A 60948-nucleotide genomic window follows, 5' to 3' on the forward strand; every position below is an offset into this window, starting at 1 on the left:
TATAACCTAAAAACGACAACGATCGTGACCGTTGGATAGTGTTTTTTTACAGATAGTCTTTGCAATTGTGAATTTAATTGTTTTTAATAAATTTTAATAGTGTAAGGCATAGATTTTATAATTAACGATGGATAACCTAAGAAAAAAACATTGTAGGAAAAGGTTGAAGATGGACATCGGAGGGTTTTCCAGTGATTCGGAATCGCAAACAGAGAGTGATAATATTGTTAAATTCACTAGTGGAATTCGAATTCTTAGTAACGTGCAAGTGTGTCCACCATCGCATAGCATCGAGTGTACAAACCCAGCAGATTATGTGTGAATTCCCTCCTTATAGTGTCATCCACTGGGCCGCTAACCTTACTGGGATTCGAACTCGAAATAATAAATACAGGGTGTAACAAAAATGGTGGGGATCCGTTTAAGGGCATATTCGGTATCGTGTTCTGATCAGGAAAAAGTAGAAAAAAAAATTTTTTTGACGCGAAAAATTTTTGGACTTTGCATGGAGGGTTGGCCGACTCGGACGACCTGCCCCATAGAAAAAAAATTTTATGCCCTTAAACGGATCCCCACTATTTTTGTTACACCCTGTATAGCATAAATGCATTAGATTAACTTAAAATGGCGTCTGAAATATTGTATCGAAGATGGTCGATGAGATGATGATCATCGATAGTTTAGCGATAACTGCCATTCCCTTCACTAGACTTAGATAAAATTTAGTGCGTTTTGAGGCCTAAAAGACCTTAAAGATTCTTTAGGTATTTTTTCTTTAACCAAAGGTCAGAACCAAAGGCGAAGCTAAGGGTATTTTAAGCATTTAGTGACGAATGTATAGCACATAACAAAAAACACCTATTCCGAGTACAGGCAAAGTTATGAAGAATTTAATTACCTACTGAAATTCGAGGTCGATTAGGCCTCACCCGCACTGAAAAAGAGCTTAGGTTTGGGCTGATTCGATCTCAACCGCACCAGTTGAAAGTTCTTTAAGATTTGTCCCGCAGTGAACGTGTTAAGAACCGTGAGATTGAAGACCTAGTGGCTGAACCTAACATCATGGGAGAAAGTAAAGCCCACAGACTCCGTTTAGGCCACCTTGAGAGAATGGACGAAGATCGGAACGTAAAAAGAGCGTACCTGGGTCGCCTAGCAGGAGGACGTCCTATCGGACGCCCTAGGTATCGCTGGAGCGACATGGTGGAGGCGGATCTGCGCGAGCTTCGAGTCGACAATTGGCGAGAGGTCGCACAGGACCGAGAAAAGTGGCGCTGTCTTGTGTCGGAGGCCAAGTCTCATTTTGGGTCGCTGAGCCAACGGAGTAAGTAAGTAATTATTTCTGAGTTAAAGTGGTTATATTACGACGTCAACAGCAGCTGTATCTGTCGATTCCCTTGATAAACTAATAACGTTCGCTGCTGCATTACTGCCGCGATAGTGACGTTAATCTATAAATAAAATAATAATAACGGCGGCAACAGTAAACCATAATAGCAGCTGTAGTTGAGATCCGATCGCCAAATTTAGTGTCCGATTTTGCTTCAAATATGTTGCTGTAAAATATCTACCGCTTCACGCTTTAAAAGTTGAATGTCCAATTTGTCCTTTATGTTTTCTATGTATTTAATGAATGCTACTGTAATTGGTTTCAATATTATTAACCAATCAAAACTGTGGTTTTTTGCTCCAGTCATGGAATGTATGGCACCACTAATTTACAAAATAACAAATATCTATGAAAAATTAAACTTAAGCAGCTCTTTGGCTCTTGTTTATTGTAAAATGTTACCAGCGATTAAAAGCTAATGGTAAATACTTGTTTAACAGGATTTGTTCCATCCCATTACTGGTGCCTGTTCCATTATAGGGGAGTTTACTATTACAGACTTTTCGGTGGCATCGTTCAAGGGCTGATTATCGTACTTTTAGGTATTCCAACGTCCATTGCATTCCTATATCGTACTGGAGTCCAAATTATCGTACATTTCTGATAATCATCATACGCCTGGCAACCCTGTTAATGTTTTACTAGCCACACTGTTAAAAGACAATCCTAAGCCTTATAACAAAGCCAATAAGGTCGATCGAAGATGTGCATCGATGTGCATGTATGTAGGTATGTGCATATTTTGCTATATACTAATAATTGAGTTAATTTTAAGTATTATATATTTGTACGCCATATTATACTAAAATGAGGAATGATAATTAAATTTTGTATAGGTACCACCTGTTTGTACGCTTATTTATGCAAATAAATATTTTGATAGATCGATTGAAGCCATGGGCAAACAAATCAGATCAACGGGAAGGCTGCGACAGTGCCGCGTCGCATGGCACTTTCATGTAAAAACCCGCGAGTGATAGGCCCAATTTATTACGAACGTCTACCCGCCCTTACGAACTAAAAATTCTGACGAAACATTTGAACGTCAATTGAGGAACTTTTTACTGAGAAACCGAAATTGTAGGGCTTTTGTTTAACTTAGTTTTTATATGACTTTATTGTACATTTTGTATGATTTTCTATATTGCCCTTAGTTTTTAAGACGACGATCATTATGAGATATATTCCTAATTTTTATGTTGAAATAGTTTTACATTGTTTATTAAATTTATTTATTATTTTGTATTATTTCCATTTTTGATATTTATTTGTAGTATACTGACGATCATAATATAAATTCGTGTAGATTGACATAATATAATTTATACTGAAATCTATTATTAAGAAATAAATGAAATTTAATGAAATCAAATAATCCACGAAAGACCACGATACCCGAACAGTAACTTGAAATCAAGCTGACCTTTTAGTGACGTTGATGTTTTATATGAATAAGAGTGTTAATAGATTTAAGTAATATTGTAAAAGTCCTGAATATATTTATTTTTCTTATTCTCCTAAATGTGACAAATGTGTAGCAGCCCTAGGAACGAGGCGCCGGCGCGCGTGACGTCACAGACGCCGGTGCGCAGAAACCGCTGCGTCAACGCACTTAATAAGTACTACGGCGAGTATACGAGTAATATTATACATCACTGCCACACACTCGTCGAGTGGCTAGGAAAAGTAGCGAGGAAGGTAGGCCTGCACCTTGTCATGGATGCTTTTTTGGCACGATACAAAGGACCTACTTTTTGGAGGGTACTTTGCGAACATAAAGTGGTACGGCGCATATTTTTTACATGTTTATGTGAACAGCTGACGGTCTTTCCACCGCGATAAAACCCCGGCTTGTACCAATGAGTCTTTCGGAACTTATGTACGAAATATCATTTCATATTTACCAGTCGCTTTTCGGTGAAGGAAAACATCGTGAGGAAACCGGACTAATCCCCACAAGGCGTAGTTTACCCCCTGGGTTACCCACAAGGCGTAGTTTACCCTCAGATGGCAGTCGCTTTCGTAAAAACTAGTGCCTACGCCAAATCTTGGGATTAGTTGTCAAACGGACCCCAGGCTCCCATGAGCCGTGGCAATAAGCCGGGATAACGCTAGGAAGAAGAGAGAAACCCATACGTGTAGGGTATCTATGGATAGGTCTTCAAAAATTATATTGAGGTTTCTAAAATGATAAAGAGCCGACCATCTTAGCCCTACAGGGTGTAGCCAGAGAGGGCAACATCGCGGCAGCGTGAGAGGAGCATAGTGTGGCGGGGGTTTTATACCACGTATGTTTGAAGTGGTTACATGCCACGGAGGTAGGGCATGATTACCGGAAAACCGGAATCCCGAAACATCGGAACTTACGATGATTATTACAAGCTTTTATTTAACTTGCAATGTATGTATCTATATAACTACCTATGTTTGTACTGATCAAATCTTGCAAGTAAAATTTGACCAATTTCCCGGTTTCCGATGAAGCTGAAAATTTTCGTACATATTACCGAAATTTTCGTACGTTTGACGACCGGTTTGGCCTAGTGGGTAGTGACCCTGCCTACGAAGCTAATGGTTCCGGGTTCAAATCCTGGTAAGGGCATTTATTCGTGTGATGAGCATGGATATTTGTTCCTGAGTCATGGGTGTTTTCTATGTATTTAAGTATTTATAAATATTTATATATTATATATATTGTTGTCTAAGTACCCTCAACACAAGACTTATTGAGCTTACTGTGGGAGTTAGTCAATTTGTGTAATAATGTCCTGTAATATAATATAATATAATAATGATATAATATATCAGCCTTCGGCTCCGCGCACGTCGCCCAAATGTCCGGAACACCATTGTTCCGTTATGGGAAAGACATAGCTTTTATTTAGTTTCACCTGTCCCATTCGCTGTCTGTAATCGAATCTTGCAAGTTTTTGACCCACTATCGCTGCGCTGGAGCGACATGGTGGAGACGGATCAGCGCGAACTTCGAGTCAACAATTACCGAGAAGTCGCACAGGATCGAGAAAAGTGGCGCTGTCTTGTGTCGGAGGGCAAGTCTCATTTTCGATCGCTGAGCCAACGGAGTAAGTAACTGAGAAAGTAGGTAACTTTTTGTGAAAGAGAGGTATCTCTTAATACAAGTGTCATAATAGGTACTTAAAAAGAGGCACCAGCCTATTGTATTGTTATTTTGCTGAATATTTTTTTGTATATCTTGGTGTTAGCGCCTGATGATTTATTTGTAGCATTGTTTGATTTTTACACATTTGCTGCCAAAACTCCGGAGGAATTATTTAGTAGTAAAATTACAAAATGGGACTGGGCCGGTCACGTCTACCGCATGCACCCAGAGAAGTGGGCTAGCATAGCCACCAAGTGGATGCCGGTAGAGGGACGTGGACGGGGCAGGCTCAGGCGGAGATGGCGGGATGACCTGGACAGCTTCCTGAACAACTGGCCGGAGGAAACATCAAATCGGGAATCGTGGAAATCAAGGGGAGAGGCCTTTGCCCAGCAGTGGGACATTCAAACAGGCTATTAAAAAAAATCAAGTGTCATAGAAACAAAACTAACTGTAACAAGGTTTGTCCATGAGCGTGCAAAAAAGTACCAAGAAGATTTCTTGGCAATTTTTGGGCATGGTACATTGCTAAATTCAAGTAATCGTATACTCTGGCAAGCCAGCATTGTCAGCAGAAAAGGCTTGAAATTCATGTATACTCGTAGGAAATCGATCCTTCCCACCTACTATTTTCTACCTGCGTTTTTTTCTACCAACAAAGCTGGCCTGCCAAAGTATACTTAGCACTTTGAGTTTTTATCGGCAGCAAAATGGAAACAAAGAAAATGCTTTAGTCTCGGACTGTCTAGAACACAAAATTGCTAGTGTAATATTTTGCCTATATCTCGTATAGTCTACATCGCAAACGGTCTAGAACTAGGTTAGGTTCGTTAGTTATCTTTTAATGGCCGAAGGCCAAACCGCACAGAAATAGGCTCCGTCGACATCGCTAACGTATATAAAGATAAACCGACGAAATGTAGATAAATAAAGGTCTTAATAATTGTAGTTATTTTGTGTTCTAGATCGTTTGCGAAGTAGGCTAAAAGGGATATATGCAAAATATTACACTAGTCATTTTGTGTTCTAGACAGTCCGAGACCAATCCTTTCCATTAAGGCCATTGTGTTCTCGCTCAGCAAGGTTTTTGAAGGTTTGTTTTTAGGGAACAATAACAACGAACTGTGATATTTCATTGACGTGGTAATCGAGTCTTCTGGAGGGCTGGAGGGCTACTCGGACATGGAGCTGCTGGTGTTCATGATCGCCGGGAGCGACACGTCGGCCACCGCGGTCAGCTTCACCGCCGTGCTGCTATCCCGGTGCCCGGACATGCAGGATTAAGTATACCAGGAGTAAGTACCCGGAGCGAAACCCTCGCTTTTTGTGTGGACCAAATCGGCATGTCTTCGCGCTTTGTACAACTAATTTTTGTTGGTTATTTTATTGTTGTTTAGATCTAACAGGTCACCGGACACTTTCTGCTATATTGTTGATAAAGTAACAGGGAAATAGCTTATACCTTACTCTGCTTTGTCCCTCCCAGCAGAAAATGTGCCCCTTTGCCTGTTTTCTGTTGCGACAAAGAGGAAATCCTACTATAAGCGTATTTTCATTGGTTACGTGGTTCGTCTCGATCTAGCATCAAAGCTTGGAGCGTTTTAGTTCCTTCGAAGGTGATCTGTTTGGTGCCTACTAAAATGTTCATACTGTAGGTGCTGCCCTTTTTTCATCTCTTAGTAACTGATTGAATTGAGTCGTCTATAATTTGTCTATCAGACTGCAAGAAGTGTTCGGAGACTCGGTTAATAACTCTTTATTTATTTAAGTACGTATATATAAATATAATAAATAATAACATCATTGAGGATTAATATTTGTATCTAGCTATAGTTGTAGCGTATAGCCTGTTTACGCAGTGTCCATTTGTTTCTATATCTATATGTACCTACCTACATACGTATGCATGTATAGCGCATCGCGCGGACCAATTTAACGTTAGCAACCGACCGTATGCGTGTATCATTATCTGAGTCCTAACCTCAAACCTAACACATAAAAATAAAAAGTTTTAGATAGACAGACTAATACATCTAAGGTTCTGTGATTCTTCTCTTCGACTTTAAAGACGAAATTGTGGCTTTTATCACGACGTTGAAGTTAATGCGAATTTTTATTCTTCTCTTCCACAAAACCTGATGACGATACTCATAGGGTTTCATGATTCTTTTTTTCAATTCTAACAATAAAACTTTGATCGGTATTCGGAAATATATGTTATACGGTTAGGGTTTTGTTTTGGCTTCTGTCCTCTATTCTAAGCGTGAAGTTGTCGACGGCCTTCATCATGATTTCGTACTTGACGGGTAGAGGGCGCTGCAGGTCGGCGGCGCGCGCGCCGGCCGGCGGCAGCAGTCGGAAGCGCCGGATCAGGTTGGTCAGCGCAGTCTTCGCCGACGTCATTGCATACGTAGCACCTGAGAACATGTGTTAAAGGGTTACTTACGTCCTTGGAGGAAACTGATATCTTGCTAAGGGATTACATATAGCTTTCTTAGTCGAGGGATTAGAAAATAGACGAAATAACGAAATGTTAGGGGCATTTCATGAGCGGTCCCGTACAAACGCATTTTATTTTGTAATTTATTTACATTTTTTCAAAGTTGTCGTCGACGACTATTTTAATAAGAATTTTTCACATCCACTGTGACAGAAAAAAAGCTAATCTAAGGTAGTAAAAAGTAAGGTAAAAAGTCAAAGGTAGACAACTTCACGGAATGCTCCAATTTACTGAGACAATCTACTTAAACCAATCCAACATTAGCCAAAGAAAATTATTTACTTACCCCATTTAGAGACTTTGAATAGGTACCGCATGATTTTGTGTGCAAATTTGAAAAATGTAGGCGCGTAACGATATACCATGCATAATTTGAATTTTGCGCCTTATTATACTAATTAAAAATAATTACATATTTAGGGACAGACTTATACTGATCTACTTAACCCCAAACTAAGCAACGCTTGTACTATGGGTACTGGGCGAAGATATACATACGTATATAAATAAATACATATTTTTAGGAACATAGATAACATTTATGACTTCGCAACAAATATTCGTGACCAACAGACAAATAAATGTCCTTACCAGGATTTGAACCCTGGACTCCCTGCTTCATAGGTGGGGTCAATACCGACTAGGCTATGAGGCCGCCAACTACTTAGGTGAGGAAGTCGCCAAAATTGAGGGGGGATTTAAATCTTTTCAGGTCAGATGTGCAGGGTTAGAGCCGGTGTAGCTTTATTTGACGTTCATAAGCGCATCGTAATATGCCTACTTCAAATATAGACTATCTTTATCTTTTATCTTTGTTTCTATACTAACCAATGCAGTTTCTGACGGAGTGGCTGAAGGGTACGAACATGGCGGGGTGAGGCAGGGGGCCCTGCAGGAACCGCTCGGGACGGAACTCCTCCGCGTCGGATCCCCAATACGCGGGGTTGCGGTGTGTGCCCCAGATGTTGATCATCACCGTTGTGTCATCCACCAGCGTCGTGCCTGACGCTAGATATATACATAGATTATATAGATATATCGTTAAGTCATACTTTTGAAATTTTGATAGTCAGATCCCTTGGCTATAATAAAATAGCTAGTTTTATTCCAAAATTAAAAAACGAACTCGCACTTGACCAGTTTTTTCTAAGTAGCCTATTTCAACATTTTAAGGTTTTCGTTTGGGTTTGCCTTTGGAAATAATTTATTTACGTTTGAAAACGTGTAAAAAACAATATAAAAACAGCTATTTTGCGTAAGCTCCTCTTAATTAATACAGTTTTTCACAGTTAATTAGTTTTCCCACTAATTAATATCTACTGTTTACCAGTAACCAATGCTCTTCATGCTAAACAATAGAAATGGTGTGCGCCTAAGTGTGAGGATTAGGGAAACTTACGTAGAAGTACATCGCCGTGGATCTCGCGCACCACTATCGGCACCGGCGGGTAGAGGCGCAGGCTCTCTTTGATGACGGCCTCCAGATACGTCAGCTTCAGCAGATCCTCCGGGGTCACGGCGCGGTCAGACTCTTCAAACACTTCTTGCAGTCTAATGAAGCAATATAAAACGAGTTTAATCAGTTACTAAGAGATGAGCAAAGGGCGATCTTAGTAGGAAACTTTAGTGAGCATCAAGAACATATATGTATTTGAAGAAACTAACACGCTCCAAGCATGGATTTTAGACGGACACGAACCGCAAACCAATGAGAAAGCAATTATAGTTGAGTTTCCTCTTTGCTCGACACAAAAGATTATATTTATCCAGGCGCTGGACCGTTTCTGCTGAGAGCATAGATATAAGAACCTATTTGAGGCTAAGAGGGTTAGAGAAAGGAAGCAAAAAGTATCTGGCGACCGGATAGATCTAGTAACCCTTATTACTGACAAAAATTGGGGAACATAGCGCGAAAAATCACTAATTTGTCTAACATTGTCCCGTGCCAGAAAATCCGCGTTTATATTCTGAAGATTGCAGGTGTCGGAGTTCCTTTTTCTGTGAAAACGGATTAAAAAATTGCTTAGGCCCACTTGCACCATTCCACTAACCCGGGGTTAACCAGTTAAACCTGGAGTTACCATGGTTACCAGTACAATTTGATACTGGGTTAACGGTTTAACCGCGTAACTCCAGTTTAGCGGGATGATGCAAGTGGGCCTTAGTCATATAATTATCGCCTTAAAACATTGAAAAATATATTCTATGTATTACACGAAAGAAAATGTGTACGGGACAGATCACGGAATACTTGGCTTATGGAGGCTTCGCGTCGTGATTTACGCACCAAATTTGGAGGGATTTTTAATTATACAGTGTACAGCTCCAGGTGTACTTACTCCTGGTAAACCTTCTCCTGAATGTCCGGGTACCGGGACAGCACCACGGCGGTGAAGCTGACCAAGGTGGCCGATGTGTCGCTCCCGGCGATCATGAACACTATCAGCTCCTCCCTCAGCTTCAGGTGTACTTACTCCTGGTAAATCTTCTCCTGCACGTCCGGGTACCGGGACAGCACCACGGCAGTGAAGCTGACCAAAGTGGCCGACGTGTCGCTCCCGGCGATCATGAACACCATCAGCTCCTCCTGCAGCTTTTTTTTTTTTATTACGAAAAGGTAAGCATTTGACCACAATCTCACCTGATGGAAAGTGCCGATGCAGTCTAGGATGGAACATGCTTACCTAAAAGATGTCTATTCACTCTCGATTTAAAAAGGTCCAAGTTATAGTCGACTGGGAATAGATTTGCAGGAAGTGAATTCCACTCCTTAGCCGTTCGCATGATAAAGCTGGATGCGTAGCGTTTAGTGCGAATCAGTGGTAAAGTAACGACGTAAGGGTGAAACGCAAGTCCGCGTCTAGTCCCACGGTGGCAGAACGGAGATGGGGGGATAAGATTATGTAATCCCATCGCACACTCCCCGAAATGTATCCTGTAGAATACCGATAAACAGGCTACCTTTCTACGGTGTTCTAGGCTCTGCAGTCTAGCCTCTACCAATCTCGCATCCCCAATAAGCTTCCTAGCGCGTTTGTCTATAGAATCTAGGGTGGCTAGCTGATACTTGGCGCCCTTGGCGGATCCATCCCAAAGGTGACTGCAATACTCCATACACGACCGGACTTGAGTTATGTAAAGCTGAAGAAGCTGCCCCGGTATGAAGTACTGCTTGACCTCAGAGAGGACGCCTAATCGTCTAGCTGCAGATTTAGCCAGAGATTCAATATACGCCCCAAAGCTCAGGTTAGATGAGATACTTGTGCCAAGTAGCTGAAGATGGTTGGATATCGGTACGGATACATCCCGGAAAGTCGGAGTCAGGTCGAAAGGACTCCGTTTCGCAGAGACCAGACACGCCTGTGTTTTGGTAGCGTTGAATTTGACCAGGTTTGCGTCGCCCCAATCGTTTAGATTAGATTCTAACCGACCAAGGTGGCCGACGTGTCGCTTCCGGCGATCATGAACACCATCAGCTCCTCCCGCAGCTCCAGGTGTACTTACTCCTGGTAAACCTTCTCCTGCACGTCCGGGTACCGGGACAGCAGCACGGCGGTGAAGCTGACCAAGGTGGCCGAAGTGTCGCTCCCGGCGATCATGAAAACCATCAGCTCCTCCCGCAGCTCCATGTCCGAGTAACCATTTTCTAGTCCTCCGGAAGATTGAATTATCACGTCGATAAAATGTGATAGTTTATTGTTGTTTTCTAGAAAATGTTTAACATTTAAGTCGACCAATATATGTTGTTTCTGTCTTCATTGGTTAATTTTTTAGGGTTCCACGGTTTAAAAAAAATAGTAATTAAGTATTACTTGTGACACCAAACGAATCTAAATATAATGATGTCCTTGCATAATTGTTACATTTGGAGTGATTTATTTTTTACTAGGTAGTGTTTTTCAATAAAAAGACACGTTAAGAAGTTATACCTTTTTTCTGATGTTTAAACAGACGTAGTCTAGTAGTCGTATGTGTGTATTGCATTATAATATAACTAAGTATGCACCGGATTTGGCGTCGCCACTTTTTTTTTTTTTTTTTCATAGTATGGTACATTTTAAACTTGTGTTATGTTCGCCAAACTTACGTTTAACGGCGAGATGAGGCACTCATTTTCAACGTTAGTACCTTAATCTAAATTATATGATTAACTTATAATACTAAGGTTAATACATAATTATATCATATTAACACAGTATAAGTGGTTTCACGAAGGCGTTGTCCTAGCTTTGTAATTGCTTGAGTTTTAATAGTATTCTGAAAGTATTATGAGTAGGTATTTATTTGGTTATTTATTTTGTTTATTTATTTAATTATTTAATTTATTTAGTTTAGGTATATACTTACTAAAATTCTTAAGTCCAGATTCAGTTATTTTTTCCTTTTTCTTTTGTATATTCTGTAAGTAGTAAGTGATATAAAAAGTATGAATTAATTATAGTAATGAGTTGGTGTGTGAAATGACCAATGCCGGATTTAGAGGTCTGGAGGCCTCGGGCAATAAAGGAGTGGAGGCCCCCTGGCCCCAAATTATTTTCCAATTAAAATGATATTTTTCCGAAGTCTCTATTGTGGGGGCCCCTCTTTTGTGGAGGCCCCGGGGCTGTAGCCCCGGTTGCCCTCCCCTAAATCCGGCCTTGGAAATGACTATATATGTTTCTAAATAATTGGAACTGTAAAAGTGTAATTTAAAAAATATGTACCACTCGGATTGCTTTGCTCATTTATTCTCACCAAAGAGCTAGTTACCTTGAATTTGATAGCATATATTTAAGAAGAAAGTTGACGTTTCTACAAAACGTATGACACCTGTACCCGTACCATGAGTCACTGACAGTGTCAAAACTGACATATACGCTATCGAGAACGTAATTTACTTTCTATATATCTCACTCGCACTTAAATGCGAGTACGAGCGAGATGCATAGAAAATAAGTTACGTCCTCGATAGCGTTTATGTCAGAGCCAAACTTGTAGTGTCATCTAGTTCAGCCTAATAGTTCGATCGAACTAAGTGAAAATTTTGAGATCCGCGTTGTTAGTTGATCGAACTAAGTGAAATTTTAGAATTCCTTATGGTTCGATGGTCGAACTAAGCCCAGTTTCAGAATTCCTCATGGTTCGATAATCGAACTAAGTTGAATATAAAATTTCTTAGTGGTCAGACAGCGAGGAATTAAAATTCCTTGTCTTTTTTTTTATATACTACGTCGGTGGCAAACAAGCATACGGCCCGCCTGATAGTAAGCAGTCTCCGTAGCCTATGTAAGCCTGCAACTCCAGAGGAGTTACATGCGCGTTGCCGACCCTAAACACGCCCCCCCTCGTTGAGCTCTGGCAACCTTACTCCCCTCTTCTCCCTTTGTCTACCTACATGTTGACATCAAACTCAGGAGCACGATGTTTTCTTAGACTTTATATACACATCTACATTTAATATATATTTTTAAATATACATAGACAAATAATACCTCCTCTAAAAAGGTATAAATGCGTTGCAGGTGGTTGTTGTACCGTTTGTACATGGGTAGCCTCTTGTAGATGACGTCCGGGTGCAGCCACGGCTGAAATCCACGCTTGGCCAACAACTGCGTGCATTCATCGATTGCGTGCAGAAAGAAATAATGATCGGAAAATTTTTGCGTATTAATTTCTGTGTTCAGGGCAGTCTCTATGAAATGAAATAAAATTATTTATTTTTGCCAGAGATAATTACATGATATACATATTTTAAAGTTTTACACGAGGTAAAAAAAACACATATCATACCAACAATAAGGGCATGCAGAGACATTTCTTGACATAATTATTTCACGTGATGGCTTCCCTTTCACCTGAATTAGACCAAGATAACTCAGTAGTGATTTTGTTAGCACAGACTGTACAAGTGTTATTTAAAAGTCATAATTTCATAGAAGTTTACGCTATCAAAATCACTGCAGAGTTATCTTGGTCTAACTGTATAAGCGTCATTCTAGATCTGTAGAATGGTGGGTCATGCACAGAGAGAATATATGTCTTGGATTTTATGGTATGAATAATATGAGATGATTTTTTTCGCCTAAAACCGTAGGCTGTTAATCAAAAGCCATTGTTTCTTTTGTGCGCGGTGGCTACCGAATTTCTCGTTAGTGAGAAGAATCAAGCCGGTTTAAAAGCTTTCTATACATATGTTTCAAATCTGTTGTGTCCAAATATTCATACCTGTCGTCCCACATTACCTAAAATCTCAGAATGCTGTTACATGAATTTGAACCATACAAGTAGAACGCTAAAATTTCCTTTTAAACGGGCTTGATCTTTTTCTCTTCGGTAGTTCTCACGGTCCATGAAAAAAACAATGCTTTTTGTTTAAAAAATCATATTGTGCAAAAAATCATCTCAGATAATTCATACTATACCGCAAACTGAATCGAACGTGAACGTGGTGACGTATCTCCAGATGGGGAAGTCGCCGCGACCTGCCTCGACGCGCAACAGGTCGACCATGATGGAACTTTTTGTGTTGAACACCGGCAGCAGCTGGTCCACATTCTTTCGACTGAAGAAGGGAGCGTTGATTTTGCGGCGAGGGCGCCAAATGTTTACTGCAATGGTTGCAATAAGGAAAAACTTATACAATTTCCCAACGAATGTCGGTAAGCCACAGGCTACGAGAAATACAGGAAAGCTTAAAGTAACATCTTACACATTGACTAAAACAAGAAAGTCGCTCTAGGGAAATTGTATAAAATTCTCTAACAAGATACCAAAATGTCACCGAGCTTACAGACTCTAAATTAAAAACTGTTGTTAAGCAAACACTGATTTCGTGAGCATATTTTATAATAAGCGATTAAACTTACTAAACTTACTAACTTGGCACCGATTTTAACAGAACAAAAGGGTGAGTATTTGACTAACGAAAACGTATGGAATTTGAACATAACTCGACGGAAAATTACGAACATTAATTTTAAGTCCAAATTGAATGAGGAGCTCTTCAAACCAAACTTCCCAAATGTTATCAATGTCTGATAAAAAATAGTCAACAAAATAAAAATCTGTCCAAATTACCTGGAGCAAATATCGAACCATTGCCTATTGCGGTTCGTATAAACTTTACTAGGAATTCGTCTTTGTCCAGGCACGCCTTGGAAACCAGCTCGATGGCCGCAGGGTCCGTCATACCTGTGATGTGAAACAATAATATAATTAATGAAAGAAATTCTCGTAATGATAAGAGGGTTTTTGCATTAATTTATTTTATTATTCTTAGTATTCTCACCAACAAACAGCCTATTGATCACCCAAAAACTTGTAAGACCATCGTGTTGATTTGATTCCCGACCTATTTTTTGTAACATTTGCATAATATCTGAAAGAAAAATAAATGCATGAAACCGGCATCAAATATTTTGGTACCCACCTAAATAAGAACCTATTTTACTCTCCTCAATCAATCAATCAATCAAATCATTTATTTGTTAGAATACAGTCGAGTGGATGTTATCAAATACATTTCAAAGAACAGTGTATTTAGCCAGCTAACGGGCATACAAGTCTTATATTCATAAATAAAATTAATCTAATGTATACTACATTATACTAAATTTAATAACTATGCGGAATATGGTCAAAATTTTCATTTAAAGAGTAAAAAGCATATTGTACTAAAAAGTCCAATAAATGTTTCCTAAATACAGGCATTTCAGATTCTCTTATTGAATTGGGTAATTTATTATACAATTTGGGTGCCATACCATAAACACATTTTGCACGCAGGGCTGTTTTTAATTGCTGATATGAGATATTCAAAATAAAAAGTAGAACTCACTGCTTTTACCTAGCACCCATTTTATCCTCGAACTCATATGGCGCTCTCTCACTTCGAGCGCCAGATTATTTCCTTTCGGATTCATCAGGTCGCTTAACCTTTGGTTATTATCTACTATTCTTCTGGACCTGGTTATGTCCTTAAACTACGTCCAAATAAAAGAGACGGACGAGTAGGGTATAGCGATATGTCAGCTCGATTGAATCTGAAGCAACCCCTCTGCCTAAGCACCTCCATCTTATAGCAGACCTTCATATTAAATCCTACATCTGATCAGACGACGCAACGGAGCTACGCTGTGACATATCGTCACCCAAATCTCATTAGTGTTTAATTTGTGTTTTGTTTATATTTGTATTGTCTAATAATATATTTCTCTGTATTTTCATTTGGTATTTTGTATACATTATTTTCAGTTTCGCGTTTGCCTTGGTAGTAAATTGTTTGGTAGTAGGTGGTGGCGGTGTGTAAAGTCGGGATACAGGAGATAGAAATAAGGCACGAATGTAGATCAGCAGAACAGAATATCTTGACAACTTCAGACTGATAAACAGTTTCTTTTTCTGGACGGCCCACTCTTCCACAAGAATTAATAATAACACATCAAAATAAAAAGGACTTCCTTAATGAGTACATCAACAATAACTAAAGATCTAAATAAATAAATAAATATTTCGGGACAATCTTACACAGACCAACCTAGTCCCAAATAAGCAAAGCTTGTGTAATGTAGGTACATACTAAGACTTTGATAAACGCTTGACAGCGCGGGGTAGTTATAAGTTCATTCTTGCAATACATGAAGATTCCTAATGGTTGTGTTTCTCTGTGCTCCCGTTAATATAATTATCCCAAGGGATTTACTGGGGACTTTACAGCTTGTACTATGGGTATTAGGCGAGGATATACATACGTATATAGATAAATATATATATATATATATACATAGAAAACTCCCATGACTCAGGAACAAATATCTGTGTTCATAACAAATCTTACCTAGTAATTCTTTTAAATCGACGTTGCCTAAACGGACGGTGACGGTGTATTCGGTAAAGAGACAGACAATGACGGTATGCTGGGTAAAGAAGCATTTGGCATTGTTGGTGCGTTAGGTAAAGCATCTTGAATGGCGACCCTGGTGGTGACTTAGAGGGAGAACAACTCGGTTGAGGCGCATGCTCCGGAAACACCACCACGTCTGACATCGATCCCGCTGACCACGTCCTTATGTCACAAATCACAATATCCCATTCAGAATAGCAGAAGATGAGAGATCAATTCTTTTTGGTGAACCGCGAGTCCTCAGTTCAGGGCGAACTTCTAGTTATGAATTTACCTTCATTACTACCGGCAAAGATGTGGGCGTGTCCGATGACGGGGTAGCTGTCCGGTAAGCACGGTATCTCTGCTGCGAGCCGGTAGAGCCGTCTGCGCGACCAGCGGTAGTACGCCGCGCCCAGCGCCATAGCCACCAATAACAGCTGCCAGATCATCCTTCTGTTCTCTAAGGCATTTGGTTAAATCGCATAAAGCTAGTGACTCTGTGAGCTGTAGACCTGGAGAACTCCCACGGCTCGCCCATTTAAAAAAATATAAAGTGAATAATTTCGCAAATAATCGTTGCGAAAGTTTAAGAAAATATTTTTTGAATGGAATTCATGAGGTCGAGATTAAAGATTTTTCATCTCTCATTCTTTGAAAGTGGGTTGTTGTTTTTCTCAGAAATGTGCAGGTGGCAGAAAATGATACGTTTCGCTTGGTTTCGCGTACTCAGTACGATTTTAGGGTTCCGTACCAAAAAGGTACAAAAGGTGTCTTTTATACCACGTCCATGATGGTAAGCAGTCTCCGTAGCCTATGAACGCCTGCAACTCTAGAGGTGTTACATGCGCGTTGCGGACCCTTTAAAGACCTGTACACACTCCTTTTTTGAAGAACCCCATACTGTAGCCCGTCGGGAAAACCTCGGCAGAGAGCTCATTCCACAGCCGGAGCGTCCGCGGGAGGAAATTCCTCTTAAACCGCACATTGCGCGACCATTTAGGCTCTAGGATGAACACCCTGCCGACGGCGAGCGGTGCGTTGATAGAAAGTCTGTTTGTCACATCGCTAAATATGTCGAGAACCACTTAAGCTATCGATTTGAAACATAAGAAATAATTGTACTCACCAAAGTGTCTATGCAGTAAGGGTTAATACTTATGTATTGACTGATAAATACTTATATAGTAGACTTCTGCTTTCTAAGGTGGGCACAGTGACAATGAGCAATATAAAAACTATGTTTTGTCTTGAATCTTGAATAAAATGCTTGAGGTCAAAGTGTTTAATTATTACCTAGAGTCTGAACTGAAGTGGTTCACACACCATATCAGTAACTGAGCGATTCTTAAAAAAATTGCCACTTTTTTTTATAAATTTTGTGTTTTTCTACTCAGAATAACGAGCTCTTTCGATCCTAATAGGATAAAAAAAATGTCCCGGGCTTTTTTTCTTTTGTGTTACTATTTCCCCATATACTTTGTATGGCGGTAACAAAAAGGAAAGTATGGAAATTTTGGGACACTTTTTTTCTACTATAAGGATGAAAAGGGCTCGCGAACCTGACTAGTAATAACACATATAATAACACAAAAAGGGCACATAAAAAGTGGCAAAAAAGGTTACATAAAAAAGTGGCAAAAAAAGAAACGCTCAACTGACAAAAGAGATGTAGCCATACCTACGTAAAAGTAAGATGCAGATATTTCTACCGTGTTTAGCGTATAGCTGCGTCTCTGTGTAATCACGAGAGTTGCTAGGGTTTCAAGGCACGAGGGTTGAATAAACTTTGTTCTGGTGAGAAAAACATCTTTCCCCACACCAACGCAAGGAAAATTCTTACTGTAAATCAATATAAATCTATTTTGAATAAATATATATTATTCAAAATCATCAATTAGGACGTAATCTGACGCTCATCGAGAGTCAAGGTTTGGTTTATTTTTGGTTTATCAGAAATTCAGAATGGATATTATCCAACAAATCCATTGAAAACCAAATCGTAATTGCTTATCGTAAAAAAACGCAATTGGGATGTAAAATGCCCTAGTGCAGAAACATATCACTTTCTGCACACTTCATAGAACAATAACGACCGAATTTCAGAGCATTAGAAATGATATGTGACAATCCATATCAAAAGGGACCTTATTCAATTCAATTTATTTGCATCAGACATCAGTGGCGGTGCGTCACAAATATTCGTAGGAAACCCGGAGCTAATTTTGCTTTTCTTTTCTCCATAAACCGATCGTGAAGGTACTTAACGGGCTGAAATTAGACAAGCCGGTGGGAATCGAGTTCTTTGAACGATCCGCCACTGTCAGACATATTAGTCCATAGAAATGTTAGTAACAAACAAGACTTATTATTATTAGGTCATTACCTATGAAATTGGCGTTTTGTATGGAGAACTTTAACGAAATTAGATTTTTAATACAATGAATTTTGCGGATTATTTTGTGATGGCATTTTCAAACCAAACAAATTTTTGCTAGTAATCTGAGATATTTTTAAGGCACATTTTCTATCTCATTTTTTTTAAATCTGTCCCGTCAGAAAAATATAAGTCATTTAAATCATAAATACTCGAGCCGGCAGCATATGAAAAGAGCTGTTTTCAGGGCGGTATTCTCAATAAAAGTAGAAAATAATTGTATGTAAAATCGTTGTTATGTAGCGCACTAATAAAATTAAAAAATACTTCGAAGTTACTATTAAAATAAATAAACTATGACATGACTAATACTTATGAACAAAAACGCCAATTTCATAGGTAATGACCCAATATTATATACGTTAGCTACTTACAGACTACTTAAAATACGTTATATACAATGCCTCTTGACTCCATGTGAATGGAATTCCAGTGCCTCCAGGCTGCTCTAGCCGGGCATTGTGACACCAGGAGGCCTACCGCGAAAACCTAAATTCGCCAATTGCGGGGATTTTTCTCTTTTACTCTCTCTAAGACGTCATTAGAGTGACAGAGAAAAATGCCCGCAATTGACGAACTTCGATTTTCGCGGTAGGCCCCTTGCCTCTCTGTCGCACTTGTAAATTCGTGTGTAAGTGTGATAGGGCTGGAGACTGTGGCTGACTGTGACTTTTGACGGTGGGCGCATACGTCACGTAGTACTGCATTAGTATTGGCGCGCCGACCGCCATAAGGACCCTTTTGATATGGAATGTCACAAATATTAATTATTTACGCCCTGTCATAGGTCATATTTTACATATTACTTTGTGCTCACTATGTTGTACCTACATGAATGCAATTAATAATGATTATAATCGACCCCGGGCTAAGGTTAAGTTAAATGGGAGCAATCATTCGCATGCCTAACACAAAAAATCGGCCATGTGCGAGTCGGACTTGTATGCAGAAAATTTCGTAATTTTCGGACTATTTAATTTTCGAACGACCGAAGCGAAGTGAAGTTCTTACATTCAACTTGGAACACACGACTGGCTAGGGGCACGTCCCGGGATTTCGATGTTTTTAAGCTGAACTATCAGAGGATTGTTTGATGGGAAATTTGTTCTGATTTAAATGAAATTTTAATGAATGGGATCCCTCAAAGGGATAAGACATAAAAACTTAACACAACAAACACACTTAAAGACTTTAAACAGACTTAAAGGGACATTTCATTTCTCATGCTCTGAAAGTCGGTCGTTATTGTTCTATGAAGTGTGCAGATAAGTTCACCTTTATACTAATGATGAGTGTTTTAGTTCCTGTTTTGTTTTATTTATGTACAATAACGAGTTTTACTACTACTACTACTAATTTAATTTAAAAGAAATTAGGTAAACGTGTAGTTGAGGATTACATATTAGTCATTAAATTATGAGCAGGCTCGATCAAGGGGTGATGGAGCTACAAGAGCCTAGAAGCTCAAAAAGCTAGGGGTCTTGCTATTCTTATTTGCAAGAAAGTATAGTCGAGTTTGGTATCAAATGGGTGTGTGTGCTCGGCTTACAGATTCATAGGTATATTTTTTATATTTAATTTATATAGTTATCAAGTTAAAAACTGAATAATATTTGACATTTGACCAGAAAGATTACGGCTTAACACAGATACAGTTTATTTTATTCTCTATGGTAGGTACTTACATTTTACAGTCAAGGCTCCACAGACTTTGCAACAAATCGCACGCCGTTTTAAATCCATTGCCGACTAGTAGGTGCATTCAATTGATCTATCTTTTTGGCGAACCGCGAGTTCTCAGTTCGGGGCGAACTACTAGTAGATATATTGCCATTTGCCCCGTCCGGAATTGATGGGAATGTCACCTGTCCTCGAGTCATGGATGACACTTCAAAACTGGGTTTGAACGCCGCCAAGTGGGATTGGGTGGGACACGTCTGCCGGATGCATTCGGAAATATGGGCCAAAATAACTGACTGGATACAACAGATCACACGAGGCCGAGACAGGACAAAATGGAGACGGCAAGATGACCTGGACTCATTTTGTGGTGACTGGCGGGAGCATGCACAAAGCCGTGACGAGTGGGGGAAGACAGGGAAGTCCTTTGCCAGGGTTGGGACACAATATAGACTATATAAAAATGTTATTGTAGAAGCAGTAGAAACCATATAGAAATACTCATTACAAAAAATACATAAAACATAAAAAAAATCTTAATACTCTATACGAAACGACTTTCGACATTTTTGAACCTAGCGTCATCTAGTGGTAACCTCTTTAGGTGCGCTGCTATCACAGTTGTATACTGCACAATGGAATTTCCAAATGTTCTGACAGATGGCGTTACTGATCTCCTCATGGCTGTACATAAAAACCAAATCTATGATAGAAACTATGAAATGTAGAGGCAAGGAACAGAATCTCTATATACCAAAAAGTGTCCGACAAAAAACCATAAATAGGTGGCGCTACAATACCTAGAATATTTGAGAAAAAATCTTTGCAGCGCACTTCACTCCGTCAATAACGCCTAGGTCCTTAGCTACTCTAGCGCTACTCTGGAGAGATTTAGAACTATTATTTATAGCTGACAGCTGGACACTTTTGCAACAGTTCTGCCTAAGGAGATTTTGTTCCTTGCCTCTACCTTCCATAATAGAAACTACGGATACAACGTCACTTTTTTGATAATCAGAATTAACCCTTATCACTGAGCACAGTTGCTCATGGGGCCGTTCATTGGGGTACCATGAAACTAGCCAACTTTGCCTTCAGATGTGTCTAATATGCCCAAAAACACATATTTAAGCGAATTTGTTAATGTAGATAAATGTATAACAGTTATAGTAACACCACTATTTTTAGTACTATGTAAATAGGTTAATACTTATTTGTGAAAAAACTATATAACACACATGTACTTAAATTTTGGAAATTTTGGGCGAATTGTCAAATTTGGGGTATTTCTATGGACATGAATGCAAGTACCTATAAAAAAATTGAAAACACATTGACAAATGTTTTCATGTTTCTATTAAGGTTTAAGCCAAAAAGGCCCAAAGACACAAACGTTTTGACGGTGGGCAAGGCAATGTAATCTGTTAATTTACAGACCTATGAATTCCAACATTGCCCACCATAAAAAAGGGCTTACGGATGTCACTTTCGACTAAATTACCCAACTTTGCATTATATATTTAATCTCTTCTCTTTAATCCGCTGTTTAGATGTTTCATTCCTTTAACGTACAAAAATACAGAAAAAAATCATATTTTCGGCCAATAAACTATCGTAACATATTTTTTCAAAAGTGACAACGAAAAGTAAAATGCTTAGCTGAATCTTGTATAGAAATGGGAAAAACGGGTAGGCAACATTGCTAACACGGTTCAAAAATATGTATTATTTAATAAAGTAATAATTAAAGTTATTTTTATTTACATACCTTTTTTTATTTATCATAACATAACCTAAATTAGCCTGAGGCATTGTTCCCAGGGCACTGGCCGTGTTCCCCCTCTGCACAGTGAGGCTGAGTTTTTGTGCAAAAAATGCGCCAGTTCGTACCCAGACTAGTTGGTAGAAATTTCTTTTACTAGTTTTTTGGTGTCTGATGACTAGGGACCGAAAGTTTCAATCGCAAGTGCCGCAAATACATAATTAGGGTAACGGCGGCTATTAACGCGGGTATCAAAATCGACGTCTAACACCGCGGTGTTTACAAATACTCATTTTGCAAGCAAACAGATCTATTCCCTAAGAAATAAAGCATACACAAAACAAGCTCATTCATTGGTCTATCGTGCCCATTAGTGTGCATTTGTGTGAGTGTAACAAAAAACTCGCGATTCGTCAGTTTGTGCGACGGCGGCGCAAGAACCGGTTGTTCCATACAGACGCGTGACACCACAGGTAAGTGCACTCCAATCTTACTTAGTGTTTTACGTAATAGTTATGGCAAATAAACTAGTGCAATGCCTTTTAAGAGGATGTGTATTGTTTTCTACACGATTTTGAATTACTTTTAACTTAGTTTTTGACCGGGAAATACGTTTAAAATTGAAAATAAAATACAGCGGTGATAGGCGCCAATTATTTCTGTGGTAAGTAATTCCGTGGTATGCCACGGTAATAAAAAAAGTGGTAGTTTTGTTATTTACTCTTTAGTTTTGGTACAAATTATCAATTTTAAATTTCTTTTATTTATTCCAATCTTGATCTATTCACGCTATTAAAGAGCTATTTCCGTGGTATGGAAAGTATTCAACTAATTTTTGACAAAAACTTCAGCACCGATTTCCTTGTTTCTATGGGAACCCTTAATCTGTCAACTTTTTTTTATTTTGAGTTAAATCCTAAAATTTACTTGCCAGTTATGTGATTTTGTCTTTACAAGAAGCTTGTAATATACGTGATTGATTTGATTTGAAAAACCATCTGTGTTTTATTCTTTTTATGGGTCGGAATTAGGTTTAATTAAACTCCAAATTAAGCCTATTACCGATGGTATGATCAGATTACCCTCGGTAATAGAATGTATAGAAATCTATTACCGACCCAGAGAAATATCGAATGGGTCGGTAATAGGCTCTTAAAGAGTTATCTATTACCGAGTGACTATTTGGTATTGTATTGAAATATCGCATTTAGGGTACCGCAAGTACAGATTTCGTTGATAAAATTTAGACTTCAGTTATCATTATCAGATTTAAATTCTTCTGTTTTCTGATTCAGTTATTACTCTGACAAGGAAGGGTACCCAACTGCCGGACAGTTCCGATTAATTTTTTTTTTATATAATTTTATTTATACAGTAGTCCAAAATCTCAGACATGATTTTTTTAGCTATAAGAATCAGCAATTAGAAAAGTACTGTGATTTGTTAATTATAAACGGGTAAATTATAACACATAATATGTGAGAGACTTTATTTAACTTAATTACCTTATCAAAAATATTAGAATAAAAAAAATTCATGTTTTTATATATAGTCGAAATTTTATGAGGTGGACGTTTAAAATTTCACTGTGGTAAACTTTCACTCAGGTAGTAAACGTCCAGCTTATAAAATTTTGACTATAATTTACGCTGTGCCTTATGAGAAAATGTTACTTACTTGTTTTTTTTTGTGCAGCTAATTGTCAGTAAGACACATTCTTATCAATATTTATAGCATTTAAAAATTACTTTATTTAATAACAGGCAGGCCTATTTGTCATATACGTCCTTAGTAAAACTTTACTAACAATAATTTTTGTTGTTTTACATGTAAAACATTCAACTTATAACTTGTTATACAGGTACTCGTGGGTACTTGGTAAGTTAACTATTTAATAGTATTTGATTGTGCCAAAGTGTAATTATAATCTCTTCGAATATATCTCTTATTTTTAAACATACTCCTATAGTTTTATTTTTTATTTTTGTGTCATTATTAAACTTAATGACACAAAAATAATATACAGAACCCACGTCGTTATTATTGTTTTAACCCTCGGTATTAGGTTTCGAATTTTGAGTTTGGTTTCTATTAACGAGTGCAGAAAAATCATGCCAATTGTACCCTCGGTAATGAAAGCTCAATTCGCGATAATAGAATCACAGCCTGGCCCTTGCCACGGTAATAGAAGATTTGGTAATTTTGGCTTCAAAAAATATTTTAATACATATAATAACCCAAAATGAATCCAAAAACGTGTGAAACGGAAAGTTCATTAAATGCTCTGATGAAAAAAAAAATTCCTGGCTGTTAGACAGCATTGATACCCTTAATTTTTGGATCTCTTTTGAAAAGTTCCTTAACTACCACGGTAATAGAGGTGCCTTTAACCTACTTTTCAAAAATGCATATTTGCGACACTTGGCAATTTGGGCGTCGTCTGCTGCTGTCCCCGGCTTCCTGGCAGAGCGCCAGATATTAGATGGGGCCAGCTTATCAACGCATGTTAAATCCCATGCCAGGGGCCGCCCCAGGAACCAAAGTACGAGCGAGCAGCCGTCGGGCCTTTGGCCATCATCCGCTGATAGACCAACGGGCTCCAGGGTTGCTGGTATGCAGACGGTACCGACTGCTCTGCGGATTAGGTGGTTTAGCCATGTTTCTATAAAATGACTGGCAGTGGAGTCCATGGTGCCCATAAGCGTCAATATGGCTTCCACAGCGGGAGCAAGCGTGTGGGTTGCAGGCTTTTAACCAACCGGCAACCCAATTTATAAATAAATAAATATTATAGGACGTTATTACACAAATTGACTAAGTCCCACAGTAAGCTCAATAAGGCTTGTGTTGAGGGTACTTCGACAACGATATATATAATATATAAATATTTATAAATACTTAAATACATAGAAAACACCCATGACTCAGGAACAAATATCCATGCTCATCACACGAATAAATGCCCTTACCAGGATTTGAACCCGGGACCATCAGCTTCGTAGGCAGGGTCACTACCCACTAGGCCAAACCCTGTTGTTGTTGTCTAAGTACCCTCAACACAAGCCTTATTGAGCTTACTGTGGGACTTAGTGAATTTGTGTAATAATGTCCTATAATATTTATTTATTTATTATTTATAACAAAAGTACGAACATGCCATAACCCACAGATAAGTATTGTATTTACCGTTTTTGGTAATATTACTGAGAAAAATGGGAACTTACCGGTTAATTTCCCAAATGAGATATTGCCGGTAACGGTAATTTACTACCAGCACAACACTACTTGGGGCTCCCTCGACTCAGGGAACGATTTCACAATATGCCTAGGAATTTCATGATCTGGCGAATATAACAATCGGCCGCCAACATATAATTTATTATGGAACTTTAAAAGATAGGTACTTAAATTTTATAACGTAGGTAGTCTGTTTTTAATAATAACCATATTTTATGATTAATGACCAATTTATTATGATTATTTAACTAGAATTTGTTATAAAATTCAATATGTGTTATCGTGCCCATTTGGTTTTAAAGGGTAGAGTAAAGTAAATATATTTGGGTTGGCCGACGTAGTATTTTACAAATGGCGCCAGCTTAACTTGCCCTGTTAATTCCTAGAATTGTGTCCAATTTTTTTTTTGTTTTTTATGTCCTGGATGCCAGCCCCTTAATCCAAATCTCATAGAAAAAAAATAGAGAAAGGGGCAAAGCTATCATGGCGCGATATACCTATGCAAACTTTTGATAATTGCCAATACTTACCATTCCATGAAATGGAAATAGTTATTTCGTCTACAAGGGGGCAAAGTTGTTGTTTAAACGCTCGTGCTAATATTGATACCCGAGCAAGCGAAATATTTCAAAATTGAACCACGAGCGTAGCGAGTCGAGAAGTGGAGTTTTGAGCGTTACGAAGATTTCAAGGCACGAGCGGTTAAACAACAACTTTGCCCCCTTGTAAAATAAATAACTATTATACCTACTTGAAAAAACATTATACCCAATATGCCCATGGGCGTAATATAGCTCATTCCATCTCAGTATGCTGGCATAGGTACAATAACACCGTTTACGAGCAAGTGTGATGAAAACACATTAAACCGGCATACGCCGTTGTGCAGTCTCTAATGTGTCATTTGTATCATCTAAAAGTTCTCTCTGACCCCTTTCAAAACTCGGGTCAAGCTAATACTTACTAAATGGACTCCGACTTAACATTGCAGTCCACAAACTAAATAACAGACGATTTACAGCTTTATCCCGTAAAGCATAAAGAGCATAAAGTAGTTTCAGAGCTACTAAAATGACTTTGCAAGTGATACCAATCCCCTTTTCTTGGAAGAACTGTGATTGGCTCTTTTAGGATTTGCGCGCGCAAAAGTCGAGTTTTGGAAACGGTTTTTCGCCTAAACTCGCTGTCCATCGATGCTTATGTTATGCAAAATTTTGTCGAACACATATATAACACGCAGTGGATAATAAGTTAATTTATAAAAGGAAATAGGGATGACTAGATACAACTTTCTTTCATTCGGGATGGTATTCGAAACGAGGTGCTCCGTTGCACCTTCAAATTTTATTTTTATACAAATAGTGCCTTAATATTTACAATAAATAACAATTATAAAAGTGCTCTTAATTAATTGTATTGTTTTCTACATGTTTTTCTATAAAATTTGCCTTAAGCATTTGATATATAAATTTCGAAATTCGGCCATTTTAAATAACTGAACTTTTTTATGACCACGGCGTTTGCCCAAACTGCCAATTATTTTAAAAATGGCGAATGTCGGTAAAGTGCTGGCCACAATAAAAGCTGTTATAACAAGATTAGTATTCGCCTGCCATGGGATCATAGCTATATGGCAAGTCACTGTGTTCAAGGACGACATCATATATTGGTATTTGGCGTCACCGATTTTGCTGCTCATTTTCGAAGGCGTCTTTACTTTGACTATTAAAGAAAATCAGGAGTGGAAATGGTGAGTTTATTTTCATCAAAGCAATCAGGAAATACTTTAATTATTCTTTGAAATCAGTGTGTAAAGTGTCATTTATTCCTCTATAATTGCTTTGAAGAAACAAATGACATTTTTAACCTTCTTCAAAAAAGGAGGAGGTTATCAGTTCGATTCGAAAACACAAAAATACCTAATTTGTAATGCTTTACGGCTAGAGTACTTGCCCTTGCGATGGTGTGATGTAAAAAATAGTAGATTCAGCACAAGGGCTGAAATGGTGGCTTTCTCAACTTTTCATTTCGAATAAGTGGAAAGTAGAATATCTGTGTTTTTTTAAAACATTACTAAGTATAATTTTTTATAGCTTTTGTTGAGGGTACTTTCAATTAACCACTTAGATAAAAGTATTGTTGGTTATTGGAATTTGGAGTTAAATATCGGCATTACAAATCCCTTTAAAATCACAATTACAATGCTTATCGTAAAAAAATCGCACTTGGAAAATAACACGCTCTAGTGCAGAAACATATCAGTTTCGGTACACTTTTTAGAATAACAATAACCCTTTTCCAGCTCAAGACAAATGAAAAATGTTTACAATAACAATATACATAATGGATATATACAGATGATTACTATAACTAGCTTATATCTAAAATAGGCCCTCGAGGCATTACCAAGGATGCTGGCGGCATTTCCTCGTTGTATCGCAATACTGATACGTTGTGCGACGAAGCCGCCAGCTCTTCGGTCACCAGTTACGTCAACCAGACGTTTCGAATAAATTTTGTTTATCTACTCTCTTTTTTGTCCGTCCCTCATTACTGAATATCATGACTTGGTGTTGCAGCTCCTATTAATATGATTTTTCTCCATCTGTCTCGATCTCCCATAGCCCTTACCGCTTGATGGAGTTTGCCTGACTCCTAAGGAGACCTTAATTTGTTTAAGGGGGCCGGGGCCGGTCTTTCGCCTTCCACTTTTCCAGCCCCGATAACTTTTTCTAAGCTGTCATCACCTCTACGCACCAAATGGCCAAAGTACAAAAGCAACCAATGTCTGATGACAGGGGCCTACCCCGCCTACCACGAAAACCGACATTCGCAATTTTTTTCTCTTTTACTCTCACTATTACATCTTTAATTAGAGTGACAGAGAAAAATGCCCGCAATTGACGAATTTCGATTTTCGCCGCTATAGCCCTTACATGTGTATTGTGTGTTGATGCCAAGCTGTGAGATCTTGTTTACATCTCTTGGCTTAAACTCTCGCAACGTTCAATGTTCCTAGCTAAGCTTTTTGGAATCATGCGCTTTCTCGGCTCTCAATTTTTCTCGAGGGGTTTGCTCCTTTGATAAACAAATAACTATTTATCTTTTGTGTATTAAATACAATACTAAACTTCAACTCTTTGGGTGCAATTTGCACTGTTCGTAGTCGCCAGGCATTTGATGACGCGATTACTCAGCAAGTTGTATCTTTCGTGACTATTTACTGTTTAAAAAGCCTAGTACCATGCCTGGTACTGTAACGAGGAATGCAGTCTAACTATGGTACCCGGATACATCCTCAAACTACGTCCAAAGGAGAGGTATATGGGCCTCTCTTTTGGACGTAGTTTAAGGACGTACCCGGGTCCAAATTGTTTTTATATTCCAAAACATTTTTCTTTTTATTCATAGAAATAAAAAAATATTTTAAAAGGAATATGTGAAAACATATACCTACCGCCTCTTATCACCGAAGTTTACCGACGAAAAATTTTGAAATTTTTACATATTATTAACATTACTATTTGTATGAGATTACTTTAGGGTGTTTACAACTTTTCTCAAAAAATAGATCAAATTTTCAAATCGGTTCACACGATAGAGAACTATCCTAGAAAAACAAACATACGTGCATATATTTGTGTACAGTGCCATCTATCGCGCAAATTAGTTAGACAATTTGCCGATAGATGGCACTGTACACAAATACATTTAGTATAGGTACTTCTGATAGTTCTGTTCAAGTCTTTCGCCTTTATAGTTACCCGAGATAATTCAAAGTTTGTACGGAACCCTCGGTGCACGTAAACCGAACTCGCACTTGACCGGTTTTTTTATATAGAAATGTAACAATTAAGTAATAAAAATACGGTAAAAACCTATTTCTTCAATACTTTTTAAATGAAGTCTACCCAAAAGCGAAATGGATGAACCGTTATATGGATCATCATTGGCCGCGTCAAGTATAAACTATCTATGGCTCAAGTTATAACGGCATTTGTGACGTGGTACTGCAACAACATGATAGATGAATCTTATTCCTTCGAAATAAGGTTTAAAATTGCCTTTTAACAGTATGTCTGAAGCTAGGTATTTGTTTACGGTGTTGATGACATTTGAAGGCTTTGTCAATGAGCAGTGAGGGGGAACGTGAGATTAATTCTCTGTTTTAACACTTAGGTGTCAAAGATATTTTTAGTATTTTTGCATGAACTATAATCTCAATTTTTTTTTGCTATATATAGATGTAGATGTAGTGTAGGAACGTCCGGTCGGAAACAGGCGGGCTGTGGATCACTTGTCGCGTTCATTCACCCAATAGGGTTGTTTCCAATTTTTTGAAACGCTTGTATTACGGTCTATATTAACTAAAGGTGGCCCTAAAATTCAATACTAAAAACGGCTTTAAATATGTTAAATTAACAAAATATATTATGACAGATGCTTTTGCGCCCAAAACGCTCTTTGAAAATTGTGTGACGTCACAGTTTACGGTTTGACACATAACTACATACACACGTGAAGATACGAACTGTCAACTGACATTTGTTGTTTATCGCCTACCTGTCAACAGTGTCAATCCGAGAGTTGTGACGTCATCAGAATCTTCAATTACGTTTCTAGTTTGGTCACGGGACGTATGCCAAAAGATATTTTAAATTCAATATTTACAAAAATATGGTCATTACAGGTCCCCTAAAAGTAGTTTAACATGTTCTTATAATCCATAAGAATTTATTGGGATACAATTCTGCCCCAAGATTTGTAGATGGAAACAACCCTATTCCCTAAAGTTGGAGCTGCAGGTTACTGTCCCGGCGGTATTCCCTCAAATCTTCTTGTTTTCCTGCCGAACAGAAGGAAATCTTTGAGTTCGATATCCTCTAGTTCGTTTTCTTTTTGTATCTCTCTACCGAATGTATTATATCGAGGTGCCGCATACATAATAGTTACAATCTGCTATTAAGTGTAAGCTATTCTCCTCCTGACCATAGTTTGCTATAATTATGTAGTATACTGTAATTTGTAGCCCGAATCACGGTTTCACGGCGTTTTTCTATTATTTTTAATAATTGTAATGTATGATTTAAATATACACCGTGTTTTTACAGAATTCCGTTAACTTCGGGGTATCGGTAAATAAATGGCATAGTTAATTAAAAAAAATATTCCATAGAGGAAAATGGGGACTACGTTTGTACAGTCAGCATCAAAAGTAGCGGATCATATAACGTTTCATAAGTATCTACCATTCTGTAACAGCTTAACAAAAAGTGATGTCTTTAATATAAGAAATTTATCTATATTTCCAAAAGTTATCCGGAATGTCAGATACTTTTGGCGCGTTGTTTCATCCGCTACTTTTGATGCTGACTGTACGAAGATTCAGCTGCCCTCTTTCCCCTCAAATATTAACGAATTCTACGCGAAGTCACAGGCTAAGGTTAGTATCGCAATAATGCTTAGGCATGTCGGTTCCGGTTCGTCTATTTTTTTGACAGACTAATAGCTTATGACAGCATGCTAATGGTTGCCCCAGTTTATGCAAGATTGAGATATAGCGGCTCGATTCAACATGTTTTATGATAGCTCGTGACAATCTTAACTGAAAAGGTAGAATAGAAACATTTTAATTTTTCGCGACCTATATTATTTATGCAACGGACTGGTAACAATGGAAATCTATTATATTTTTCGCTATCCTCAGGTGCCCATCAGTGTTCACCTACCTACATTCAGATTATTCAGATTTTCCTTCGTTGTCCCCAGGTTCTGTCCATCAGTGTTCATCTACCTGGGCCTGGTGGTGCCTGCCATCTGGCTCCTGGAGCTGCACAAGGTGGACGTCAGGCTCAAAAAGCAGACTCCGGGCAACGACACTGTGGTGAGCATTCTTGGACATTTACGGGGCATCAAGAATTACCTGCCCTGGTCAAACCATGATATGGTGGTGTGATGGGTGTAGTGTATAGACTATGGAGTGTGAACTTAAGAGGAGAAAAATCTCTTATATTAGAACTGTTGCAAAAGTGTCCAGCTGTCATCTATAAATAATAGTTCCAAATCTCTCCAGATTAGCGCCAAAATAGCTAAGAACCTAGGCGTTATTGACGGAGTGAAATGCGCTGTCTATGATTTGATTTTTTTGTTCAAGTACTCTAGGTATTGTAGCGCCACCTATTTAAGGTTTTTTGATGACACTTTTTGGTATATGAAGATGTCTTTCCTTACCTCCACCTTCCATAGTATAGACGTTTCGAGCGCTTACGTCATGGTGACGTCATTGACAGTTTCAGTCAGTTGATGTTAGACCACCAAGTAGAGCAGTTGTACCGGGTGTTCGTGTTGCCGAAACGTTGGAAATACATTATATCGTACGATTTACTGAGGTAAATACAATACATTACAATGGGTATATCCATAAACCTGGTCTAACCAAAAGAGAGATGGCACAGTGACATGTTATCTCGCTCGAATCTGGAGCAGCCCAACTGGGGAAAGTACCTCCATCTTACAGAAAACTGTGAGATAAAAATTAAATGAAACTCGTCAGCATCATCTTCTTCCTCGCGTTGTCCCGGTATTTTGCCACGGCTCATAGGAGTCTGGGGTCCGCTTGACAACGAATCCCAAGATCTGGCGTAGGCACTACTTTTTACGAAAGCGACCGCCTTCTGACCTAAGTAAGGGTAAACTAAGCCTTGTTGGGATTAGTCCGGTTTCCTCACGATGTTTTCCTTCACTGAAAAGCGACTGGTAAATATCAAATGATATTTCGTACATAAGTTCAGAAAACCTCGTTGGTACGAGCCGGGGTTTGAACCCGCGACCTCCGGATTGCAAGTCGCATGATCTTACCGCTAGGCTACCAGCGCTTCTCGTCATCATAATCATTGGTCTTAAAGACTACTCGTATTACAGACTATAGAAACGATGTCAGGTAGGGCATCAATGTTTTTCATGGCTGTCTAAGCCAATACGGGAGCGGCAAACACGCCCACAAGTCTCAATATTGAATATTGAGTAATAATCCCTAGTCTGAACGTTAACTTTCTAAATTAAAAACTTGCATGTGAATTTTCTCATGAAACTTTCCAGAAATTTTCAGAATAGCACATTGATAAGGTAGTCCAAAACCCACGATTTTAGACCACCTAACATATACAAAACGGTTAAACTATTTTGTAAGATTTCTTTGTTACCCACAGACAATAGGCTTGGGCGTCGCAGCGAAGATCCCGACAGACATGTGGGTGACGCTGATCGAGCAGTTCCTGATGTTGACTCTCATCGTGGGCCGCTGGCTGCTGCCAAAGGGTGACCTGACGAGAGATCAGCTCAGCCAGTTACTGCTCGTGTATATAGGTAAGATGATGATGACAAGCAAGCTGATCTAGAAGAAGCACAATGAGGAACTGGCGTCAAGCTGTAAGTGTTAACATTTAGGCTGATTGCTGACTGCTGTAGAAGATCTGACGAGAGGTCTACTGACCCAGCTGCTGCTCGTGTATATTGGTAGGATCTTGACATTAGCTACAGACAGAACATTTCCTAATGTTGATCTTCATCATGGGCTGACTCCTGCAAGACCTCATGGAGAATCAGCTCAGTCAGTTGGTAAGATGGCAGGCAGGTGCAGGTCGCGGTCGCTGAGCACTGTCCAAGGATGAGAGATCAGCTCACTCAGCTACTGCTCAGGTAAATTGGTAAGAACCTAACAAGCGGTGCTAGCAGAACAGTCAATCTGATCCTGATTTATGGTCCTGAAACGAACCAAAAAATGAAGTTAACGGCAGCTAATGCCGGCTACACGCGTAATTATGTATATATCGTAGGAATTTCAGACTGTGCAGATAAATCGAAGGTTTAATATAAATTGAAACTGCCACCGATGAACGATAATCTACAACGATTTTTCATACACACGATCGATAAATCTGCGCAAATCAGTTTGCACAGATTAATCGCTACGATATATAGTTACGTGTGTAGGCGGCATAAGCTATATCCTACATATAGTCTGGCGAAACAATTTGTCAATGAAAATTTGAAAAAAATTGTCAACAATGGTCGATCTTCCGTTTTGTAGAATTTTTGAATATTGAATTGTATATTTTCTTCTGAAAAACTAGTTTAGTGTTATTTTGAATACGTCTGTCTTTTTTCACCATCAGGAACAGCCGCTGACATCATAGAATTCTTCGACTCCTTCAAAGACGAGAAGGTGGCCTCGGAAAAGGTGCTGGTGCTCCTCACGCTGGCCATCTGGTCGTGGTCGCTCGTGCAGTTCACAGTGGTCCTGACTGCGACCAAGAGTCGAAAGTCGCGCGGCGCCGCTAATAGGTCCGACATGTACGTAATGGCACGCAGCCACGCCACACACACGCGCACGGAGCGGAGGTTTTTGAAAAACGTCTTTAATAAAGAAATTATTGTTTTAAGAAAAACGCCTTGAAATAAAATGCGCGTTGGCTAAAAGGACTTGCATTTAGGGATGTTAAACAATAGTTGTTAAAAGAAAAAAAGAAACGCGTCTTTCTAGTCTTGTATGATTGATATTTTAAAAGAAAATCTTTACTCCGTCGCTGAAAACATGATGAAATTCACGCTGTAAAATTATTTATCATTCAACTTATTTTCAAACAACCGAACCTTTTGAAACCGAAATTAAATAGCCACAATCATTTAATTAATCTCGTTTAATTATTGTGGATGTTTTCGGATAATTATCTAGCCCTAATTTTGTAAACAGAAACACAAAATTTTAAGATTTAGAAAAGGCATCTAAGTAAATGGCGTGTTATTCGTGAAAAGTTCATAATTTTTGCTTCAATGCCCACATATAGGAATTCACTTTTTAAAAGTACGTGTTAAAAGAAATACGTATTAATAACATTAAATGTGTTGAATTTCATCTATTGTGTAGCTTATTACAGCTAGCCAGTAAATAGTGTAGATACACTCTTTAATTAACTTTTATTACTGACTTCTCTACGGTTTTTACTTTAATCCCCTCGACGCCAAGGATGTTTAGAAACGAAGAAATTAGTCCCATTGTTAGTGCTTATAGGTAGGTATTATTGGAATACACTCTCATTACGCATAAATGCATTTTTTTTTGTTTGTCACAAGCATGGCATCTCGTCAGTGCGGAAACATTTTCTTAGAGATGCCTTCTTTATCTTTGGGTTCTCACCTGGCTTAAGGAGCCATTTGCGGGTAGATTTTCCTTACATTTATTTAAATACCTAAAAATACAGAGTTATAATACTACATAAATAGTACCTACCTCAATGAATTAGCCGTTAATTTTTCTTTAAGTAGATATAATTATTAGGTTAATACATTTTGAAGGAGGCCTAGAATATAAATAAAAAAAACAACCGATTGCACTCCGGGAGTGCGGGCTGAAGTGAAAACTTAAATATTAACGTTGTGCAAATTTGATATTTTGGAATGGTTAGGGAATAATTTTGCACGAATTGCTTTAATTATCAGTATAAAAGTACTATCATTTATGAGGTAAAATACAACATTCATTTATTGCGCTATCGTACACAAACATGACAATTTATATTACATAAAAAATTTAACATTTCAGAACTATTACAATTATTTAACATTAAAAAGTTTATCTCTAAAAAATCGACTTCCATCCATAATTTCAACGACCATCATCATTAGGTACTAGAACCATCATGGAGTTTTTCGATCAGGTCACGTGTCCGTCTTACGAATTTTGAATCTGTCGAATCTGTCGGTCATGTGACCTGTCGCGAGTTTAACATTTTTTCCCCATCACAAAAAGTGCACAGCGCCGCTAAAGAAGTTTTCACTTCAAAAATACTGCCTTCAATCTCGCAACAATGTTATAAATAAATAGCTCCATAGGTACGGGATGTTATATAACATTTTGTCACAAGGATAACATAATAAAATACTATCAATACCAGATTTTGACACAAAATGTCCGTTTTGGCGCTGAGCTCAAAGTAAGAGTCGTAGAGAAGATCACACTGCACTTTTATTTTCACTAACCTACTGCTTTCCTGCACATTTATAATATCTCTCACAAATGGAGTGCACCAGTTTTCTTTTGGGGTGCAAAAATGAGATTATAAATTATAACAAACACCTATACGTTTTATAAACACATTATCTCTCTTTTTCGGCCAAAGGATATTTCTTTTTACAAGCTTTTATTTACTTTCACGTGACCGTTGTCTGTTTGTAATCAAATCTTGCAAGTTAAATTTGACCCACTTCCCGGTTTCCGATGAAGCTGAAAATTTGCATACACATGTAAGTCGGGTGACAATGCAATATTATGGTACCATCGAGGTGATCTGATGATGGAGACAGAAGGTGGCCATAGGAACTCTGTGATAGAACAACGTAACCTAATTGTGTTTGGGGTTTTTAGAATTGTCTCGATGAGTATTAGTTACTTGTGGAAAGAAAAGTACAGTCAGCGATAAAAGCTTGTACCAAAAATGAAATTTTTGCCAAAAACTTATTCATATTATAATCTGATGAAATAGCACCTTCTCCTGTTATCTATTGTTTTGATCTAAAATCTTCGCTGATAATGTGATTATGTTGCTGGTTATTTGACCTAACTTGAACAGCTGGTTCCGACTTGTGTTTTTAGGTGTTAATAGGGTTGTTTCCATCTACAAATCTTAGGGCAGAATTGTATCCCAATAAATTCTTTTGGATTATAAGAACATGTTAAACTACTTATGTAATGACCATATTTTTGTAAATATTGAATTTAAAATATCTTTTGGCAGACGTCACGTGACCAAACTCGAAACGTCATTGAAGATTCTGATGACGTCACAACTATCGGATTGGCACTGTTGACAGTTAGGCGATAAACAACAAATGACAAATGTCAGTTGACAGTTCGTATCTTCTACGTGTGTATGTAGTTATGTGTCAAACCGTAAACTGTGACGTCACACAATTTTCAAAGAGCGTTTTGGGCGCGAAAGCATCTGTCAAAGTATATTTTGTTAATTTAACATATTTAAAGCCGTTTTTAGTATAAAAGTTGAAGTTTAGGGCAACTATTAGTTAATATAGAACGTAATATAAGCGTTTAAAAAAATTGGAAATAACCCTATTATTTAGGTCGAATAATAATTCATTCAAAGTGCATATATTCAGCTTACGTTATAAAATTAATGTAATTTTTGTAGGACAAGCATTTTACTGATATTGCAAAATGATTTTTAATTTTGCCCCGCCAAGCATAACAACATTTGACATTTGAAAACTTGACATTTATTAGGCAAGAATACTGTAGTAAAACTATTAGATGAGTTTTAGAACGTCACTTAAATGGAAAAGGGACGGCCGTTTCTCCTTATAAACGTAGTCCCCGTTTTCCTCTCTGAATATTGACATTATAGTAAATATATTGATGTATATTAACCATAGCTATAACTATAACGTTTTACTTTTTTGGATTATTTTATTATTGTAATAATTAGGAGCGAAAAACAGATTGCATAAAATTTTTAAAACCTTCCTAAATCTTATAAAAATTCGAAAATTCATAGGGGCTAAACAAAATATAGCTGTGGTAGATATAGAACAAATTGTGTCAAAATATTAAAAATAATGTTAATATTCAGAGATAACAATGTCGACGACGTTTGTATCAAAAGGTGATTTCGCACGGGTCCTCAACTTTCGTCTTAGATAATAGTAGGTACCTAATTACAGTTGTTTTGATTAGTGGGGCAGGTTAAACACCACTAGACTCTGACTACGGTAACTTTGCATAAACTTGGCAAACTATAAGCTCTATACTTGACGTAACACTTGGCATGGAAACTTAGCGTGGTCTGACTTTACCTAACATACATAGCTAAACGGAGGCCAGGTTATTATTTTAAAATTATAAAAAATACATTTTTGAAATTCTCATAATAAGTCTATTTATTTGATATATAACACGATAGGTAGGTATACTTTGCAAAACTTTAATCTTTAATTTTCTCGTTTACCCCCCAAAAGTAGCCCCTATGATTGAGATTCATTTATTTAAGTTTCATGTTGGATCGCAGATTTACATATGTGTACCAAATTTCAATCAAATTCGTCCAGTAGTTTCGGAGCAAATAGGCTGTGACAGACGGACAGACAGACGCACGAGTGATCCTATAAGGGATCCGTTTTTTCTTTTTCAGATACGGAACCCTAAAAAGGTTTTAGCGATCATATTAAATACCGGTATTAATTCCGGAATTCCTATATTGTGGTTCAAAAATAATAGGATTTCAATACCGACACTGAGAACCAAGATATTGTTTGCTTACATGGGCAGATACGTTCAAAAGATAGATCTGACTGACACACCCGTACGCATATCGGGGCTCAATACGAGTATGTGCGTCATGATTTTGTACAGGAACAGCAGGGCGTGCTGCTGCTCCATCGAAGTGTGCGCCATCATGATGAACATCGCCCTCCAGGACGCTCCGTTCCTGGCCTTCAGACTCCTGATCATAGCGCACTACAAGATCATCAACTACATGAACATCTTCTTCACCTGCAAGAATACCCTGGTAATATATAATATATAACATCGCCCTGCAGGACGAGCCGTTCCTGGCCTTCAGACTCCTGATCATAGCGCACTACAAGATCATCAACTACATGAACATCTTCTTCACCTGCAAGAATACCCTGGTAATATATAATATATAACATCGCCCTGCAGGACGAGCCGTTCCTGGCCTTCAGACTCCTGATCATAGCGCACTACAAGATCATCAACTACATGAACATCTTCTTCACCTGCAAGAATACCCTGGTAATGTATAATATATAACATCGCCCTGCAGGACGAGCCGTTCCTGGCCTTCAGACTCCTGATCATAGCGCACTACAAGATCATTAACTACATGAACATCTTCTTCACCTGCAAGAATACCCTGGTAATATATAACATCGCCCTGCAGGACGAGCCGTTCCTGGCCTTCAGACTCCTGATCATAGCGCACTACAAGATCATCAACTATATGAACATCTTCTTCACCTGCAAGAATACTCTGGTAATATATAATATATAACATCGCCCTGCAGAATGCACCGTTCCTGGCCTTCGGATTCCTGATCATAGCTCACCTCAAGATCATCAATTATATGACCATCTTCTTCACCTGCAAGAATACTCTGGTAACATATGACCTTCCAAGTATACATCATGTTGAACATCGCCCCCCAGGACGCCCTATTACTGGCCTTCAGACTCCTGATTATAGCGCACTTCAAGATCATCAACTATATGAACATCTTCTTCATCTGCAAGAATACTCTGGTCATGTAATATATCAACTTCCATCTGAATCTATATCCACTCCCAAGTGTGCATCTTGATAAAAATAGGTTGAAGGCATCATTCCTGGCCTTCAGACTTCCATAAACCGACTCATACTCTTCTTTACGACGTTCGCAAGTCCCAATAGTTGTGTATTTGTTATTAAAGTAATCACAAAAAATTTTGTCACTGTTATGCACTTCTCTCAGTAAAGATACAAGTGAACCCGCTGGATACAATGTTCTCATTATATTTTCCCTAACAGGTGATTCTCCTACAAATCTACCGGCTATACGTCCTACACCTGGAGACGACAGATGACGGTGGCTCCGTATATCGGAAGCCGAAACACAAAGAACTCAAGAAAAAGGAACACCGAAAACACAAGGACAGGGAACACAAGTAAGTCTAACTTAACAAAGACATGATACACGTAAATCAAGGAGTGAAATTTAACGTGCACTAACAACGTAACACGCCTAACGTGCGCGGTGCGTTATCGTGAACCTTATTGGAATGAACGAAGGTTAATAGCGCTGGAGCAGCGCTTCAGTTGACGTCTTTGGCGGTCAGAGGTAAGGCATCAGACCTCCATTTTCGAAAGTCATCAGGCCTTAGAATAGGGTTGAATGGGCTAATCATTGGAGAGAGCAATATAATATAATAATATAGGTACTTAAGTAATATAATGTTTAATACCTACACCTTTGCGAGGCTCAAAAAAACTTGCTTAAAATTAAAATGCAATCATTTTGAAGGCGTCCACGGGAAAGGTTTTTTTTTCTAAAGTATATTTATGTTATAAAAGTTCGTTAAAACTCTTGGGATTGGAGGTCACCTAGAGTCAAGCCAAGATAAGTTTAGCAGCCATTTTAATAGCCCAAACGGTGCACGATTATAAACGTCAAACTCTGAAATTTTGAAGTTTATTTGACCCTTGCACCGTCTGGGCTAACAAAATGGCTGCCAACGTATCTCGGTCTGACTCTACCAGAAAATATTTTGTGCAAAATACCTTATCGCCAATACATTACATATATTACGAAGAGATCCCTTTGACATTTCAATTTCTACTAGGTACTTATGTTTTTTCCGCTCTCTGACCAGTAGTAAAGTTATAATTACCTATCTAGTTCGTGTCATCCACGAAGATGTGCAGATTTGTCACATCTAACCTTTATTTACATGACAATACGACTCAAGGCGCGCGTCGTCGTGAATGACACCTATTTTAGCTACCTATCAATATCTAGGTACAAAAACTGCAATAATTGCTTAGAAAACAATACAATTCCACTTATGTTAACGGCATCAATCATGGAACATTTAAGAGAAAATTTAGACATAGACATGACCTAGAATTTTTTTGCAATAATTGCTTAGAAAACAATACAATTTCACTTATGTTAACGGCACCAATTATGGAACATTTAAGAGAAAATTTAGACATAGACATGACATAGAATTTTTTTATTTAACACCACATTGAAAAATGTTTACGGGCAATGCTACAAAACATTACAAGCCTTAGAATGAAACTAAATATTTGGAGTGTTTTTGATATGTCACCGACATCTGTAAAATTTCTACCGCTTTACGCTTTAAAAGTTGAACGTCCAATTCGTCCTTAATGTTACTGCAATTGGTTTCAATATTATTAACCAATTAAAACTGTGATGTTTTGCTCCAGTCATGGAATGTATGGCGCCATTCCTTTTTGGACCCGGGTACGTCCTTAAACTACGTCCAAAAGAGAGGTATGGGCATTGTGAATGTCATCTCGCTTTGTGTGGTAGGGCACAGCCAGTGGATATCATTCCAGATCTAGAGCAGAGCCCAACAGGGGAAGTACCTCCACCTTACAGAAAACAGCAGCTAAATAACACTAGACCCTACTCATAGTGTTGTGTTCCTGCCGGTGAGTAAGGTTGCCAGAGCTCAACTAGGGGGAGCGGGTTTAGAGTCGGCAACGCGCATTAACTCCTCTGGAGTTGCAGGCGTACATAGGCTATGGAGACTGCTTACCATCAGGCGGGCCGTATGCTTGTTTGCCACCGAAGTAGTATAAAAAAACAAATATCAATGAAAAATTAAACTTAAACAGCTCTTTGGCTCTTGTTTATGGTAAATGTTGTAAATGTTGCCGATTAAAAACTGATGCTAAATACTTATTTTACAGCATTTTTCTATACCATCCCATTACTGGTGCCTGTTCTATTATAGGGATGTTTACTATATTGAGTGTGTTTTTTTTATGTATTGTATTGCAGAAAACATCATAAGTCGAGTAAACACAATAAGCACGAAGGGGAGACGTCTATATCCGTCATCACAGACAAGCGGCAGGAAAGGGTTGAGGGCGGACGGATCCGGTGAGTATACATTAGCATTATCATACCAATGATTTTGACTAATAACCTAAAATCTCTGGAAAGGTTTTCTTTCACTGAAATATTAATAATTAACATATGTTTTTCACGTCACCATTTTTAGGGTTCCGTAGCCAAATGGCAAAAAGCGGAACCCTTATGGAGTCGTCATGTCTGTCTGTCCGTCCGTATGTCACAGCCACTTTTTTCCGAAACTATAAGAACTATACTGTTGAATCTTGGTAAGTAGATGTATTCTGTGAACCGCATTATGATTTTCACACAAAAATAGAAAAAAAAACAATACATTTTTGGGGTACCCCATACTTAGAACTGAAACTCAATTTTTTTTTCATTAAACCCATACGAGTGGGCTATCTATGGATAGGTCTTCAAAAATTATATTGAGGTTTCTAATATCATTTTTTGCGCGAGAGACACTTCCAAAATGGTAAAATGTGAGTGTACATTTCGGCTTTGTCCAATGGCTAGAGACACACTGTATATAATGTACATTACCATGCAAACTTCCACCGAAAATTAGTTTGAACGAGATCTAGTAAGTAGTTTTTTTTAATACGTCATAAATGGTACGGAACCCTTCATGGGCAAGCCCGACTCGCACTTGGCCGCTTTTTTTTTCTTTTTTGCATACTATTTTTTAGCTTAAATAATATTTGGAAACATTGTGATTTCCTTATAGCTGATATGAAAAGCAATATGTGTCACTTGGTAATAAAAATTATTTCCACCCCAGACGTTAAAAATTGAATTCCTCACTACGCTCAAGATTCTATTTTAGAATCGCTACGCTATTCAATTATAGAATCCATGGCTTCGTTCAGGATTCAATATACGCCCTAGCCGTAAATATATCATTTTGGTCACACAATAAATAAAAGATTTAAGTATGTTTATACTTAAATTTGTTGAGATTATTTGTTGATAATATCAAGGTTTGTTTTCCTTAAAAAGTGCGAGATTACGAAGTAATGAAGGTAAATTGGTTTATTGACATTATAAGCCATCTTTTTAACTCCACTTTACTCTTTTATGATCTGCGCAGAAATTAATAACTAAGTCCAGTTTATTATTAGTTTTATTTAACGTTTATTAAGACTATGAACGCTCTTTATCTTTTCAATGTATACTCGTACATACAAGTATGATGTATTATTTTGCTGTTTAAATAAATCCCTTTCTACAGTTTGTCTAACTTAGAATCAGCGGGCATCGCAATTTGTATGTATGTTGAAAGATAGGGTCGATAGTCACCTTGACACCGCGTCCCGGGCGCTAGTGCAGGCCTGCGTCGATATCGATAACTTAAGGGGTGACTCAACTTTATTCGTTTGTTTAAATAAATAAATAATAAATAAATATTATAAGACATTATTGCACAAATTAACTAAGTCCCACAGTAAGTTCAATAAGGCTTGTGTTGAGGGTACTTAGACAACGATATATTTAATATATAAATAACACCCATGACTCAGGAACAAATATCCATGCTCATCACACGAATAAATGCCCTTACCAGGATTTGAACCCGGAACCATCGGCTTCGTAGGCGGGGTCACTACCCACTAGGCCAAACCAAACAGGTCATCTGGTGTTTATGTTGCTATTCTGCCTCAGCATCTTAGGGTAAAGGGAACAGGGGGCCTACCGCGAAAACCGAAATTCGCCAAATGCCTTTCTCTTTTACTCTGACTAAGACGTAACTAAAGTGACAGAGAAAAGAACTTTGATTTTCGCGGTTATAGCCCAGGTACGGATTTGTCCGATTAACTCTGATTTCCATGTTAAAAAAAAATCTGCCTAAGCGATGGTGGCCGAGGATATGACATCCGACTTTCAATCTGGAGATCGTGTGTTCTAATCTTGGCTTGTACCAATGAGATTTTCGGAACTTATTTACGGAACATCATTTGATATTTACATAAACATCGTGAGGAACTGCATACATCTGCGAAGGAATTCAAAGGTGTATGTAAAGTGAATTCCCGCCTTGGGTCAGTCTGGGGACTACAGCCCAAGCCTTCTCGCACTGAGAGAAGGCCTGTGCCCAGCAGTGGTACTTATACAAGCTGTATATAAGCTGAATGATTATGTTATTTCATTTATTAATCAACCAATCAATAATTTTATTGCAAGAACGTAGTTAAAGGTGATAACATTAAAAACAAAACGTGTCTTATGTTCTACCATGCATTATATTTTAACAATAACTACTCATTTACAAGCACAATAACAAATGAACGATTAAAATGTATTCACTAATATCAAAATATTACACAAAAATACATCATCATTGGCCACACCATCTGTTGTAGATGCTTGTTGCGGCGCTTGTGGGTTTATGGGGCCGGGCATCGCCGTTGGTGGCTATAAAGTCCTATAGCAGCGCGACAATTCTTTCTACATCGATCGCACACAAATCGTGAGTTCGCAGGAGGTGGTAGAGCACGACGAAGACTTTTCTGCTTAAGGTGCTCCAGCCAGTCATCGTCGTGCTTTGATATTCCGACTTTAATGTCGTGACGCTATTCCGGTCTCATTTCGGCGCGTTTCTCCCAACCGTCGGTCCGAATTAGACGTGCGCGCCGCGCCGGCGCCGCCGCGCCGCGCCGACTTCGGAACGCGCCGCCGCCGCCGAGACATTCTCTCGGCGCGCCGAAGATGGCCGAAGCGCGATAAATTAATCGAATTCAGCCGAGCTGGACCGAGCGTTCACGAACGTGTGGCTGGCGGGGAAGAGCGGGGCGCGGGGAGGGTAAAGACGCGAGCTTTTTTCTCACCGTGTTGTCATCAGCGTTGCCAGATCGTCCTAAAAGGGACGGTTTTCCGTCCTTTTTAATGCCACACCGTCCCTTTCCCGCCCCTTCCAAGCTACCGTCCCTTTTGGGAATCAAGTGCCTAAAATAATTAATTTCAAAGTGACGAACGACAATTTACTTTGCTACATGGTCGATAAATATCTTCCATCCACGGCGAATATCGAATGTGTAGCATTGGCTTATATATAGTTTTATAAAGCTTCATTTCTCACTTTGTAGTAGCCTATAGTGTTTGACAGGTGTACCAACATCAGAAATTATTTTTATTCATAATAATTACGAGTCATGTAAAGAACACACACAGTAGTTAGTAAGTGCCTAATAAAAGTTTTCATTCGGTCATACGCAATTATTTTTCTTTAATTTAGTACCTACTGCTGGATAGCTGCTAGATTTTTTTTTATTAAAAAAAAATACCCACGCCGGCGCGGCGCCACCACGCCGACCCCGACAGGTCGGCGCGCCGCCGCTGGGTAACAGTAGCGCGGCGCGCACGTCTAGTCCGAATGCCAAAACTGTTCATGTCCCGCTTGCAGTTGTTAATGTCAAAATATTACCCAAAAATAAATTTCTTTGTCAAAACAATAGGTAACAATTGAATACTATTGAGTTAGAGTAGTTAATGTCAGTTTTTATAGTTAATTGGTATCTTGGCAATCAGATATTGGGTACATTTGCTAAATAGTCTTTTTGAAACTGCTGTCTAAAAGTGGATTAAACCTTTTTTTTTATTTAATGATGAATTTTTTAATGATCATATTATTTAAGAGGAAAGGGGACGACCGCGTCTTCATAAAAGCGTATACATAACAGAAAATATTTTAACACAATTTGATGCATATTAACCGTAGCTACCTATGCTATTATTTATTTATTTTCGTATTTTTTAATTTTTTACGGAAATTGTTTTTTGCTCCTAATGCTTCATAATAGGTAAGTATATCAAAAATGAACAAAAAATCGAAAAATATCAAAACAAAGGGAAGGATTTTGATAGCCCAGCCTGTGCAAGTGTTAAGAAGTTTGGCGTTTAAAATAACACTTGCACTTTTTAAAATAACTCTAGCTCTGGCTAATAAATACAATAAATTGTGTAAAAATATTTTCCATATTGTCAATACCCAGGGAGGAAAATGAAGGCTACGTTTGTATGAAGAAGCGGCCGTCCACCTCTCCTCTTAAAAGCATAATTAGCTCAGTGACTAGAATCAATTGATATATACAACGTTTGATACATACGACGTTCTAGTTACGACAGTGCCTAGAAATTTATACCGAGTCAGCTGGTGACGAATGATATTATGCACTACATTAATGCTGATGCCCTGAAGGCTACAAAATGCGCATTGCAATCAAATCTGGTTGTTTTTCTACATATGTTTATCATACATGTTGTAAGTGCAGTGGTGTTTCTGTTTTTTGCACGTTCACCGCGGTAAGTCGAAAGACCCCATTCAAATAGTACATTACGATACAAGTGCGAAAAATAGGAAATTCGAAACGAGTGGCGATAAATTAAAACACGACCGAAGGGAGTGTTTTAAATCGACACGAGTTGCGAATTACCTATTCGCACATGTATCGTACAACGTTTTACAGTACATATGGCCCTTTAAATGTTCGACACAGTAACGTAATATGCTACTTCTCGCACTAGTGCTATAAAGTAGCCCCATATGTACTGTAAAGGTTAATTACAGGTTATACTACTTAATTGTCGCAGCGAAGGCATTCAGCTTTTATGAAAAATATCACTACACTAATGCTATTATAACTAATGTTATTGTTATAACTGATGTTTTTTATATTTGGACTAGGTTTACTTATTAGACATATATACTAAAGTTACTAGCGATACCCAGGAAGTCACTCTGTAAAAAAAAAATCACTATAATATATAATCCTGCAGGAAGTAGCTCATGACCGCGTAATGGCATGATTTGGAGGAGGGCTTTACCCGAGAGGGCTCCAAAAGTCCAAACCTACTTAGTTTTAAATAGAGCATTTTTTATGTTAATTAATTAATTAGTAAATAAACTGTCATAGGGACCAATGACGAGCGGTCTGGCCTAGAGACCTTGCCTATGAAGCCGATGGTCCTGGGTTCGAATCCCGGTAAGGGCATTTATTTGTGTGATGAGCACAGATATTTGTTGCTGAGTCATTGGTGCTTTTCTTATGTCACTATATTTGTATTTTATTTACATATATCGTTGTCTGAGTATCCACAACACAAGCCTTCTTGAGCTTACCATGGGACTTATTCAATCTGTGTAAGACTGTCCTATAATTCCTATATATATTTTTATGAGTCGAGTTGTCATTCGACACAAGAGGTATAGTTTACCTGGGTCTAAATTATTTTCGATGTCTTGTTTGTCCCCAAAATATGTGACAGAGTGTAGCTTTTTGTATGCGATTTTTTTTTATGTTAATTATAATCTACAGCTAGAAAGACAAGTAATAGCACTCGACTTTTATTTTGATAGAAGACATAAATACAAGCGTGACAGAGTGGTCAGAATCAAAACAACGAAAATAATTCTGACCCACCTTTTCTTAATTGAAAGTATCAAAATAAAGGAGGCAGTTAGCAACCTGAAAGTCTTGCTAGGCGTCGTGGAGGAGCTGGGGTGGTTAGAATAGCGGTACCTCGATCGAGGCACATTTTATTTCAGGCAACTAGTGGCCCATAAATAAATAGGACCTTAAAACTAACATATTCATACTATAACAATATATCTTAAAGCTAAACACTAAAAATCACATTATGGTTGCGATGCATTACGCAACCCCGCAATGTCAGGGAGCCGGCCTCGGAACCGACGAAACTAGACACCCTTCGGCCAAAACTCCTTGTTGAAGGTCGCTAGACGTTCAGTCGGGACGCACACCACAAACGAATTAAAATTCGCATTGTATCGAGATTCCAACTTGGCGACCCTCAGGACGAGTCTGAACTTTACTCTTACATACTTTACAATGGTTGTACAGAAGCACTAACTAACTAACAAAAACTATCGACTTTTCCCATCCCTACAGCTCATAGGGTGCGGTATAATAGCATAACCCCTCCTTTTAACGGACGGCCAACAACCTAAATTAAGCCCAAACAAACAACAATAGGTCGGGATTCGGCCGCCATGTGGACTGTCGCAAGGTGATATCATGAAATGAATCAACTAGGTACTTAGAGTTTTCACATTGTCCGATTCGATATCGGATGTCGATTAGGGTGCTGCTTGTTTTGTCGAAATTATAATTTTCTACGGGGCACTTAATGTAATATATACCATTAAAAAAGCGGCCAAGTGCGAGTCGGACTCGCCCATGAAGGGTTCCGTACCATTTATGACGTATTAAAAAAAACTACTTACTAGATTTCGTTAAAATCAATTTTCGGTGGAATTTTCCATGGTAATGTATGTCATATATTTTTTTTAGATTTTTCATTCTGTTATTTTAGAAGTTAAAGGGGGGGGGGACACATTTTACCACTTTGGAAGTCTCTCGCGCAAACTATTCAGTTTAGAAAAAAATGATATTAGAAACCTCAATATCATTTTTGAAGACCTATCCATAAATAGATTAGATCTGTTATTTTAGAAGTTAAAGGGGGGGGGGACACATTTTACCACTTTGGAAGTGTCTCTCGCGCTAACTATTCAGTTTAGAAAAAAATGATATTAGAAGCCTCAATATCATTTTTAACGTACACGTATTGGGTTTAATGAAAAAAGATTTTTTGAGTTTCAGTTCTAAATATGGGGAACCCCCAAAATTTACTGTTTTTTTTTTCTATTCTTGTGTAAAAATCTTAATGCGGTTCATAGAATACATCTACTTACCAAGTTTCAACAGTATAGCTCTTATAGTTTCGGAAAAAAGTTCCGTTTATGGCTGTGACATAAACGGACAGACAGACAGACATGACGAATCTATAAGGGTTCCGTTTTTTGCCATTTGGCTACGGAACCCTAAAAACCATTGTATTTTTTTTTCACAATTTTTAAATACATTTTAGGGGTCGCTACCGCCCTTTGAAAAGTTGAACCCTCTATACAAATCGTATTTTTATCAAATTTTTTTTAGCATTGTGAGACGACGATTTAAAGGACAGTAAAGTGTACTATCCTTAATGTGCAACATAAGATAAATTAACGCCACTGATTTTATTATTTTTTTATTATTACAGGTTGTTTATTTAGAAACTTGCAATAATTTACAGGCTGAATATATATGTCATACTGAGTAAGGCTCGGAAACCGATTAAATATCCAAACCGTTATCATGTACTTGGCGCAAAACCTTTTAATTTCGGTTTCGCTAGAATTTCTTTTTAAACCGGTTTTTATGAATACAATTCTTGTCAAATTAACCGGCTTAGAATAATAAAAACCGGTTTCTTCCTATGTCGTTGTCTATGTTTTATTGGCACATCACCGAACGGCTGTTGCGTCGCTCGTCGAATGAACCGTTTTTTTAGGTTATAGTAAAGTTCTTAAAACGTTCGCGTTCTTATTCAAAGCCTTGATACGGAGCAACTAAAAAAAAATGTTTTTTTCATACATTTCTGTCTGCCCTTCTGGCTGTCTGACCTTCACATTTTGTATGGGAGAGTAAATCATTTTTAAATAATTTTAACAGCATAAAAGGTGTAAAAAGCCGGTTTATACAGTTCATTATAAGCTTTTCTTCAATTGTGTGTTCATATTTCATCATATTAGTCAATAATTTAGAATATTTTGTGTAAAAACCTAAGCTGTTACTTTACTCTAGGGCTTGACAAAATGTTCATATGACTGTATCGATAAATCGTCGGTATATTAGTAGGTATGGAATTAGTTGTTCACAAGACATCATCAAGATATTAACCTTTATAACCGACTTAAAATAATAACGATTGTTATAATACCTTTTTTGAAGGTGCACATGTTTAGCGATAAATTTAAACTTCACTTTCCGACACAGTAATTAAATTTCTGCAATTTCTTAGACAATAAAGATTCTTTAAACCGAACCACTTTTCCACGGCTTTGCCGCCAAAACAAGGATGCAAGACAGCGTATACTTGTATACAGCGTATACACACCCAACCCAACTTGTCAGTATACTCTATATTTTTAGGTATTTAATAAAAGGTAAACAAAATCTACCCTCAAATGGCTCCTTAAGCCAGTTGAGAGTAAATGAAAACATTACATGATCAAATAATGTAGGGTTTAAAGTCAGGTCGTTCAGTGACAGATCCAGGCGCTTTTGTACTTGATTGGTTAACAAATAAATATTAAAACTCCCCGAAAATGTACAAATTGTTTGTTTACTTTTATTTAAATACCTAAGAGTTAAAGAAAGAGGCACGATTATCAAATTTCAAAAATAAATTAAATTAAAGGTACTATAAGCGCTAATAGGGTCTAATAGTAGTAATAATACTCATACCTATAACATATTTTTTTTATAAAAACAAACTCATTTTAAAATTTGCACCCGGGACGGTGGGGAGCGGTTTGTTTGTGTAAATTTTAAGGTTTAAGTATATAATAATATGTTTTTGATCAAATAGTTACATCGATTTTTTTTTTTTTTTAAATGTAGTCGATAAAGCAGTCAAACACCGATAGATTATTAATATGTTGTAACATGACATCACTATTTTTGATCTCACATAGACAATTTACGCACAAACTTGCATTTTAGTTTTTGTCGCGCTTTTGAAGTTTGACAGTCGTTCTTGATCATCCTATTTCTGTTTCCGGACCTAAGTAATTTGAGAAAAGTTATGTCAACATTTCAACGCAATGTTGAGAAAAGACCATTTTGTATTTTACGCAGTTTACACGTCGCTCCGGTGTAAGTGTTACAGCGCTATGCGCGTATTTGCATAGCAATGTCCATGATTCGCACGCCAGAGCAACGCGCGAATATGCATTCCATTTGAAGACCACCTTATGTTTTTTTTTGCAGAGCCATAATTTTGACCAACAATGACGAGATTGAGGAGTTGGAGCTGAGCAGGCTGTTCAAGGACCAGGTCGGCTTGGAGAACGAGAAGAAACGAGGGTGAGGCGCTCCTTAACTCTTTGAACGCTACGCCTATCGTGCGGGGCGTCACCGTGAATCTTGTCGCAATGCACGAAGGTTTATATTGGGTTGTAGCCGCACGTCAGTTGACGTGTTTAGCAGTCAAAGGGGTTAAGGTAGGAGGCCAAAGAGCATAGTTTCCGAAGGTTAGCCCCACTAAAATAGGGAATATTACGCGAAACTCTGCGCAGGGGGCGCCACTACCACAATCCATCACAATCTAAGGGTCTACCGCAAATCGAAATTACGTTATCTAACCTCTCTATCACTCTTGCATATTCGAGCGATAAAGAGGCAGATAATAAATCAACCATTAAGTAAAAACACAATTAAAATCATATCAAGACAGAGGCAAGATCCACGACGATCATGGGACCGTGCGAAGTGCATGGTGGGGGTAAGTAAAGCGATCCCAGCGCATAAGGTGGTAAAAATTTGAACTAACTGCGGATAGCGTCTTTAACATTTCGTACAATTATATGGCTCGAAATGAAACTTTGATTTACGATTACTCCTGAAATATTCATTTAAATTGTATGGCGTAAGGGACCATTGTAAGCTGTATGAAATTTAATATAACTAACGTATTTATTTTGATAATTGTTAATAATGTATCCATGTAAATAGCTTTGCAAATGCCACATATTACGTGATCTTTTTCTAGAAGTTACGAATATGTGTAGTAAGTTATCCTTAAAAGATAGACATTTAACATCGCGGACTTTTTTGTAGACCTATGAATGAGAAACAACCCCACCATACATTGTGTTGTTATAGCTCAAACGGATTAGGCAGCGTTTTCGATTAAAGCTCCTAGCCAGCGTGATTTTTTCCGACAACATCGTTATATTTCAAACAATTTACACAAAACCTTAACAAGTTATATACTTAAGCCTTCCTCAAGAATCACTCTATTGATAGATGAAAGTCGTATGAAAATCCGTTCAGTAGTTTTTAGTTTTGGAGTAGTTTTATAAGATGTAGTGAATTGACGTTTTCCCCTAGACTTGCGGACACTAGGTTGCGGGACAGTCGTGCACGCTCCCAAGCAAAAAAACATCCACAACACGCTTCATCATCGTATTATGCACCTATCCTACAAAATATATATCCACAACACATAACTTACTCTTTTTCGCGTTTTTAGGTAGGCCCTTTGTAAACAAACAGCGTTGATGCATCAATGTTCTATTTTATTATCTGTGAAAACTTCTCAAAAAACAGTTTAAGGCACAATATGTATAAGTTACTGTATGGTTTACGATAGGTGCTAGCGCTGCACTCTGGCGGCAGAACATTGCAGTAATACTCCTTATTGAAAACAACTGTTGCAATGTAACAGTTTTTAATCATAATAAAATGCTTTATTGAGCACTATAAAGGAACAGACTGACAGGACTTAAACGAATAGGTGATAACACTGATAACAGGCAGATATATCGGCAAAAAGCGATATCTTCCAGACAACCTTCAGATAGTGATATAGCGAACCATTAGTAGATTGTTAACCAAGGGATGAAAGGCACCCATTTTTGTCGAGGTAGTTTGCCAATAGCCAAATAGTACGATAGTTAATTTGTGAGTTTCACCCGAGTTAAACACTCTACTTTTCATTCGAATACGAGGAAAGTAAAACACATGTGCATTTAAAAAAAACGGCTAAGTATGAATTTCGGTAGTATTTCCTGAGGGCTGAGGGTACTTTCATAGGTAGAAATATCGTTATTTATGGAATGGGAAGTATCAGAATGGAAATCGTACAACGTACAACGAATCTATTTAAAACCAAAATAATAATTGTTTATCGTAAAAAAAAAGAAAAACGTACTAAGAAAGTACAGAGAGCCTACCGCCGAACCACGTTCGACGTGTTGCCTCCCTATCACACTTACACACGAATTCACAAGTGCGACAGAGAGGCCACACGTCTGCACACTTTTTAGTTCAACAACGACCCATTTTGGCGGTTGGGCAGTTCGAGACAACTAAGAGCCTCAAAGAATATATGTATAATTTATATTAGGTAAACCTAAACTTATTTGTATTTTTATATTTGTCCTATTTCTATTAATTCCTGAAAATTTTCTCAAATTAAGAATGAGTCACGCTATGACGGCTGATCGGTGATCATCACGTGGTGCTTTCCTAGGGTGACCGATGTCCCGTATTTTACGGGTAGTCCCGTATTTCAGGCACGAATTTTTCATTAACCCATAATTTGGCGAACCAACACGGGATAATATTGCACCGTAATTTTATGATTTAATGATAAAAATACCTATTTTCATTATTTCACATTTTCCTTTTCGGATAATATAAAAATTGTTGTGTTTTATAATATGTATTGTTTTTTAAAGTCATTCATTAAGAAATTGAGCAGTTGTATATGTTATTTAATTGTTATGCTAAATTTTAATAATCATTTTTTTTTGATTTTTTAATAAAAAGAGGGCTGTCCCGTATTTTAACATCGAATCCCGTATTTCCAATACATTTGTCCCGTAAAACCAGAAATCAGATCTGGTCACCCTATGCTTTCTATAGAAAACGAAACGCCGGTAGCTCCGGCCCGGCCCTGGCCCGGTCAAACGTGAGTCATCCTTTAGTTAGGGTCAAATCAGAGACTTCAGTATTTTTTTAAACGCTGAGGTAATATAATTAAATTAATATAATTTACAGCAAAAAGAAGCAAAAGTCCGAGTCAGAAGAGTCTCTGAACAACATTCACCACACGACGGATGATTCCGGTATTTGACACCAGAGGCGGCGCGACAGCCCGCGAAGACACAGGTATTTAACACCCACCTAATGATTGACAGTTAACACCTTCTATAGTCCGTTTTTAGGGTTCCGTACTCGAAGGGTAAAACGGGACCCTATTACTAAGACTCCGTCCGTCTGTCTGTCTGTCCGTATATCACCAGGCAGGGGGTGTACAGAATTCGCAAATTGCGGGGACTTTCTCTTTTACTCTCACTAAGCCGTAATTAGAGTGACAGAGAAATGTGCCCGCAATTGACGAACTTCGATTTTCGCGGTTATATCCCAGGTTGTATCTCATGAAACGTGATGGCTAGACAGTTAAAATTTTCACAGATGATGTATTTCTGTTGCCGCTATAACAACAAAAACTAAAATGTACGGAACCCTCGGTGGGGAGTCCAACTCGCACTTGTGTGGTTTATTTTTCAGATTAGAAATTTTATAACCTCAAAAGTAGTGGTCACTTTTTCTTGCTTATACTTATGTCTCATTTTACCATTTGTTTTAAAAAGAGTGTATTCACAAAAAAATTTCATATTTCGGCTGATGGATGTTTTCAATAAAAAACGCTATGTAACATTTTATACAATATTTATTGATGTCTAAAGTAAGGCCAAGATAAATCTGCAGCGAATTTTATAGCACACTGCAAGTGTTATTTAAGCGTAATAATTTCATCTACCAGCAAGGTTTGGTGGATCAGACCCTGGAGAAAAGGCATTCTCGCATTTTTTACATAACCATACCAAAAATTACGCAATTCAAAATGGCGGCCATTTTTTACATTTTTCGGATACTCTTATATCAACTTTCGTCTTTTTTTTACGTAGCAAATTTTCGTTCGGACGCACCGTTTTCGAGCTATACGTAAAAAATATGAAAAATAGCAAACATGATTGCACACCTGGGAAGGACCAAATTCGGATTACACGCATATAGGCCCAAAGATTTCCAGCTTGCTGGGAATTATTTCTTCAAAAAAAAATTATTGGCTAACAGTAGCTGTTCCTGTTTTAAATTTACTTAAATTTTGACAGGCATGAAAAGAAAGAGAAGAAATGCAAGAAAAAACACGTCTCTAGCGACAGCAGTGACAGTTCGAGCTGAACAGATGACCGCAGCTTCTGGGTTTCCATTTTGACAGATTGACTTGGCGAATGACGCCATGAGCGCGTTTTGACAGTCGGTAATTGTACCTTTTTGAAAGGTACCGCTAGGAATTTGTGATTAAGAAAATGTTAAGGCGAAAATAAAAGGAAAATTAATAAACACAAGGCGGCCAAAAATATGTGGACGTTAGTTGTCATGTATTTTTGTCTCTTGATATCAAATATTATGTATAATTGAGTATGTAGTTTATAAATTTATACGCCTTAATTGGCAAGTTTTAAGTGTTTTAACTTTGCTAGAGAAGTGCTTATAAGATGATTCTCGTTCATTGACATATGTCTAAGGACGGGCCTTACGGGCAATAATAATGGGGCCAGTACAGCGGGGTACGCACACGAATTCGAGCCAATCGTGCAGTCTAACGCCACAACGCGATTGATTGATGAGTTCGCACCACGCGCGCGATTGGTTGCAACAGGGCTGCCAGTACATAAATCTTCATTATACAGTCCAACGTCAAAAATTATACGAAATTCGATAGCATTATACGAAAACGATTATACCCGACTTTCTAATTCTTACTTCAAAAACAAAACTTGTATTTAGTAAGTAGTAACTAAAATTTCTTAGTAAGTAGCGCCGAAACACAGGACAAGTAAAACACATCTCACATATTAACAAACACCCATATATAGAACACCAAACCGATCAAATGCTGAGTCTAAAGAGAAAAAACAACAACCGTCACCGTATAATCGTATTATCAAGTTGGCAATCCATCTCTGTTAATCCCGTGCTGAAATAGAAATGCGAAATAACCATTCGTGTTTTTTCGTATCCAATCATACCGAACGACTACCTATACATAATAGATACGATAATCAGTCCGATTATACGAAATTCGTATCGAATTATACGATCTGGCAGCCCTGGGTTGCAACTAGTTGCGTTAGACTGCATGATTGGCTCGTATTCGTGAGTGACACCACTGAGCTAGCACCATTCTTAGTGCCCGCGGGCCTTCCTTAGATATATGTCAATGTTCTCGCTACTCTAGCTAGAACCCGAGCTATGTCCACGCCTCTTATCTAAAGAGTAACTTGGATATATAGTAGGAGATACGTTATAAGGAATATCTATCCTCATCTGTTATTTATTTGTGATAATAAATAAATGATACATAATATTCACAGTGACACATTTCAAATAGGTTGCCTCGATCGCTTCAGCATAATATATTCTAGGTTTATAGGTTTCACTTTTTAAAAAAATGTTTTTTTTTTTTATTGCAAATTTTGAAAAAAAAAAGGAAATTCTATAAACCTAGTTTTTCATTGTGTCAATAACATACTAAAAAATCATGGAGAAAAGAAAATATTTAGAAGTGGAAAAACCTATTCTCTTTTTGTATGGACACTTATAAGCGTTTTTGGTGATGTAGGCGTCACAACTTTCACCGTCTATAGGCGTTCGTGGCGTCCAAAAGGGTAAATTCCATTCCATACATTATACACTCGTCCTGCTTTTGCAATTTGCAGGCAATGAGAGCTGTAAATAAAACTAAATGTGACTTTAACTTGTGAAATATTACTCGAAATATATATCTTTTATTTCACTAGTGTCTAATGAGGCATAATAATTATTTCTAGCTTAAAATTAAGAAAGAAATTAATGGAAATAAATAGATGTTATTTTATAACAAAATTGTTAGATTTTATAAATAAAACATATAAATCATTTGTGTCTTTTCAATCTTTTCTATAAGTTAATTCTTAACCATGAAGTACTAGCATTGTGCCAAAGAGAATTTTCAGAAACTGCAAAGTTCCCATAAGAGGAGTGGCATCTCTTATGGTAGAACTGTTGCAAAAGTGTCCAGCTGTCAGCTATAAATAATAGTTCCAAATCTCTCCAGAGTAGCGCTAGAGTAGCTAAGAACCTAGGCGTTATTGACGGAGTGAATTGCGCTGTCTATGATTTGATTTTTTTGTTCAAGTACTCTAGGTATTGTAGCGCCACCTATTTAAAGTTTTTTGATGACTCTTTTTGGTACATGGAGATTTGGTTCCTGTAGTTCCCATGAAAGGTTCTCAGTATTATTTTCTGCACGTGTATTGCCAATGCCAAACCTTCATACAATTACTTTCGATTTTTATGAGACTTGAAACAGATGCCAACGAGTGATGTAAATGTTCAATGAAACAGTCGTCAACATTAAGGATATTGAGAAATAATCCCTAATCTAAACGAGAACTTTCAATGTGGAGACTTGCATGAGCATTTTCCTATGAAAGTATCCAGAAATTTTGAGTATCTTCTGCAACTAGCATGCTACCTGTCATCAATCATGTCAACGTTGGTGATGCTTATATAAGTAAATAAAACAATAATCAAAATTCATGTCTTTAATTAAATTATTTTAATCACACATATGTAAATACGAATTATTAACTACATAATAAATATTAAAGTTAATTATACCTATTGGACACAAATGGCGATATGTGCATAATTACAATGGTTAGGTACGGTATTTCAGGATCTGGGTCTCTTGTCTGCAGTACAACCTGGTTCCTCGTCATCTAGGTACGATGCAGCATTACGGCCCAAAGAATATGGAATTTCCTAGATTCAACGGGCATTAGTAATGAACTTTAAAGAGCCGCTAAAATATATCGATGCTGGTTGAAGTGGCACAAGAAAGGCTCACTAACACCATCTAGATCGTACCCGATATACTGTACACTCACTTATGCCCCAATCACTCGTTAGGTTTCCCTGTTCCGTACTTATAGAAGAAGGCGCGCCAGAAGTACGCGCGGTCTGGGGTGAGGGGCGCCACGTATTGGGGCTCCAGGTTGATCTCCAGGTGGTGGGGGGCCGGCAGCCACTCGCCGCTGGCCGGGTCCGGGGTTGGGGAGCTGGAAGGTCAATAAAGAATCATTAGTACCATTGCTATAGTCCGTATAACTCAGGACCGATGTAGCGAAAGTGTTAAAAAGTCACTGAAAACTTCATTACATTTTAGAGAACGAATGATGTTTTGTGTATAAAAGCGGTGAAAGGGTTAGTGAAAATTTAGCAAATTGATGTGGTAGCGGCAGGGATGAAATTAACTGCCCAATTCGGACAATGCTTATGTAAGACGTCACAGCAATACCATGCCGATCTGTCAGTGTCAAAAGTAACATTTCTTCAACCAAAAATGACAGATCGGATTTAAACATTATTCGGATCGGTCCGTTCGAATCCAGTTATTTGACCAGTTTAGAAGGGATATGTATAGTCAGCATTGAAAAAGCGGATCAGAATGCGCGTCGAAGGTAACAATTCCCTAATCTTAACAAAAAGGGATATGTCTATGTAGAACCATTAGGCTTGCGACAGATACTTAGACCGCGAACTGTAAAGATATATCTCTATTTTCAAAAGTCTTCCTGGGTGTCAGATACTTTTTGCGCGTTTTTTATACGCTACTATTGATGCAGAATAGGTACCGATTTGTCCTCCTAAATTTTGAATTCATTCGAATAGGACTTACCCGAACTTAGCGAAGTTGGTCCACATCATCGTCATGAACGTGACTATCCTTGCATCATTCTCGTCCATAGGAAGCGGTAGCCTCTCCAGCTCGAAGATATAGAACAGCTCGTCCCGATTAGCAGTCGCCGGCAGACTACTGTTCGTCAGCAGTCTTCCCAAGTTCCTGTTCCCTATGTAGTTAAATATAAACTCATATACTGGAAGACCAGAGGCGTTTACATACAACTCAGTGAACAAAGACATCGGTCCGGTGTAGGAGAAGTCAGAATTGCAATTAATAAGTCCCCCTATTAAAGCTTCGTCCGCAGTTACGTTGGTAAAGTAAGTTTCCTTCATGATGTTCCTGAATTCTTCTATTTCGTCCTTGGGCACTATTAGCGAGCGTTGGTCAAGAGCGGAGTAATCTTCGTTCTTTATCCTGTCCATTTGGCTGGTTATCGTATTGTAGTCTAAAGTACTTATTAAACCTTCAACCGTGTTAAGACCGATGACAACAGGCACCGGGTTGAATGATTTGTGTTTCTTTCCAGCTGTCAAGATGTTGAAAGGAGTATCAGTCAAGAATGGCTCTTCCCCATCGAAAGTCTTCTCTACAGATGGGATGAAGACAGATTTAGGATGCATCTGTTTCGCTATAGCTTCTTCCACTTTCATAACTGCCGTATCAGTGTATAGTTTAAGTAATTTCTCTGGATCTGTGCTAATTACTTCTAAAGATTTCGCGACTTGGCTGGCGGTAGCTAAGGGGTCATGGTCGAAAGATTCAGGTGTGAACAGCGTACCACTCTCCGATATCACTCTATGGAACAGACCTTTGGTAGACTCTGAAAGAGTTAAGTATAAAGCCGCAGTTCCACCGCTCCCTTGTCCAAAAACTGTAACATTATCAACATCACCGCCAAAATTAAGTATGTTCTCCTTGATCCATCTTAACGCCTGTCTAATATCCTTCAAACCAGCGTTTCCTGGAGCACCTGCTATGCCTAGATTCAGGAAACCATAGGCATTAAGTCTGTAGTTAAGTGTGACGACTACAACTCCATGGCTCACTAGGTATTGTGGTCCGTAGAAGCTAGGGGATCCAGCTCCAACTCCAAAACCGCCGCCGTGAAGGAAAACCATGACAGGTAGGGTGGTGTTTAGGCCAGTTACAGGGGAGGGCGTGAAGACATTCAGGACGAGGCAGTCCTCGCTATCGCTGGGTGCGGCGAGGGGGTCGTTGGAGGGGAACTGGGGGCAGAGGACGGCGCGGGAGTCCGCCTTGTACACGTCAGAGAAAGAAGGCGGTTCCAGTGGTGCCTGCAAAATACAACTAATTTAGTGAGTTTCAGGTTTGCGGTCCTTTAGCTAGATTCAATTAAAGGCGTGAAACATAGGTATATGAACCTTAATTTGGTTTTCAAAATCAAAAATCAAAATAAAAAAGCATTTATTTCGTTAAATAGTATACAACATAACACATTCATGGTTGGGACTTCCTAGTAAGTATGTATGTGGCAGGACAGGAAGCCCCGCTCTTCTACATTTGTCTAGTACATTTGTATACGGTTAACGACAATAAAGTCTAACATTGTGCAAACGGTTATGTTACTATGCTAACGGTTTTGTGGACATGGAGTAGGTATTTGAAAAGAATACCCGGTGGCCCACTGCCGCACATGAACATGAAGCATGTATCATTATCATATAAAGCCGTCATCTCCATACAATGCATGCAGTAACCTTAAAACGCAAAATTATATTGAGATGACAGGGGTCACCGTACCCAGCCTATGTGAAAAATACAACAAGATGTAACAAAAATAGTGAGTATCTGAGTAACATATTCGATATCGGGTTCTCATTAGGAAAAGTAGAAGATTTTTTTTTTGACGCGAATACTTTTTTGGCTTTGTATGAAGGGATGGCTGACTTGGAACGACCTGCCCCATTGAAGAAAAAAATTTTTTTCGTGTCAAACAAAATTTTTCTTCTACTTTTTCCTAATGATCAGAACTCGATAGCATTCGGTATCTTAAACGGATCCCCACTATCTTTGTTACACCTTGCTGTTGTTGTGTTGTTGTTGTTTGTTGTTGTTGTTGTTTGTTATTTTTGTTACAGTCGGCGTCGACGATATATTTCCAATTATGCACCTTACTCCTCTGTAATAAGGCGAAAAAGGTGAACATATCTTTGACGCGACTGTATGCATGCGGAAGTGCCACAAGAAGGTTTTTTTTAGCTTTTGTAATGGATCCCAAACTTCTTAGACAACCAATCAACAACCAAACCAATCAACCAGTCAACCAATTTGAATCCTAGGCCACTATGGAACCTTGTCGCTTTAACTACTAGATACTTGACACGCATCACTCAATAAGCACTGTCGTAGTTATGGCATGGTTCTATAGTGGCCTAGGAATCAAATTGGTTGACTGTACTTAAGCTCGAAGACGATATCGGCCTGTCAGTTATTCGCAAAAGCCTTGGCACCCTGTCTGTACAAAACAGTCTGCCGATTTTTGCGGGGGAGGGGCACGTCAAATGTATGGCTATTTGTAAGTAACGTACAAATAGCGATGTCAGATAAACGTCAGTCCATACAGTATATATGAACATTGGCCGAGGTTTTCGACAGAGGGGCTCTTAAAGGCGACTCCAGTTGTTAAATCCTCCAAGATAAAAGCTGAAATCGCGTATATCTGATTTGATCTAACTCTAGCTTAAAAGGACTTTTTCATCACACTTGCTCGAAAAAAATCTTATTTCATGCAGGTGTACTGAAGGTCAAAGGCCAATATTGTTCCTGCGGGAGTTATGGATAATAAAAAAAAACTATAATTCTCTAAGGAGTTATAGCTTGTTTATTTCACTTACAGCCCTCGTTGCACAATGTACTATAATACTATACATAAGTAGTAAGCACACAGTAGTAATTTAAATATTAAACTTACCTTAAATTTAACAGGCACGCCATATCTGATCCCCAGGAACTCACAGTACAATCCGTTTGATGCTAAACTACCCTCAACTTTACCCTGCTTAGTTGAAATTATATATTTATCATCCCCCCAAGCCACGGCAAAAGTGGTGGCGAAAAGCACTAAGCTGAATATGCTCATGTCCTTCGCTCTTAAAACTATATCAACTTTTTAATTGTACAACGTTTTTATACTGATTGATTTGAAAAACGTCTCTGATGAATTAAAAAGTTAAGCGTCAATGGATTTTGAAACTTAACACGATAGTAATAAAGATTGTTTTTTTAACAACACGTTTCACTTATACGTGATCGGCAGATGAATTATTCAAATCGATTTACTAAGAATTATTGCAATATTCGATACCCGCTATCTTGATAGTTGATAATCATATTGATTATTATTATGCAATCTGTGATGAAACGTATTATCTAACATTTATTTTATAACTCGATGTTTTAATTATGCAATTTCTTTTCATCGTATCTCGAATTCATATACAATTCGTCCCATTACTTCGTTAACGTAGGTAATGTATGACAAACTAAGCGATTTCCATTTGTATCATTTGGACTATTATGTACAAACTTATCTAGAGTCAGGCCAAGACAAATCTGCAACGATTTTGATAGCACACGCAGTGCAAGTGTTATTTTAAACGTCAAACTAGGAAAAGACTTCCTCAGTTTGAATCGCGACGTAATTAATCAAGAAATTTTTCGTGTTATGGCTCCATCAAGGTATTGATGATTCTGCCAATGTCGAGGTTGGATAAGACACGGCTAGTATATGAATCTTATCATATTACGGTCATAGACAGTGTTCGGTGGAGTATCCGATAAATCTGCAAAGAAATACAAATTACCTCTAACTAATAGACTACATACAACTATTAAACAATATGAACACTACACTATGTACAGAACAAACTACAGTTAAGTATTAAATCTAGGAAC

General features: G+C 38.1%; 3 protein-coding genes across 3 annotated transcripts; 1 reads left to right on the forward strand and 2 right to left on the reverse strand.

Moving 5' to 3' along the window:
* Positions 1-6712: 6712 nt before the first annotated feature.
* Positions 6713-17112, reverse strand: LOC133532605 (cytochrome P450 4C1-like). The gene is made up of 11 exons (XM_061871356.1): positions 17001-17112; positions 16167-16334; positions 14279-14368; positions 14068-14181; positions 13413-13598; positions 12483-12682; positions 11359-11410; positions 10516-10717; positions 8411-8562; positions 7840-8019; positions 6713-6928 (listed from the first exon to the last, which is right to left on the reverse strand). The coding sequence occupies exons 2-11, from the start codon at positions 16321-16323 to the stop codon at positions 6729-6731; spliced, it is 1533 nt and encodes a 510-aa protein (XP_061727340.1). The 5' UTR covers positions 16324-16334; positions 17001-17112; the 3' UTR covers positions 6713-6728.
* An 8702-nt stretch (positions 17113-25814) lies between these two features.
* On the forward strand, positions 25815-55301 carry LOC133532379 (transmembrane protein 26). The gene is made up of 10 exons (XM_061870988.1): positions 25815-26737; positions 30757-30871; positions 32196-32352; positions 33162-33339; positions 37409-37565; positions 38586-38722; positions 40591-40692; positions 49497-49592; positions 52293-52403; positions 53414-55301. Exons 1-9 carry the CDS (start codon positions 26535-26537, stop codon positions 52366-52368), a joined length of 1221 nt encoding a protein of 406 aa, XP_061726972.1. The 5' UTR covers positions 25815-26534; the 3' UTR covers positions 52369-52403; positions 53414-55301.
* A 575-nt stretch (positions 55302-55876) lies between these two features.
* On the reverse strand, positions 55877-60160 carry LOC133532380 (juvenile hormone esterase-like). Its single transcript, XM_061870989.1, has 3 exons — positions 59966-60160; positions 57028-58328; positions 55877-56407 (listed from the first exon to the last, which is right to left on the reverse strand). The coding sequence occupies exons 1-3, from the start codon at positions 60131-60133 to the stop codon at positions 56248-56250; spliced, it is 1629 nt and encodes a 542-aa protein (XP_061726973.1). The 5' UTR covers positions 60134-60160; the 3' UTR covers positions 55877-56247.
* Between the last annotated feature and the right edge of the window lie 788 nt (positions 60161-60948).

Source organism: Cydia pomonella, chromosome 27 (genome assembly GCF_033807575.1).
Source record: "Cydia pomonella isolate Wapato2018A chromosome 27, ilCydPomo1, whole genome shotgun sequence".
In the NCBI taxonomy this organism is placed as follows: Eukaryota; Metazoa; Arthropoda; class Insecta; order Lepidoptera; family Tortricidae; genus Cydia; species Cydia pomonella.

Excerpts from the sequence above, each read along its gene's own strand:
- LOC133532605 (XM_061871356.1), bottom strand. The coding sequence starts at position 16,323 with ATGATCTGGCAGCTGTTATTGGTGGCTATGGCGCTGGGCGCGGCGTAC. Across the intron at positions 10,718-11,358 it reads ATCTGGACTTAAGAATTTTA|AAAACAACAATAAACTATCA; the intron begins GTAAGTATATAC and ends AACATTTTCTAG. Across the intron at positions 6,929-7,839 it reads CTCCGTCAGAAACTGCATTG|GTGCTACGTATGCAATGACG; the intron begins GTTAGTATAGAA and ends ACATGTTCTCAG.
- LOC133532379 (XM_061870988.1), top strand. The coding sequence starts at position 26,535 with ATGGCGAATGTCGGTAAAGTGCTGGCCACAATAAAAGCTGTTATAACA. Across the intron at positions 26,738-30,756 it reads GAAAATCAGGAGTGGAAATG|GTTCTGTCCATCAGTGTTCA; the intron begins GTGAGTTTATTT and ends CGTTGTCCCCAG. Across the intron at positions 49,593-52,292 it reads GAGAACGAGAAGAAACGAGG|CAAAAAGAAGCAAAAGTCCG; the intron begins GTGAGGCGCTCC and ends TATAATTTACAG.
- LOC133532380 (XM_061870989.1), bottom strand. The coding sequence starts at position 60,133 with ATGAGCATATTCAGCTTAGTGCTTTTCGCCACCACTTTTGCCGTGGCT. Across the intron at positions 58,329-59,965 it reads GCGTGCCTGTTAAATTTAAG|GCACCACTGGAACCGCCTTC; the intron begins GTAAGTTTAATA and ends TGTATTTTGCAG. Across the intron at positions 56,408-57,027 it reads ACCAACTTCGCTAAGTTCGG|CTCCCCAACCCCGGACCCGG; the intron begins GTAAGTCCTATT and ends TTGACCTTCCAG.